The sequence below is a fragment of the Pinus tabuliformis genome, chromosome Q (genome assembly GCF_031772625.1).
Source record: "Pinus tabuliformis cultivar Carrire ecotype Pingquan chromosome Q, CPIR1, whole genome shotgun sequence".
In the NCBI taxonomy this organism is placed as follows: Eukaryota; Viridiplantae; Streptophyta; class Pinopsida; order Pinales; family Pinaceae; genus Pinus; species Pinus tabuliformis.
The window spans coordinates 155,563,079-155,635,167 of NC_142296.1; the positions used below are offsets into that span (position 1 = coordinate 155,563,079).

Sequence of the window (72,089 nt, forward strand, 5' to 3'; positions counted from 1 at the left end):
TTATAGCCACAGGCTGCTCCCAACATGAGATTTAGTTTTCCCTCAGAAGATTTTCCTTTACTGAAGTCCAATTAGAAGAAGGGCTAAGATATCTAGGATATAGGCTAAAACCCCTTGGATACAAGATAGCAGACTGGACATGGCTCATATCGAAGGTGGAGAAGAGGCTCAATATCTGGTACCACAAATATCTCTCTAGGGCAGGGAGGTTGGTACTCATCAAGGTTGTCTTAGAAGCCACCCCAGTTTACTGGATGACTCTGGCATGGATTCCCAGAGGCATCCTATCATGCCTACAAAACCTATGTTGCAGCTTCTTGTGGAAAGGAAACCAACCGGGGAGAATTTTTGCATGGACGAGCTGGGAATCATTGGCCTTACCAAAGGGCTGGGGAGGATGGGGCTTCAAGAGGCTAGACACCTTCTCACAAGCTTTGGCTGCCAAGTTAGGGTGGCAACTGCTAAATAACAATAGCCTTTCGACGAAGGTAGCGGTATCTAAATACATCCAACCAGCAAGTATCCTTGACTGGATAAGATAAGATACCAGGAAGAATAATATATCTATTATCTGGGAGGTAATCAGCAACCTGAAGGAGCTCATTCGCAGTGGTCTAACATGGAGAATTTGATCAGGGAAAAAGATACAGATAGGCAAAGACCCCTAGTTGGGTTATGGAAATACTCACACACTCACGGCTGGCCTGCGAGGACACCTACAGGCCATTGGTATAGTGCATATCAACCAGATTGCAGATGAGGCACACTCTACCATCTTTCAACAAGCTTGGAGATCTGCAAATGATCTGAATATTCCTGGATGTTGGCAGTAGGAATGGAGAAATTACACAATCGCACTAATGGAGGCCCACATCAGAATTACCGAAGGTGAGGATGAGCTTATCTGGGTGCATGCCAAACATGGAATATATTCTCCCAAGATAGGCTACCAAGTACTGATGGAAAGGCACAAACATTGGATCTGGCTCAGTGGTGGAAGCAGATATGGAAGTTGAAGGCACCCCCTCGATCAAAATTTCTCATGTGGTCCATCCTCTGCAACAAAGTCCCGACTGGGGCAAACTTGATGAGAAGATCTTTTGCAGGGCCGTTCTGGTGCCATCTTTGTAAAAGTGACAATGAGGATACTGAACACCTTTTTCTACATTGCCCGCTCACTCAAGAACTATGGAATGGCTTCCTGAGTTTGATCTCTTCAGCTTTGAAATGGCAGGGTCCTAATCTCACTGAAGCTTGGAACTCTTGGTGCACTACCAACTCAGCCAGACTAAAAAACATACCACTTCTCATTAGCTAGGCCATCTGGATTGCCAGGAACCAAGCCATCTTCCTACAAAGATCACCTCACTGGCCTTCCATTACCTCCAGGCTCCTAGCTGATTACAGTTCCATTCCCGAAGAGGAAGACCAAACAATCCATAGGATTATTACTCTTGAAGTCATGAACCCAACCCATCGTTGGGCATATTTTGATGGATTAGCTCAGGAGATGGGCTGTGGGGGTGGGGCCATACGTCACCTATCTATTTCTCATGTTTAAAAAATACAAATGGGCCTAGGAAGGGGAACAAACAATTTTGCTGAGCTCGTTTCGACAAAAAACATCATTCTTTTTGCATTATCCAAAAACTGTCATCAATTACAATTATTTGGAGACTCTCAAATTATTTGCAATTGGTTGAATAAAACAGCACACTGCAATACATACACTTTACAACATATTTTGGATGAAGCACACAGACTCATATCTCATTTTGATGTCTTCTCTTGCCATCACATCTATAAGGAACATAACTCAGCCACTGATAGATTATCCAAACTCTAACTGGTTGATCGTGGAGGAAAGAGATGGCAACAGCTATCAGTATTACCACAGGCCGTTCATAGAGCTTGGAATATGAAAAATCCAACTGATATTGAATTTTCTGCTTTTTGGATCTGTAGCCGAAAGCCATATGTAAATATTCACAGTCTTTATTTCCTTTAGTTTAGACAGTATCAAAGCTCTCTGCGAAGAGCTATAAGGTATATTTATAGACCTTTTATATGTTTTTAAAAGCCTTAGATGGCGAACACAGTTTTGAATGGGATGATGATGGACAGGCTACGCCTGAATATTGTATATGCAATGCATATGCAAAATGCAGTTTCTTTATTAATAAAGAAAGTGCGACTTTTTCCACGGGAAAAGAAAAGAAGAAAAACAGATATGATAGAAATTCCTCTAGTGGAGATTCTAACTTCAAAAATGTTGGCTAGAAGTCACGTAAATTAGGAATAAGGAACTTGCCTTTGACTTTCTATGAAGTTGCCAAATATTAAAATCTTCTTGATGTTTTACCGATAGTGAAACTGGAGTCTGGAAGCCTTGACAAAGCCCTCCTCATCTAACATACAATCCTTTACATAGCAGCAAGAAAACTAAACGAATGCGAAGCACTGGCTTTCATTAATTAATTGACTTAGCAATGTTGTATTTTAATAAGTGACACTTACAATGAAGGTATTTCACCTCATTCCCCATCAACCCTTCTCTTTGTCCACACGCATCGAACAACTTCCATTTGTTGTCACATGATTCAAATTCCACTAACATCCCATTCAAGTCATCAACAAAGTTTCAGGGGCTCCTTTTATTGTGCTTTGTTGAAGAGGATGAACTAGATAGAGGAAACCATTTTTTTTGCATGTTTCTCATAAGAAAAGCCTTCAATCTGGGTTCATGAATCTTAAGTATGTTTCAATGTGCCAATATAACATTGGAGACAAGTTCATTCGATAGTCTCCTCAGAAATTGGTTCATCGGTTTTATCAAAAGTTCAATTTATGTAACAAAAAGAAGGCCAGAATGATGTTGACAGGAGAAAAATAAGTAAAATCTTGTAAACCTAATGAAGTAAAGCTTAGACTTGGTCCTACAAGTTCCTAGATATCTAACAATGAGAAAGGCAACAATTAAAATAAAAATATTACAACAATGGTTAGGGTTAGTGCCTTTAGATACTAATTAGAACAGTGGGGTTGAGTAAACAATTTTACAAGATTCAAAACTTTCTATATCCACATTCATTGCATGCATTGGCATTGAGTAGTGGTCTTGTTCTTTTCTATTGTGAATTTCTACCATTTTGGTGTGTGATGACAAACAAACAAACCATAAGATCAATCGAATGTTTAAAGTAAGATGAGTACAGCTATTGGTCACCAAGCAAATATTCCAGAATGTCTACCATGACATAATGTCACTAGATCAGTGATTTCTGGTGTTCCAAATAATCATTCAATTCTCTCAGTAACATGAAGAACCATATCCTGATAAGGTACTTTGGCATACACCACTTTATACTTTAAAGTTTAAACGCCCATAGGTGTAGGAGAACTTGGGTGTTTATGTTTCAGTTTCTGTCTAGAAACTCCCCCCAAGGGATATTTCTTGTTCATGTGCATATTACATCACACAAAATACTACTGAGGTCGTGACCAGAGGCTCAAGGTCTTTCTCTAGTACAATGAGTTTTCTGTTAATTTTGATGGTTCACTTCACAAACTTGAGACAGCCAAGTTCCAATGTTGTTAATAGTTATATGCCCTTGCAGTCCGAAGGATGCACCAATGTGGGATTTCTTTTGACATCATATATCTCTTAATTTAAATTGCTCTTCATTCTCAGATATTTTTCTATATTCAAGAATTGTTGCAGTTAATTAACAGCTAAAACACGTGAGCAGACTCATTCTAAAAGCTAGAATGCCTAGAATTTTATCATAACAAACTACAATTCCATTTATGTAACAAGCCACTTTTTTTGCATATTGTAAAAAAACAAAAACAAATCCACTTCATTGTTTCCATTTCCCATATATAACAAACATGTTGAAAGAACACAACCCCACTTCTAAAGGAAAGGTTGTAACAGAGTTTACTACTTCTCCACTAACCACAATATCATAAGTAGTAGACATAATTATACCTCTTTTAAACTTATGGAATATTTGATCAAAGTTTATAGATCTACCTCAGCATTTGTAGCACAAGGAGGATCTGTCTCATACAAAAGTCGTACTTCATAGACGGACATTTTGCAACTCACTAATGCACTGAGATGAGATGAATTCATCTCGACATCATCATTGGAACACTGGTCATCCTCAAAACTGTTTGCAGCAACACAGTCTAAGACCATAGAATTTTGCTTGGAATTACCTACAGAGTCCCTTTTATCATCCTTAATAATATAAAAAAAGGGAAGTTATCCATGTCATTACTTGACTTAACATGACATCTAGATCCCAAAGGCACATCCACCTCCAAACCCTCAGCTACATTCTCTACTGTTTTTGAAAAGCATTTCTCTTTTGACTTTGCAATTAGATCAATGGCAGGAGATATACTAGATCGATCTCTCTCTTCATTCTTTTCTTTAGCACTTGAAACAACCATGAGAAACTCTCCATTAGTTTCATTCACATCGTCTTTGATCTCACCAAATGCTGATTTGTAAAGCTCTTTTTCAATGCCAACATCCCCTAAAATAACATCACCTGGCTTGGACATTTATGGTATATTGTTTGCCTCCATAAGACACATTTTCTTATCATGACATAATTTTATTAATGATGGGCATCCTGCAGTAGTTTCCATTTTACTTAATCCACCCACAAAATTTTCATGTTTTATATCTGTAGAAGAGCAAAATGGTACTATATTTTTAATTGTCTCTGGTACACAAGAGTTTTCAGGTCTTCACTTCAGTTGAAGTATCTGCACATAACAACTCAGCTTCCATAGCTAGACTACAATTTGGAACATTTATCTTTGGAATATTATCACCACACATCTCAGTCATTGATGATTGTTAAATGATAGCATTTGACCTTGATCTGGATCTGATCAGTTTCTTTGGCATCGAATGCTTGAAGGCAATGTGAGAATAGATTTGACTCGATCTCAAGGGATTTGTAATGGGCTAAAGTTGAATGGAACATGAGGGATTCATGTTTGTTTCAAGGATGTTTTTCCGAAGTCGATAGATTTTGAAGCTTGAATGAAAGGCAATTGATGACTTGCCTTGAACAGAAGTCCCGGAAGAAGTCAATACTTAAAGCATGTCACCAACAAAGATGCAGAAAACGTGGAAAATGGTTATTAACTAAACTGAGCAATAATTGAATCAGTTATTGCAAACCCAACACAAAAGAGAATTGGTTCCATTTGATCCATTTGGAATTTGATTCCTTGATTACAGAGTGAATTTACTTCTGTGGGATCCAATTCAGAAATAGTTCTCGATGGTACATTAGACAGACAAATATTAGAGAGAGATTATGGATAAGTGCCTTTAATTAATAAAGTCACATGTTATAAATAGTATTAAGTTAAACAAGGTTAGTCATGTCTTAATGAAACAGGGTGGTTGTATGGGGTAGTCTCGCTCCTCTTTATATATCTAGTTATGACAATTTCCATATTAAGTTATAACAAGCAATATCTCCATTTCTTCTGTCTCTTCTCTTTTTGAAAATATTCTGCTATTGTGTATTTCCATTACCCAACAACAATGGGTCCAAAGACCAAGGTAACACGAGATTTGAGTGTATTTAATCACTAGAAAAATATAGAGTTAGTGGCAAATTCAGTTTGCATAGAGTTAGAAGCAATCAAACTAAGAAGGGAATAAAATAGTAGGTGTTTCCTAGCATCCATGGATTTGAGATTGAGCTGATCGTATTCACTAAAGTATTAAAGAAATTATATGCATGAAACTTATACTAGCACTTTCTAGTGGAATTAATAGTGCACTAATCCGTTGCTTGCCAATATTTTGGTCTCCTTTTTTTTACTTTGGTACCACCTTGTAGCATATCTGGGTTCAAATGCTATTTTCCATTGCAGACAGTTGAATCTTGTTTCAACTCTAATTATTGTCGAGGGGTTTCACAAGGTTGTCACATGAGCATCTGTGATGCCCATTTTTACTTAGATAGCTACGTATTCTAAGGCCCTATTTTGCAGTTCCATGTTATTTATTTATGAACGCTATGTAATATTGATGCCTTTAGTTGGACAGGTGAAACTACTTATATAAATCATTAGGTGGATTAGGTATTGAGGATGGAAATGTTTGATTTATGACCAAATGTATGACTTGGTTACAATTTATCTAGTGCATGACTTATCAGAGTTATTGTTGTATCATATATGGCTTAAGTGGATATGATTTATCTAATTAATGACTCAGTGAAATTATGATTCATCTAATGTAAGATTTTTTTACAGTATGAACTACAGAATTGACATGTGGATACTATACTTAAATAACATGATGTTTAAGATCACTTATCTATATATTTTTGTTGTTATATATATGCATGAATGAGAACTAACTCGCAAATTGGAAAGAACTATATGATAACCAAGATCTACTCTTCCATTTGGGAAGGTCGAAACGTCTACTGAGGAAAGGTATGATGTACAATGTACTATTACATTTTGTATCTACTGGATATGCACTCTTATGACATGGGTAAAATGTAAATGGCAGGTGACAAGACTACCTGACTAGATTATTCGATGACAAGTATGCAACCAGTGTTGTAGTGTGGTCCATATTAGGGTGTTGACCCTAGTTGTAAGGAGGGGTGGAGGTATTTCACACGGTGTAACCTCCAAACCTAGAATCGTGGGAGGGCAGTGAAGGACACACTCCCCTAGACATGTGATGATGATTGCCAGTTGGTGTTGACCCTAGTTGTAAGGAGGGGTGGAGGTATTTCCCACCGTGTAACCTCCAAACCTGGAATCGTGGGAGGGTAGTGATGGACACGCTCCCCTAGACGTGTGATGACGATTTCTAGTTGCCTGCTGGGGAAGTTAGGTCAATATAGTCGACACTTCTGCCATATTGGTTTTATCAGTGGTTAGATTGGTATAGTTGATGCCATAGTATATAACAACAGAGGATGGATAGGGTGGGAACGAAAGTAGGTTAGGAAGGATAGGAGGATATAGATTAGTTGGAGACTCTTGATGGGAAGTGGTATCATTGCCTGACTTATTAAATTTTACTACTATAACTCTCTCTCTATTTTTTTATGCCTTCGAACTCCTTGTATCTTTTCACTCTAACTTCGAGACAAAGTTTTCTGAAGGAGGGTTGTATGTAATGCCCCACTTAATCTTATCATGCAAATTTTATTAGTGTTTAAATTACCTGAAAATATTGACTTATAATTATCAAGAAATATTGGTAAATACCTTCATTTGGAAAACTGTAATTTTTATTTACTGATATAAAATTTATTATTGTTATTATTCAATTCCCAACTTGTCTTCTCAAATTTAATCTTGGATAGGATATGGTCTTCTTCCATTATTCCAATTTAAATATCCATATCCCCAAAATGTCCTCTCAAAATCTCCTTCAGAGAAGATATGGTCCTCCCAATTAATTACCAAATTAAATATCCATATCTCATCCCCAAAATGTCCTCTCAAAATTACTTGGGAGAAGATATGGTCCTCCCCAATTAATTACCAAATTAAATATCCATATCTTATCCCCAAAATTTCCTCTCAAATTTACTTGGGAGAAGATATGGCAAGAAAAGTCAAATGAAAAGATGAGGGGGTAGTTATGACATTAATGATAGGTGGTTGAGGTGGATGGGAGGAAGAGGCATAAAAGGGGAAGGATGATGAGAGGAGAGGGGGATCCTTGGTCTTGGTTTTGGTTTGGTTCTGTTTGGGAGGATTTTGTTCTGGAGGAGGGATGTGGAGAAAGAGTAGGGAGATCAAATTTGGATTTGAAGAGTTTTTGTTAAACTTGGACAGACTACATCTGGCTGGACTTGGGCTCCGAGGGCTAGGGAACCTATGGAGGTTTCATGGGCTAGGAATTACTTCCTAGTTGGATGGGAGGCAAATCCAGTCATGTAGTCAAGAGGAGCATGGAGCTCAGGATAATCTCGACTAATCTATTGGAACAGGTATATTCCTCATTTATTTTAGTTACGTAAACTGTTACAAGTTATACATGTTGTAGATTAAATTAATTTATGTTCATGCTTATGATGTTTTATAAACCTGAAATTTTACTTGTTATGAAAATTAGCGAAATTTATTTGAATGAGTGTAGTAGTTGTTAGAGGACCTATAGTTGGGTCATCACATGTGGTATCAAAGCTTAGGTTCAAAATTTGGACCTTGAAGCCTGTTACTTTGTCGAAAGTCATAGCCAAAACCAAAGAGAGTAGTACCCTCTTGATATCCCCAACCTAGCATCTTTCCTATCATGTCGTGGAAGTAGTAAACAATATTCATCCAAATAATCATATCAGAATGTAAGAAATGTCACCTCTGATTCGCGTTTTCAAATCATCAGATATAGCTAAAGGTATGCAATGTGTTGCAAGAATATCAGGAGTTGCTTCCTTCAAATTTTTTGTTATTGCCAAAACAATAATCTGTTGATACTCCAGGTCAAATCTCAGACATTTATCCTCACAGTTTTCCACCATGTCTACAAGATGCCTGAGATTTTTTACATGCACTCGATTGGAAGGCAAGACCTGTGTATTTACAATATCCTCATAACCAATATTTATATCTACAACCAGAACCGGGGAAATTAACACTATGTACAAATTCCATGACACCTACAACTGTACAAATTTCCTTTCAAATAAAGATTTTATTTTGCACCTTTAATGGAACTATATCACAACTAATCTCCACTGGAAGAAATACGATTCCATTGGCACACATAGATTCTGGTTTGCAGATTCTTTGTGATAAAAATGGCATTGTCTATCGACGGAATACTTATCAATAGAATATCAGATCAGTTGGTTGTAGGTTTGAGACCTGCATATGCCATTTCTGCATTTTCGTTGTTATCCCCAGTGACCAGGTTTCTGTGTTGGCTCTCTGTTTTCCATTGTTCAATTTCCTCCTCACAATTTTTTTTAAATATGGGGTCAGAAGGGTTGGAACCCCCAACCTCCCAACCAACCAATGAATTTATTTAACCATGCCAACCAATGTTGAACTAGATGATTCATTCGATGAGAGACTTATCGCCTCTACTTGAAGCATACTCCTGCTCTCTAACTCTCTTGGCTCAAGATTAGCCCCTGATAAATCTTGAGAAACAAACCCTTCACCTATTAACTGACCTTTAGATCGTGTAGAATCTGGAACCATAGAATGGAGATTTGCAACAGAGCTCTCAGATTACTCACCAAAATCATGAGGAACTGTGAATGATCCTCCTCCCTCTAAAGGTGGAGATGATTGAAATTCATTATTAAATGTACTCAGTTTCCTCATTTCCTCAATAAAAATAAAAGATTCACCTTGGATATCACTCGACTAAGCAAGGTGAGAATTGGATGTTTCTAGATCCACATCAGTTGTTTTCCCAATCTGGCAAGCAATATCAGAAAGGTTACCACCATCCATGGCTCCACTTGACTCTCCCAGATAATGACTCCTGTCATATGGGCAAGAATCAGAGGCCTGACCACTTCCAGAATCCCCCCATCTTCCAGAACATCCAGTCACTATTTCTCTAGATTGACTACTAGAGCTTTCACTAGGTGTCCCAATCTCAGTCCCACCATGTCCATTTCAAATATCAAGCTACCCATCTTATATGCCATTCTCTACAAGATTAGAACTAAATTAGCCAAAATTGTCCTCAAGTCAATCCTTAATGAATATATCTTAATCACCCCTTAATAATATAAGCAAGGCCTGGATGGAAGACAATATGTTGAAGGCTAAACAAGAATTGGGTTATCCTCTGGAGACTTTAAGCATCTTTGACGAGGATAGTCCTGCGGCTCATTTTGATACATTTCTCTACCTTGAATTCCAGCACGAGGAAAGTGAGAGTGCCAAGAAGTCCAAGTATGTGGGAATTAGGCACTCTATGCTTTCATTTCTAGGTCAGTTTGTGCAAAGCCTTGCGTTGGCAGAGTTCTTTTTACAAAGGTACCTGAGGGAGGGACCTGCTTGTCTTAGAGAGAAGGCTTTTGGAATGACCAACAAGAGGGTGTTGCCCTATTGGATCAAAGTTGGCAGCTTGGACAATCTGATATTCCCCTGCGATGATATCACCAGGATGAAGCAGCATGAGCGTGAACCTGCTATCAAGCAAGTATTCCAAGCACTTATGGGAGAAATTTACCTATGTTTTGGCATGGAAGAAATCTATCGTGTCCTTTTTGAAGCATTGGGATGGGCCCAGATGTTGAAGATTTCCAGCCAAAAGAAAGGCGACAACTAGAAGACATTGATTATCTCTCCTCTGGATATGAAGGGAAGTAGCTAACATGGCAAGAAATGGTTGCATATGAGCATCCAGTCAATGCCTTATTTGCACATCCAAGGCTTTTCAGAGCATGTGTACCTCCTGGTATGCATAAATTTTGAGGAAATATTTGGGAATTAAATGATCTACCCCATGTTTTACATGGATTGGGATATCCTTTGCCCATGTCTGATACCATCATCACAATTTTCAGAAGCCAGTCAAAAAAAAAACCTTCAATCTCAGGTTGATGGAAGAAATACTTTGAACAACAGCTTCTTGTTCACTCTGCCCTGATGAGGTAGGTTGATCCTGTGCAGTGTGATCTCTTCCTATCAAACTCTCCTCCTCAAAACACTTACGAGTCCCAGGCATGATACTAAGGTATAGGTACAGGTTGCTTTGTATCATCAGCTTAATCTTTTGCAGCTTTTCCTCTGAATATTTGGCACCATTATATATAATTCTTGCCTACACTTGATATCCCAGCAATAAAAGCAATCTGTTTGATTGATTATTCACATCTGCTACATGTACTAATACCCCCCAATTAAGATTTGTACTCCATGATGATAACTCTTTCACCTTGGAACTTCTATGCTTCAATGTCTCTCAAGTTTGACTCAATTCAGAATTTCCTGAAGATGCACCTGAAGGGAAACAACGGTCACTTTAACTACCCCTCTACCTTTAGAACTCCGTTGTTTGTTTTTCTTGGCTTCTTTGAATTCCAAACTGTCAATGTCATCTTATGATAATTGCACAAGTGAATCAGAGTCTTGTAGAGATAGTTGCAGCTCATTGTTTTTGAGGAATAACATAGCTCCTCAATAATTATTCTTGAATGTATACTACTAGTCTACCTTTATCTCAGTTTCTGAATTATGCACCATATAATTCGATCCAACACCATTCACAGTAAAATCTTTATTTCTACTATTTTTGAATACCTGCCTTGAAATCAAATAACCCGAAATACACTACCTTTGATGAAGAGAGTTTCCATGTGACTGTCTCCTCTCCAAATCATACGTGTGTGGAAAATAAAGATCTCTAGCACAAGACATGCTCTTGGAAACCTTCATTGGACTTCCATTTTAAGCCTACTCAATGCAACTTTTGCTCTTGACCTTCAGTAATAAAATCAAAAGGTTGTCCTTGCTGTATGAAAAAGTCAGGGTCCTGTATATGGATATCAGAAAATTGTGTGTTGGATGGTTTCTCCTAAATCTCATGTGTAGCCTTAGATGGTATGTCATGGCAGGCCATTGGGCAAGGTCAAGAAGTGTATATAATCTCTAATAGGAACTATTCATGTCATCCTTTTACAACCATGTTATCAATGGAGGGAGAAATCTGTTGAACCTCTTTCAGTGTTTAAATGGATTTTCATTCCAACACCTCTGATGGGTGCCTCTGAGATGCTTTTCTTGGAGTGACAGATTGTGCTTGTTAGGCTATTTCAATTTCCACTGAATTCACTAGTTGTTCATTTTCTACTTGAGTTTCCTCTCCGGTCAAGGGAGGGAAGCTTCTGTGGGCTTACTCATCTTGAACAGTGTTGGAAGTTGTCAATTGATTCTAGCTTGGACCTAGTTTTTGCTCATTTTGGGGTTGAGATGTAGCTGAGCATTGCCATATTTTATTTGGGCTTTTGGTTACCATTTGAAATTCATCCTCTTTTGGTGATATCAGAGGAGCCAACATTTGTGTAGTGGTCGAATTTGCTTTATTCATGGAAATTATTACATCTAAATGGGTGTTGTTGTAGGAATTCTTTCTTCTTATATCTCTGAGATTCAAGTGTGTGTTTTCATTCTGCCATCCTTGACCCCATTGGGTCATTACTGATTTGGATGTTCTCAACAATGGGGAAGCAGAACTTTCATCACCTTAAGGGTTGCCATGGTAGGATCCCTCTTGCAACCTTAGGGCAACATCTTACGAGAAGAAATCACCCAAATTGTAATTTCATCTACCAACTTGTCTATGTCTTGAATGATTTGTTCACGAAGGCTCCGTGCTATTGTATCTGTGCCTATTGATATACCAACATCTCTTGCTATTGTTTCCCAAGGTGTGCCCGTAGCTAGATTTGCCAAAATCTATCCACCCCTTGTTACAACATCAACCATAGTTGAGGCAACTTTTAGAAAAACCTGTCATGACATTATAAATAAAAAATATCATCACCAATGTATTAAGTTGAACCTTCAGTTGCATGTTTCCCAGCAAAGCACGCTTAAAGAAGACATCATGACCTAGTTTATGAGATTGCAACAAGTGACTCACTTTACGATGATCAATGTTGTGGAAAAATATGCTACAGTTCCTATCAAAGAAAATTAATGCTCCAAAAGAACATGAAGAAATTGATCTTGTAATACCAAATTTGACCTTTTCTTAAAACAGACGAGAAACTTGAAATGTTGCAAAACAAACACTATCTATTGGAGCATAATTTCCGGTACATCAAACTCAAGACAAACCAATGGAAAAGAGAATTAACTACTCAGCACATAGGTTTTCTAACTATTTCCTTTCATATATTTTCTGCATCCAAAAATAGCAAAACAGATATGATAGAAATTCCTGTAGTGGAGATTCTAACTTCAAAACTATTGGCTAGAATTCATGTAAATTAGGCATAATGAACTTGCCTTTGACTTTCTATGAAGTTGTCAAACAGTAAAATCTTCTTGATGTTTTACCAATAGTGAAATTGGAGTATGGAAGCTTTGACAAAGCCCTCATCATCTACCATACAATCCTTTACATGGCAGCAAGAAAACTGAACGAATGCAAAGCATTGGCTTTCATGATCCGGATTTAATCAGGAACGCAATAAAATACAGAGATAATCATAAAGACAGATATGCAGCGGAAATAATACTTCATTTCATTAATGGAAAATATTGAAATATGCTTACAACCAGAAATGGAAATAAACCAGCTAGGGCGATGGTAGCTTATCTCTGAGAAGAGATGTGTGGCTACATGCCTCTGAACTATGTTACAATGAGGCTCAAAGGCCTATTTATTGTTGAGAAAACAATGGAAAACTCTTCACATTCCAAAACCTAACCCTAGAAGATGAAACGCCAAATTGTGGGCCCCGTTTTTGGGTAAGTTGGTACATCAACTTCCCGGGGTCGCGAATTGGCCGTATTATCTCCGTTTGACGCGCATGATAGCTCGTTGCAAAGATCTCTCCGATGACTACGACGGAAAAGATAATTTTTTGATAGAAAAATCGCTAGCGGTAGATTTCCCAAAAAACGTCGTTTAGGGCCTCAAAACGGCTCCGGAAGTTTAGGACCCAAAAAACTGCAAAAAATAGTAAATTGTGCTACAATTTAGGAAACTGAAAAGACTGAAAGAGACAGTTGTGGGGGTCCAAATGGGATAGGTGGGTGGCCACCAAAATCCACCTGGATCATTCCTCCCCCCTAGGAAGCAATGGTCCCCATTGCATTGAGTTCCTCCCTGAGATGAGGAAGCTTTTGCTGAGCTGGATCTCTAGTGAGCTGTTCTACAATCTCTGATGTGTCCAGAAATGGTGGGAAGCATGGTCGACGACGGTCCACATTGATCACTTGGTGCAAGCGAAGGGATGGAGGAATGTTTTGCTTCAAAGCATTGTTGCCCATAGCCTTGGTACTGGTGTAAGGACCATGTCGGAGTGGTCTGAGCTTCTGATGGCTTCTGGTAAGGCGTTCTTTCTGTCGATGCAACCAAACTTTGTTGCCCACCTAAGACTTGTGTGGTACCCTTGTGGGTGACGAGAAGTTGTTCCTATGTTTTGTCATGACCGTATCCCTTTGTTGTTGCTGCGTGGAGGAACCCTTCGCAGGGGTCATGGATGTAGCAACGATCTTCCCCTTACTTTGGGAGTGAATCAGACAGAAAATGAATTTCCTAGTCTGGGAGATGAGCTTGCTGCCTTTCTTGGCAGTGATCAAAGAGGTGGTGGTAGGTGGGGCTACCTCCGATATCCTGTATAATGAATTATCCAAAGAAATAATGACAGCGCGAGGCCTTGACTCATACACAGCATGTCGCCTCCACAAGTATGGCTGGCCTAATAGTACATCACAAACATCCAGAGGTGTAACATCACACAATACCTCATCTGTGAAGGGCTTGATGCTGTAGGGAAGGCGACACTGTTGGCGAACTTTGAGATCTCGTCCTTCGTGAAGCCACCCGATACTGTACGGCTGCGGGTGTGGTGTAGTCAGTAGGCCCAACTGCTTCACGACCTCTGCTGAAATGAGGTTCTTTTGGCTGCCACTGTCGACAATGAATTGCAGCGGCGAACCCTTCACCCACATCTGTGAGTGGAAAAGACGTTCCCCCTCCTCTGGATCTTCAGGCTCATTTTTCTGGATCTTGGCGGTGGCAAAAGTGGCGCTGGGCTCTGCATCAATGATCTGCTTCCCTTTGCCATTCCCCTTGTCAGATTCTGGCTCTGGGTCGGAACATGCATCTTATTCGGAAGCCTTCAAATCAGCCACCAGTGACTGCTTGGTCCGACACTCACTTGTGTTATGAGTGGGACTCTTATGGAACTCACACCACTTTCCTGTGTCCTTCGGCTTCGTGGTGTTGTTCTTTTCTTGCGGCTTCGAGGGGTTGTCTTGGGTCACCCCACCTTGGCTTTGTCCTTTGGGCTTCGGATTTGCAGATCCAAAGTCTCGCTTCTTCTGTTTGAAATTTTGCTCGATTTTGACAGCATATCGGTATGTTGTGCCAAGTGAGGAGATGTTCAAGAACTCCATCTCTTCCTCGATGTATCTGTGTAGGCAACCGCGGTATTTGAGTACTAGATGTAGCTCAGAATCTTTGATACCAATTGTGTGCGAGGGGTATGAAAAATGTTTGTGAACTCCGGCACATCTTGGTCTCGGCCCTACCGTAGTGTGGTCCATTTGATGTATTTGTCCTCATAGCTTTTGACAGGGTAGTACTGCTCCTTGATGGCATCCCGGAAGTCATTCCAAGTGGGTGCGGCTGAAAACAGTGAGCCTGTAGTTTCATCCTTCTGCTCACAGTAGGTTTCCCACCAGTCCTTGACGTGGGGGGCTACTTTGAGAAGAGCGAAAACGATCTTTTCCCGACTTGAAAATTCATGAACAGAAAAATACCCATCTAGCAGATTTAACCATTTATCTACGACATCTGCATCTATCTTACCCTTGAAGATGGGGATTTCAAAATTAACTTGTACCTTAAAGGGTGTGGCATTTCCAGAGTAGTTGTTGGAAGCCGATGCGTCGCCTCTGGGTAGCCGCTGAAGGATCTAGGAAAAGTTGTCCATCATCGCGTTCCTTTGTCGCTCAAGGGCTTCTTCGAGCAAGATTTTGATAGGATCTCCTGCCCCCTCGTTTTTCTTCTCATCCGCCATGGGAGGTCGTCGAGATTTGCGAGGCTGGTCTTGCAAAGGTTCACCAGTTCAAGCCCTAACTCCTTATATCCTGTTATAGACATTTTTGTGCCTTACAACATTGAGCATGAAATGTCCATAATCAAAGGATCCAAAGTCCCTAAACATGTTGTTCCTACCCCTAGAGGAACAAGGCCAACAAACCACAGCAATTCACAGAAGTTCTCCACCTGAAACCACTCAAAAACAAGCCAATTCTGGATCATGTCAACTGCTCCACTGAGCATCTGCTCTGAATGTCAACTGCTCCACTGTCTACCTGCGTTGAATGTCAACTGCAACAAAGGCTACCTGCGCTGAGCATAACTGGACAAGTGGCAGGCTCATTCCTCAAGGTGTCAATGCTCAGGAAGCTTCCAAAATGACACTTGTATCAGGGAATTCGACTGGTGATGAGTAAGAGGTTCCAAATCTCCAAGTGGAAGCAAGAACCTCCAAGTGGACTCAAGAACTAAGAGAGGGAGAGGACACTAGTCAGATTCATACCAGCCTCAAGCTGACTCATCCTCTCTCCAAAATATCTATATATAGATCTCTCCTCCATGAGATCTAGGGAGGCTGGAATTTTGTGATTGCAAAGAATTGTTGTTGGTTTGAGGTTGGGTCATTGGGTGCTTAATTCTTTGAAGGGAGCTGAAGAAGGAATTCCATTCTGCTGGGAAGGAGATGTTGGATTGGAGCCCTATGGGTTGTATCTCTTCCTGAACCCTGTTGCTTATCAATAAAGCTATCTTGGTTTGCTCCTATATACTGGTGTATTTGTATGATTGCATTAGTGTATTTGATTTATTTCTAATCCTGAATCATTTATGAATATGTATATTTGCCTTTGTTTGGTGTTCTTCTCTTGTCGCAAGTAGTTGTTCTCTTGTCACAGGTAGCTGTTCTCTTGTGATCTCGTGGGAATCAAGTAGCTGTTCTCTTGAGCAAGCGAGGAGGCAAGTAGCTGTGGACACCCAAAGAGAAGAGGATCTAGATTGAGGGACAACCGGAAGACAACGGTAAGTCTACCAATCTCCCCTCTTTCACATTTCATAAAGGAAGAAACCGAAGTAGTTGTATCTGTTTGTTGCTAAGGCGCTGTCACACCTTAGGTGGATAGGATCGTCCTGCATAGGCATTTTTCCCCACAACATATCCCGACCTCGTTGGGGACATGCAAAGAAAAACAGAGAAAAAGCAGACCGCTCTGATACCACTGATCCAGATTTAAAAAGGAACGCAATAAAATACAGAGATAATCATAAAGACAGATATGCAGCGGAAATAATACTTCATTTCATTAATGGAAAATACTGAAATATGCTTACAACCAGAAATGGAAATAAACCAACTAGGGCGATGGTAGCTTATCTTTGAGAAGAGATGTGTGGCTACATGCCTCTGAACTGTGTTACAATGAGGCTCAAAGGCCTATTTATTGTTGAGAAAACAATGGAAAACCCTTCACATTCCAAAACCTAACCCTAGAATATGAAACGCCAAATTGTGGGCCCCGTTTTTGGGTAAGTTGGTACATCAACTTCCCGGCGTCGCAAATTGGTCGTATTATCTCCGTTTGATGTGCATGATAGCCCGTTGGAAAGATCTCTCTGAGGACTATGACGGAAAAGACAATTTTTTGATAGGAAAATTGCTAGCGGTAGATTTCCCAAAAAACATCGTTTAGGGCCTCAATACGGCTCCGGAAGTTTAGGACCCGAAAAACGGCTAACAATAGTAAACTGTGCTACAATTTAGGAAACTGAAAACATTGAAAGAGATAGTTGTGGGGGTCCAAATGGGATAGGTGGGTGGCCACCAACATCCACTTGGATCATTTCATTAATTAATTGACTTAGCAATGTTGTATTGTAATAAGTGACACTTACAGTGAAGGTATTTCTCCTCATCCGCATCAACCCTTCTCTTTGTCCACATGCATCGAATGACTGAAATTTGTTGTCACATGATTCAGATTCCACTAACATCCCATTCAAGTCATCAACAAAGTTTTAGGGGCTCCCTTTATTGTGCTTTGTTGAAGAGGATTAACTAGACAGAGGAATCCATTTTTTTTGCATGTTGCTCATGAGAAAAGCCTTCAATCTGGGTTCATGAATCTTAAATACATTTCGATGTGCCAATATAACGTTGGAGACAATTTCATTCGATAGTCTCCTCGGGAATTAGTTCATCAGTTTTATCAAAAGTTCAATTTATGTAACAAAAAAAGAAGAAGGCCAAAATGATGTTGACATGAGAAAAATAAGTAAAAGCTCATAAACCCAATGAAGTAAAGCTTAGACTTGGTCCTACAAGTTCCTATATGTGTAACAATGAGAAAGGCAACGATTAAAATAAAAATATTACAACGATGGTTAGGGTTAGTGCCATTAGATACTGATTAGAACAGTGGGGCCGGGTAAACAATTTTACAAGATTCAAAACTTTCTATATCCACATTCATTGCATGCATTGGCATCGAGTAGTGGTCTTGTTCTTTTCTATTGTGCATTTTTTCCCTTTTGGTGTGTGATGACAAATGAACAAACCACAAGATCAATCGAATGTTTAAAGTAAGATGAGTACAACTATTGGTCACCAAGCAAATATTCCAGAATGTCTACCATGAGATAATGTCACTAGATCAGTGATTTCTAGTGATCCAAATAATCATTCAATGCTCTCAGTAACATGAAGAACCATATCCTGATAAGGTACTTTTGCATACACCACTTTAGACTTTAAAGTTTAAACTCCCATAGGTGCAGGAGAACTTGGGTGTTTATGTTTCAGTTTCTGTCTGGAAACTCCCCCCAAGGGATATTTCTTGTTCATGTACATATTACATCACACAGAATACTACTAAGGTCATGACCAGAGGCTCAAGGTCTTTCTCTAGTACAATGAGTTTTCTGTTAATTTTGATGGTGCACTTCACAAACTTGAGACAACCAAGTTCCAATGTTGTTAATAGTTATATGCCCTTGCGATCCAAAGGATGCTCCAATGTGGGATTTGTTTTGACATCATATATCTCTGATTCTAAACTGCTCTTTATTCTTAGATATATTTCTGTAATCAAGAACCGTTGCAATTAATTAAGTGTTGAAACATGTGAGAAGACTCATTTTGAAAGCTAGAATGCCTAGAATTTTATCATAACAAACTACAATTCCATTTATGTAATAGGCCACTTTTTTTGCATATTGTAAAATAAAAAACAAACAAACAAAAAACAAAAACAAAAAAAGATCCAGTTCATTGTTTCCATTTCCCATATATAAGAAACATGTTGAAAGAACATAGCCCCACTTCGAAAGGAAAGGCTGTAATAGAGTTTACTACGTCTCCACTAACCACAATATCATAAGTAGTAGACATAATTATACCTCCTTTAAACTTATGGAATATTTGACCAAAGTTTATAGATCTACCTCAGCATTTGCAACATAGGGAGGATCTGTCTCATACAAAGGTCGTACTTCATAGACAGGCATTTTACAGCTCACTAATGCACTAAGATGAGATGAATTCTTCTGGACAACCTCATTGGAAGATTGGTCATCCTCAAAACTGTCTGCAACAACATAGTCTAGGACCACAAAATCTTGCTTGGAATTACCTACATATTCCCTTTTATCATCCTTTATAAAAAAAAGGGAAGTTATCCATGTCAGCACTTGAGTTAACATGACATCTGGATCCCAAAGGCACATCCACCTCCAAACCCTCAACTACATTCTCTACTAGTTTTTAAAAGAATTTCTCTTTTGAATTTTCAATTAGATCAATGGCAAGAGATATACTAGATCGGTCTCTCTCTTCATTCTTTTCTTTAGCACTTGAAACAAACATGAGAAACTCTCCATTAGTTTCATTCACATCATCTTTGATCTCACCAAAGGCTGATTTGTAAAGCTCCTATTCAATGCCAACATCCCCCAGAATAACATCACCTGGCTTGGACATTTCTGGTATATTGTTTGCCTCCATAAGATACATTTTCTTATCATGACATAATTTTATTAATGATGGGCATCCTGCAGTAGTTTCCATTTTACTTAATCCACCCACAAAATTTTCATTTTTTATATCTGTAGAAGAGAAAAATGGCACTATATTTTTAATTGTCTCTAGTACACAAGAGTTTTCAAGTCTTCACTTCAGTTGAAGTCTCTGCACATAACAACTCAGCTTCCATAGCTAGACTGCAATTTGGAACAGGTATCTTTGGCATATTATTCCCACACATCTCAGAGATTGATGATTGTTAAATGATAGCATTTGACCTTGAGCTGGATCTAATCAATTTGTTTGGCGTCGAATGCTTGAAGGCAATGTGACAATAGATTTGACTCGATCTCGAGGACTTTGTAATGGGATAAAGCTGAATGGAACATGAGGGATTCATGTTTGTTTCAAGGACGTTTTTCCGAAGTCAATATATTTTGAAGCTTGAACGAAAGGCGGTTGATGACTTGCCTTGAAAAGAAGTCCTGGAAGAAGTCAATACTTAAAGCACGTCACCGATAAAGATGCGGAAAACATGGAAAATGGTTGTTAACTAAACAGATCAATAATTGAATCAGTTATTGAAAACCCAACACAAAAGAGAATTGGTTCCATTTGATCCATTTGGAATTCGATTCCTTGACTTGTAGAGTGAATTTACTTCTGTGGGATCCAATTCAGAAATAGTTTTGGACGGTACATTAGAAATACAAATGTTAGAGATATATTATGGATAAGTGCCTTTAATTAATAAAGTCACATGTTATAAATAATATTAAGTTAAACCGGGTTAGTCATGTCTTAATGAAACAAGGTGGTTGTATGGGGTAGTCTCACTCCTCTTTATATATGTAGTCTTGACAATTCCCATATTAAGTTATAACAATCAATATCTCCATTTCTTTTGTCTCTTCTCCTTTTGAAAATATTCTGCTATTGTGTATGTCCATTACCCAACAACAATGGGTCCAAAGACCAGGTTAACACGAGATTTGAGTGTATTTAATCACCAGAAAAATATAGAGTTAGTGGCAAATTCAGTTTGCGTAGAGTTAGAAGCAATCAAACTGAGAAGGGAATAAAATAGTAGGTGTTGCCTAGCATCCATGGACTTGAGATTGAGTTGATCATATTCACTGAAGTATTAAAGAAATTATATGCATGAAACTTATACTAGCACCTTCTAGTGGAATTGATAGTGCACTAATCCGTTTCTTGCCAATATTTTGGTCTCTTTTTCTTTCTTTCTTTTTTAATTTGGTACCGCCTTGTAGCATATCTGGGTTCAAATGCTATTTTCCATTGCGGACAGTTGAATCTTGTTTCAACTCTAATTGTTGTCGAGGGGTTTCACAAGGTTGTCACATGAGCATTTGTGATGCCCATTTTGACTTAGATAGCTACCTATGCTAAGGCTTTATTTTGCAGTTCCATGTTATTTATTTATGAACGATGTGTAATATTGATGCCTTTAGTTGGACAAGTGAAACTACTTATATAAATCATTAGGTGGATTAGGTATTGATGATGGAAATGTTTGATGTATGACCAAATGTATGACTTACTTGGTTACGATTTATCTAGTGCATGACTTATTAGAGTTATTGTTGTATCATATATGGCTTAAGTAGATATGATTTATCTAATGAATGACTTAGTGAAATTATGATTCGTCTAATGTAAGATTTATTTCCAGTATGAGCTACAGAATTGACACGTGGATACTAGACTTAATAACATGATGTTTAAGATCACTTATCTATATATATATTTTGTTGTTATATATATGCATGAATGAGAACTAACCCGCAGATTGGAAAGAACTATATGATAACCAAGATCTACTCTTCCATTGGGGAAGGTCAAAACATCTACTGAGGAAAGGTATGATGTACATTGTACTATTACATTTTGTATCTACTGGATATGCACTCTTATGACATGGGTAAAATGTAAATGGTAGGTGACAAGACTACCTGACTAGATTATTCGATGACAAGTATCCAACCAGTGCTGTAGTGTGGTCCATATTAGGGCGTTGAACCTAGTTGTAAGGAGGGGTGGAGGTATTTCCCACTATGTAACCTCCAAACCTGGAATCGTGGGAAGGCAATGATGGACACGCTCCCCTAGACGTGTGATGACGATTACCAGTTGGTGTTGACCCTCATTGTAAGGAGGGGTGGAGGTATTTCCCATTGTGTAACCTCCAAACTTGGAATCGTGGGAGGGCAGTGATGGACACGCTCCCCTAGACATGTGATGATGATTGCTAGTTGCCTGCTGGGGAAGTTAGGTCGATATAGTCGACACTTCTGCCATATTGGTTTTATCAGTGGTTAGATTGGTATAGCCGATGCCATAGTATATAACAACAGAGGATGGATAGGGTGGGAACGGAAGTAAGATAGGAAGGATAGGAGGATATAGATTTGTTGAAGACTCTTGACGGGAAGTGGTATCACTGCTTGACTTATTAAATTTTACTATTATAACTCTCTCTCTATTTTGTTATGCCTTCAAACTTCTTGTATTTTTTCACTCTAACTTCAGGACGAAGTTTTCTGAAGGAGGGGTGTATGTAATGCCCCACTTAATCTTATCATGCAAATTTTATTAGTGTTTAAATTACTTGAAAATATTGACTTATAATTATCAAGAAATATCGGTAAATACCTTCATTTGGGAAACTGTAAATTTTATTTACTAATATAAAATTTATTATTGTTATTATTCAATTCCCAACTTGTCTTGTCAAATTTAATCTTGGATAGGATATGGTCTTCTTCCATTATTCCAATTTAAATATCCATATCCCCAAAATGTCCTCTCAAAATCTCCTTGGGAGAAAATATGGTCCTTCCTAATTAATTACCAAACTAAATATCCATATCTTATCCCCAAAATTTCCTCTCAAATTTACTTGGGAGAATATATGGTCCTCCCCAATTAATTACCAAATTAAATATCCATATCTTATCCCCAAAATGTCCTCTCAAATTTACTTGGGAGAAGATATGGTAAGAAAAGTCAAATGAAAGGATGAGGGGGTAGTTATGACATTAATGATAGGTGGTTGAGGTGGATGAGAGGAAGAGGCATAAAAGGGGAAGGATGATGAGAGGAGAGGCGGATCCTTGGTCTTGGTTTTGGTTTCGTTCTGTTTGGGAGGATTTTGTTCAGGAGGAGGGATGTGGAGAAAGAGGAGGGAGATCAAACTTGGATCTAGAGAGTGTTTGTTAAACTTGGACACACTACATCTTGTTGGACTTGGGCTTAGAGGGCTAGGGAACTTGTGGAGGTTTCTTGGGCTAGGAATTACTTCCTAGTTGGCTGGGAGGGAAATCCTATCAGGTAGTCAAGAGGAGAATGGAGCTCAGGAGCATCTCAATTAAGCTATTGGAACAGGTATTATCCATCATTTATTTTAGTTACGTAAATTGTTACAAGTTATACATGTTGTAGATTAAATTAATTTATGTTCATGCTTATGATGTTTTATAAACCTGAAATTTTACTTGTTATGAAAATTAGCGAAATTTATTTGAATGAGTGTAGTAGTTATTAGAGGACCTATAATTGGGTCGTCACATTCAGATTCTTCAACCTGTATTGGTGCATTTTGCGTTTTCTGCGCGCCTTTCACTTCTTCCTGTTCATGTTCTTGTTCATGTTCCAGTTCCAGTTCCTGTTCTTGTTCCTGTTCATGCTCATGTTGCGCTTCCTTCTCTCTTCTACGCAACTCTTGTTCTTCCTTGAGTTTCTGCTAACCTTCCTGGAACATCCTCTTAGTATCCTCCAGCCTTTGCTTCTCTCTCTTTACTTGCGCTATCTTCTTGTCGTGTTGTTGCCTCTTCGCATTAAACTTGTAGCTTTGATCCCTCTCTATGCCTTAAGTAATATTCATCGTGCCTTTGTCTTGGATAGGTTTGTTGCTTCTTGTTGTTGTTGTTGCTGCTCCCTGTGGTGCTGCTACCTTGAGTGATGTTATCCACTCCACTGTGATGCTAACCGATTCATTGAGCCTAGAGGAGTTGTAAAAATATCTCCATGGGTTTTCCTCTGGCCAATGACACGCCCCATGGATCCAAGGGTAGTACACTCTCGCACAGTGGTCCCTGCATGAAACATGAGGATCGTACGGGTTGAAACTCCTAGTGCCGAACTTAAACTTCTTAAAGTCTTCTACTTCAGCATCTGCATCTTTCAAACTCTTGATCGCGTACAACCCAATTCGTACAGGAAGCATGAGCCATGGTTCCTTTTTCTTCCTATGCAATCCAGCTGACAACCCTATTGAGATGTGGTATGAAACCTCCTGCATGACCAACTTGTCCATGGCGAACCTCGGCAACACGTGTGGAGCTTTCTCCACATTGTACATCCTGATGAAGGTTCCCTTCGGTGAGGTGTACCAATCTACAATGTTTAGTAACGCCTCCATTGATGCCTACGACATGCAGGGTGGATCCTGTTCAAAGATCATCATGTATAGAGGGGCAATGAAATTGTCACATATAGTAGACATGACTCCTAGGTAGCTACAATACGAGAGCAACTTGCGATATATGTTCACAGAACTTTTGAAGGTATCCATGCCCAACCCATGCCAAGAAATTGTTGACGGGCACAAATTTCATCGAGAAGTTTTGTAGACCTGAAGAACTTTGCTTTTTGACCCTTGGGTGGACTCCAAGCATTGGACAAATGCACTTTCAACTAGAGAGCCAATGTGTCGGACCAGTTGAATAGTTTTCCTTCATTTGCGAGCTGATCCAACATAGCAACCCAACTCTATGGGATGGTTTATGTACTCCCTTGGCCATACAAGAGGCATGCGAAGATGACCAAGAACTGATATTCTTTCTTGAGTGTCTTCGTCCTATATATCTAGTTGGGTGGCATCCTGAACTTTGTTGTCTCCTTTACCCAATGCTTCAAGATATCTCTTGTGTTCATGCTACTATTGGGAGTGTAAAACGGTGCATTCATCCTGCTCACTGGGAATGGAAAATGATATATCTCTTGATAATCCTCCATCCTAAAGGAACCATGCCTGGTTCCACTAACACTGCTCAGTACCATTGTCTCGGGATCAGTGTGTGAGACAATCCAGTGGATCACATCTGTGCAAGGAAACACGGGAAACATGTATGCAAGCTTGTATAGTCATGACTTATGGATGTTCACATAAACTTGTCTATCCTCCAGATTCTCCTCAAAGCTGCCTAAAAAGATGGTGTTGATGTCTCTCCATGTTATCTTGATATCCTTCTCGATGAACAGGTGTGTGTTTGTGTACATGCACAAGCTCATTGACCCCTATTCAACCACATCCCTAGTACTTCTCTCAATTGTGTCTTTTGATCCTGCTCTCCTGGAAGCCATTGTAACTGTATTTTTGAGAGACTAATGAACACCTATGATACCTTGAGACAAAGCAACACTCATGGAAAGTAAATGTCAGTTTAAAACCAAAAGCAACTTGAGGACTAATATGCAACACACCTCGTTGACTGCTTGGGAAAATTGCGCAGTTTTGTCTCAAAGAGGCTGGGAGACTGAAAATTGAAACTACACAGAGCACAGTCCAAGCTACCAGTGAGTTGAATATCTACTAAAACTACATAGAGCACATTCCATCTTGGCCTGCTGAGGGCTGGAACTACGCAATGCACAGTTTCAGTCAGCATGACTGCTGCTAGGGGAAATGCACTGCGCAATTCCAAGGAAAATTGGGGCATTGTCTCCCAAAATTGCATAGAGCATAGCCTTGAAATCTAGTGGGAGGAAAGTTCTACGCATTTCCTGGGAGCAAGGCAGAGCCTTCCTTCCCAAAAATGTGCAGTGCAAGCCAAGCAAAGCAAGGTCTGGGCCAAGGCAACTTAGACCTGCCGACGGGCGACTGAAAATCACTAAGGACTGAATGCATGTGCAAATATGGTGTAGATATGAGTGAAATAAACATGCATGTGATTAATCAAGTGCAGAAATCAATCAATTGACATGACCAAGAAGCTTAAGAAGCAAGTTGTCGAAGCGACGACTATGAGTGCAGAAACAGTGTTACGCATGCAACACTAAGGAAAGGTAACGTTTAAGTTCAAACAACACTTTACAAGACAAAATACATTGAAACACCAATTATCATTCACTAAAACCAAGGAAACATACTCATACAAGCCGAAAACTAAAAAGCGACAGAAAGAGTAGTAAAAGGCATGAAAAGCAAAACTTACCTGGAAAGGTTGCGCCAACTGTACCGAAGGTTCCTAGATGCCTCAAGAATGCTAGAGATCCAAGATCGAATGTGAAGAATGAGATTTGAGGCATCGTTTAAATACATTTGGAAAAATTAGGGTTTATGATGCTCATGCCACAAATCTAGGAAAAAGAGACACTTGGCGGGAAGTTTCTAAAAACAGTTTTGCATGTAATTCCTGCTACTAAAAATAGATCCCTAAAATCTAGGGATGTTTTTTTCGCTTTTTTACTTTTTTCTTTTTTCGGGAAAATTTTCCCAGCATGTAACGAAGGATTGCATAGTTCTAGAGGGAACTGGACAACCTGCCAACACATGCGACAAATAGTTAGTGAGGGAGAGCTTCTACATTGTTTCTAGACTGAGGGGCCTTGGCTGACTAGCCAGCTCTGCGCAATTTTCCAGAGAAGTGATGTTAGGCTACTCTACGCATTTTCGAAGAGTAGTGCAGCTAGCTAGTTCTGCGTAATTCCGGAGAACAGTGTAGCTGGTCTAGCTGCTCTGTGCATTTCTGGATGGCAGTTCAACTGGGCCAGTTTCTGCACAATTTTTGATGGTAGTACAACTAGCTGAAACTGCACAATTTTCCATAGTAGTGCCGACTAGCCTACTCTGCGCAATTTCCAGAGCAAGGCTTCTTGGCCTGCTCTACGCAATTTCTAAGTGTACGGCAGTTGTTGGGCTGCTCTAAGCATTTATGGACACGAAGAGAAGTTGCTCTCCAGATCTGTGAATTTTTGCCCGACAGTTGTTTGACCAGAGGTGGACCAAGTGTAGGGTGTGCTTATGGTTGACCGATGGGACAAGTGAGTTGTGCACAAGCAGTGAAATGATAGATGAACTCAAATAAGCACAAGTACTTGATCAGTGTAGGATATTTGCATTGACTTCGAGGAGGGAGGCTCCAAAATGAAGCGAAGGTGAAATTATGGAGGGTGGTTATAGCTACTACAACAGGTTGATACCATATTTTCTAGATATCTCTCAACCAGGAGCCCTCTATCTCAATTCCACACCCTGGGAGCTCAAACAGGGGGGAAGTGTTGGCTTAGTTTCCTTGATCAGCGATGATCCTTATCAAGAGGGGTCACATTCATCAGTCTAAGTTGCTCTTGAAGACCAATAACTTCCCTTTCGACAAAGCCTTGTTGAGAACATCTATTATATTCTCATCTATCGATATGTGATGGAGTCTAATGGCTCCTCTCTACTCCATGTCTCAAATGAAGTGATATAGGATCTATATATGCTTGGACTTGTCATGAAATACGAGATTCTCTGCCATGTGGATCCCACTCTTGTTGTTGCAATATATCATTGTAGTATCTAGGACCTGCTCAAATACCTCTCCAAAGAGCTTCAACAACCATATTTCTTTGTAGCTAACCATGCTAATGGAAATAGACTTTGCCTTGGTGGTACTCAATGCTATAAAATTTTGCTTCCCGCTCATCTAATATATCATGGCAGATCCAAGGCTAAAACAACATCCATACGTACTCTTCTTGTCGATAATGTTTCCTGCCCAGTCAACATTGGTGTATCCATGAAGTCAAACATCTTCGAAAGAATATTTCAAACCAAGTGTGATCGTCCCATGCAAATATCTCAAAATGTGTTTGGCAGTGATCCAGTGTGCATGGAGAGGCTTAGTCATGAATTCACTGAACGTATTCACTACATAGCATATGTTCGGACTGGTGTTCACTAGGAACATCAGAACCCCAATCAATTGTCTATACTCAGATGGATTCGCCAAATCGGGTCTTGCAACTTATCCACATAGCTTCTTAAAATTCATTTCCATCGTGTGGGTAGTGACTTGCATTCTATCATTCCATATCTTTCAAGAAAATTCACAACATATTTTCCTTATGAAAGGAAAATATCACCAGGCCTTTGCCACACCTCAATTCCTAGAAAGAAATGCATGAGTCCAAGGTCCTTCATCTCAAATTCATAGCCTATCTCCCTCTTACACTCAATCATCAGGGGCTCACTACCTATTAAGAATATATTGTTAACATATAAAACCAAAATCAATGACATACCTTGGACTACCTTGAAGTAGAGTTTGGGATCGACATTGCTTCTTTTGAATCCCAACTTCACCAAATAATCATCTATATGGGTGTACCATGCTCTGGGGGCTTTCTTAAAACCATACAATTCCTTCTACAACCTATAAACATGTGTATTTTTATCCTCTACTTCAAATCCTTGTGTTTTCTCAACGTACACTTCTTCTTGTAACATGCCATGGAGGAATGCAATTTTCACGTCCATCTGATGAAGGGTCCATCCTTGACTTGTGGCAAGGGAAACTATTGAATTAATGGTTGTATATCAAGACATAGTTGAAAATATATCATGATAATCTTCTCCCTCTTTTTGGGAGAATCCTCGAGCCACGAACCTTGCCTTGTAATTTTTAACGCTACCATCAACTCCATGCTTGATCTTGTATAGCCACTTTGAAGTTACCACAAATTTCCCTTTCGGTCTCGGCACAACATACCATGCATCATTCTTCATAATCGATTCATACTCTTCGACCATAACATCTTTCCAAACTTTTTCTTTTACAACTTCTTCAAAGGTGGGAGGTTCGACTTGAATCATAGTACTCATGTCTGCAACATATCCCTGGTACATGCATGGCTTCTTCCTTTCTCTAAATGATATATGAACAAGAGATTGTCTCTCATCATCTTGTAATGTGTCTAAAAGCCAAAGTAGCCTCTTCCTGGTGGGAGAATCACATGGAGGAGGATCTAAGGGATCCATGTGCCCCATGGAATCATCAACAATATCTGTCTCAGATTCGGGCACAAAAGGACCATCTAAAATATTCATATCATCATTCTTCTCAGGAGGAGGAGGCAAAGGAAGGTCCCTTGCTTTTCCAGGGGAAACATTTTCATCGAATATAACATCCCTACTAATTTCAACCTTCCTTCAACTAGGAATATATATTCTAAATGCTTTAGAATTTTCACAATATCTAAAAAACATACCTTTTCTTCATGAGGCTTCCTACTTGTTCCTTTTGTCCTTCGACACATGAAAGTATACAGGGCAAGCAAAGATACAAAGAGGACCAACATCGGGCTCGACACCTATGCATACTTCTTTTGGGGTCTTGTTGTCCAATGCTTGATGAGGTACCCTATTTTGAACATATATGACGACATGTGTTACTTCTCCCCAAAGGAACTTCGACAACTTTTGATCATGGAGCATGGCATGGGGATATTCTATAATGGACCTACTCTTTCTTTCAGCCACTCCATTTTATTCGAGAGTATAGGGCACAATTTTTTCTTTCTTAATTCATTCATTCTTGCAAAAATCAATGAACTCCTTTGATGTGTACTCTCCACCATTTTCAGACCTGAATATTTTGATTTTCTTTCCTATTTGATTTTCAATCGAAGCTTTGAACTCCTTGAACATTTCGAAGGCTTCATACTTATGCTTCAAATAATATATCCATGTATTTCTTGAGAAGTCATCAATGAAGGTGATATAGTAGAGATGGCCACCAATATAATGCACGGGCATTGGACCACATATATCATAATGAATGAGATGGGGGATGTCATTTGTCTTGTTCTCGCTAGAGGGGAATGGTCCCCTTGTCTTCTTTCCAATGGCACAACCAGGATATACTCCATCACGATGGACTTGAACCTTGGGAATCCCTGAGACAAATTTCTCCAATTTCAGAAGAACATCATAGTGTATATGGTCTAATATACAGTGTCATAGCTCGCTTAGATGATTAGTATCATGGACCAATGCTATAAGTTTTCTTCCAGTAACCATGTAGAGTCCTTCATATCTTGATCCCAATGTGAATGCATCTCTCATGGGTGATCCAACAAGCCAAGTAAGAACCTTTCTCCTGATGAAGGCAACCCTCATCCATTTGTATTATAAAGTGGATATAGATACCAAATTCTTCTTCAATCCTGGCACATACATCACATCATGAAGCAAAATAGATTCTCCTGAATTCAAATGAAATTTGACGTACCCAAAACCTTTAACAGGATGAGTGGAGTTGTCTCCAAGAATGATTTTCAAATTTGACTCCCTCTCTACCAGATTAGAGAGAACTTCCTTATAACCGGAGAAGTGATGAGTGGCCCCACTATTAATCAACTAACTATCCCACCAATCTGGAGGAGATGAACTAGTAAGGGAAGAAATAAGAATGTATTAAGATTGATTCGCAAAAATACTTTCATACCTGGAGAATTTTGACTTCTTTTGATGATGATATTCTTCATGGTCACTTGAAGCATCTCTTCTTCTTCTTTCATCTCTTCCATTGCGATCATTCCTTCGGTCATCTCTCTTTATTTGATCATTAAACTTGTTGTTGTTGCTTCTAGTATTGTAGAATGGTCCATTGTTCTTCTCGTGGCAATCTCAAGCATAGTGGCATTTCTTATGAAAATTGTAGCATTTGATGTGCAAAAATTCCTTCCTTCTATTTGGATTTCGAGGAGGAGGCTTTCTTGAATTTTATGGACCTCCTTTTCCTTTCTTCTTCTTTTTTTCATGAGTGATGAATGCAACAGACTCTCCTTGTTCATGCTTTTGAATCCTTCCTCTTGATATCATCCTTGATTCTTCTTGAGTGAGCTTTCCAACAATTTCATCAAATGATGGGAGGACATTGTTCTTGCTTATAGTAGTAATAAAGGTTTCACAAACAGGAGGGAGACCTATTAGAGTCACGATCCCCAATTTCCTGTCAAGCATAAATTCCCCAACTCTTTTCAATTCATCTCTAAGACGAGATATCCTCATTACGTAGGATTGCACAGACTCTCCTTTGTTCATCTTTGTGTCTTTGAGTTGATCTTTCAAGGAGATGATTTCATTCAAATTGTTGACTTCATACATGTCAACTACCTTATCATACATGTCCTTAGACCTTCTCAAGTTTCTAACATATGCAAGTAAATTATCTCGTAAACCATCAACTATTATTTTCTTTTCTTTTAACTCACCTTTCTTGTGCTTGTTCTTGGCAGTAACAGAAGCATCCTCTGGAGGCTTAGGTACTTTTCCTTGAATGTAGTCCAAAACATCATTATTAACAACTATGATCTCCAACCTGACTTTCCATGCAACAAAATTGGATGAGTAACCTAACTTCTCATTTTCTTTGAAGAAGGAAGACATCTTAACTTGACTAGATTAGCTCCTTCAACTTTCCCAAAGATGATTTCTTCAATTCTTGACTCCTTTTGGGCTTTTCCTTCACCTTATCTCTTATACCATATTAAATTTTCAGGTTTTTCTATGTTGTATCAATTACTTTAGCCCAAATCAATACTTCAATTAACAATCTTTCCAATTACAATTAGTCTTTCCATTCATCAACAATAATTGAAGATAGAACAATAAATGCAATGACAAAGGAGACAATCAACACATCAACAAGAGACACTAGGTTTGGTCAAAGATCATGGGAAAACCCCACAAGGGGGAAACCCTTTGAAATTTTTCTTCTATTAGATTGTCATAAAATGTTCAACAGAGAGTAAAATGAGCCTAATATAATATTATCAGAAAAACAACCCAATAACATTCAGAAATAAGTTTCCAGCATCAAAATATATCAGAGACAATTTTTCTTGTCTACGGTCAACTGCGGTCAACTTTGGTCTTCGGTTAAATCTGAGTCAAACTTCTAGTCACATGCATGAGGAGTTGTGTGAGACTGGATACTTCCAGTCGTACCCTTGATGCCTACAAGCTAGTGATTTTGGTCGAATTTTCCCTGTTACGTTCCTGCGACTGTAATCCAAAAACCCTAAAACATATGCAAGCCTCAAACCCTGTAATTTTAGACTTTTGCAAACTTCGATTGTCATCCCTGCCTCAGACCTGTGTGAGCCAATTAAGAAGAGAAGAAGAATATGCTTTGTGATATCCAAATGAGCTTGAGGTCACTTGTATTTATAGGCTTCCAAGGTTGACCAATTTGCGTTAGGGTTGACCTTGTCCAAATGTGCATATGTGAGTTTTTCTTCATAAGTACACTTTCCCTTGTCCAAGTTTGATGATATTTAGGTCGATTTTGGTCCTCTCAAAAAGAGGAATTCAATGCAATCATCCTATCCATCTAATGATTTGTCCAAAGTATAATTTTACCATAGTTGCATATTTTAACAACATGGAAGGATGGAAAAATGCTCCAAGGCTGAGATTGTCCACTCTGTGAGGCATTCCCATAACGATCTACTTAAACATGACCCTATGTAGACCGCCTTGAATAAGATTGTTCTCGACACAAATTGTGAAAAATCACAATCCATGAACAATTGTGTCATTGACTCTTGATTATCACAACAGTGTGGGCATTTTCTAGGCCCTTCCCAACCATGTCTCTAAAGATTATCTTGAATGAGGATCACGTTATTTAGCACCAACTAAAGAAAAAGGTGGATCTTTTAAATGACAATGCCACTTCCAAACAACTTTATACCACGTAAATGGTTCTAACTCTACTTCTTGTGTCACCATCATTTCATAAGCATGTTTTTTTGTCACCATCCCACACTCTTTATTCATTTTCCACATGAGTTTGTCTGAGCCTATACGCAGTCTAATTCCATTCTATGAGAAAGATAAAATAAATTGTGACCATTCCCAAGCTAGATTCCCTAAGAGACACAGATTTTTAGATTATTTCCAAGGTCTTACAAACATCTCATTGGTTTTGGGATCAACCGCTTCATAAATAAAAGAAATGCCTCTATACTTTAATGCCAATGCTAGATTAAGGGAAATTGTTTTCATGCCATCACACCTTATCTACAAGTCATTGCTTAAGTCAATTTTGATTCCTTATCCTACCTACCAAACAAGACCTCTTTTGATTATGTTGAACGTTGGCATTAATACCTTCCAATTATTTGACCCTCCCTACCATGACTTCTTCTTCGATTGAACCCATTCTTCGAATTTTTTATTATTCTAATACTTGTCTTGCATTAGGGTTCCCCAAAGGCCATCATCAAGTATACCCCTCAAAAGACTTTTGGAATTTAGCACCTTTGTAAAATAAAAATGTTTTTAAGCCCCAATCCTCCCAATTTCTTTGGGCTAGAAATCTATTCCATCTTGCTAAATGCATCCCATTCTCTCTTTTTCTTTCGAAAGAAATGAAGGCATAAGCTTCTAATTCTATTAAGAATTGTCCTTTATACACTAGATAGGGCCAAACAATATACTAGGATTGCTTCAAAAAATGATTTTACCAAGATCAGTCACCCCCCCCCAAAGAGAGCCATTGGTTGCACCGGTGATTGATCCAACATTCCACTTTCTTTACCATCCATAGCCAATCAACCACCATGGCCTTTAAATGATAACCAATATATTTTATTCCCCCATCTAAAGGATAGAAGTAGAAAGGAAGAATAGTTTTTAAATTTAAAGTAGACTTTTCGGAACTGCATTAGTAAACATAATTGATTTAGAAGGACTAAATTTGATCCTTGTAGCTTCACAATATAGCTTAATTATGTTCTAGATACTCCTCCATTCTTTAATAGAACCATGTCCAAGTAAGAGGACATCATCAACTAATAATAATTGTATTAGTTTGACTATAGAGGATATTTGAATACCTTTTATTCTCCTTTCTCTCGTTGTCTTGTTGAGAAGAAGACTTGATCCTTCTGCCACTATCATGAATAGAAAAGGTGAGAGTGGAAATCCTTTTCAAATTCCTTGGTAGGCTTTAAAAAACCGAGTAGGAATGTCATTAACCAACACTGCAAAGTTTGGCTAAGTGAAACATCCCATTATCCAATCAGTGATTTCAAGAGGTATACCAATTTGTAGTAAAACTAGTCTGAGGAAGACCCAATTAACCCTGTCATGGGCTTTAACCAGATCTAGTTTCAACACCAATCTTGGGAGTTGCTTGACTTTCATACTATGTATTCCTTCTTATGTTATTCTAATAACATCAAGGATCTATATATTTGTCAAAAAGCCAAATTGTTCTTTATAAATACCTTTTGACAATTGTTCCTTCAAATTATCAACTAGGATTTTCGAATTCAACTTGTAAAATAAGTTACATAATGATATAGGATGAACCTACCTGAAAGATTGTGGATTGGTCATCTTCGGAATTAATGATATGGAAGTAGCATTAAGTGCCCCCAAAATTCTTCCTCCCACTATAATCTCTTCAATGACACTGACAATATCATGAGCTAGGAGGTCGAAAAACTATAAATAAAATTATGATGTCCATCCATCTAGTCCCAAGATTTTTTCTTTCTTGACTTTTTTAAGAACTAGCATAACTTCCTTCTATGTAACAAGTTTCTTCAGAACCTCAATGGAGTTATTATCAAACATTTTGGGAAAAGACCCTTACCCAATCATAAGCTACCTAATAATAATAATAATAATGATGATTTAAGTTACCTAATAGTAATAATAATATTTACTTACATAAGTTGTTGATAGTAACCTAAAATTTATAATCACTTTTGATTACCACGATACATTCTACACACAATTTAGTTTAAATTTTTACACAATCTCATTATTTTTTTTCCATCTAAGTAGTGTAATGAGGAAATGGTAAAGAGCTTAAGTAAATCTCACATGATGGTATTGGGAGTTAAGGCCATGCCTTATTTTATGAAATTTCACCCATGTTAGTGTTTTTGTTCATCAAATTCGCTCAGACTTTCAAGGGGTTTGGCTATAATGTGGGATCCCCAGGTCGTTAATTGATTGGACTTTAAAACTTTTGTAGGTATTTTTCTCTCAAGTTTTTATAAGGGATCAAAGTCTTGCTTCCACATTCTAAATGTTTATACACCATATAAATCCAAACATAAGTTTTGGAATTGAATGGATTGTTTTGGATTATTAAAGATTGGTTCTCTTATACTGAATAGAAATTTAAATCTGACTGTGGCCACATAGGATATTTTGGGTTCAAAATGCAAATTAGACCTCGTGGGGGATGTTAAACTCAGTCTTGTCAGTCCTTTGTCAGAGTATAATTCACCAAGGTTCATTTCTCGTCATTTGCAGTCATCAAATTCCATTTTGGTCAAAAAGAGTCATTTTAATTCTTGAGTCCAGGTTTTTGTCTCTAGAAGTGTGAAATAACGCTTGCAGGCCAAAGGGAGCTTCAATAAGGTTTCACTTCAAGATTCACATTATTAATAATGCTGAAGGACATTTCTTCTTTAAAACTCTGTTTTAAAGAAGAAATTATTAAGTTCGTTTAATACATGATTGATAAGGTTTTACAGTTCTTCAGGCAGCCCTGCCCATCTTGCTAGGTTCAGCAGCTCCAACACTTGCAGGAAATCAATCAAGAAAAATTCATCATTTCAAAGCCAAAAGTTAGAGGAAACGAGAAATCAGAGTTTGTGTCCAAGTTGTCAAAGTGCCAAGACTCTACAACTTTACAAAATGAATTTGCCAAAATCAAAGTCATCAAGATATTTTCATTGATTGAAGGTCCATTTGCACCCAAAAAGATCTCATTGAAGGGTTAAAGGACGAATTTTTTGTTTTGAGGCCGGAATTGTGCTGACAGTCAACGCGCGGTGCATACAAAGAGCGCGCGGCGCACTGGGCATCATTTGTCAGTGCATTTTTATGTGCGCGCGGTGCACCAAACCAGCGCGGCGCATTGAGCCTTTCACCCTGCATTCATCACTGTTTTGTGATTTTTCAGTTCAAAACATCTTTTTAACAAAGCTATCATACATTCTCCAGTTTAGAAGCGGTCCACATATGAATTGGACCCAGATGATCTATCCAGTGTTCAAATCTGAAGTCGAAAGACATCCAAAGAATGTTTTTTTCTATCAGGATTCTTCTGATACAAGTTCCTTCATTTTGGGTATTCAAACAGAATGGCAATTGCAGCAAATGATTCGCTTTGGTAACAATAGTCTCATAGCAACTGACACAACATTTGAATTTAACAAGTTCAAGTATCCTTTGTACACTCTTCTCGTATTTGATTTAAACTACCATGCTCTCCCTGTGGCGTGGGTTATTACGCGAAGTTTTGCAAGTGATGATGTTCGTGGACCAAGGCACTTCGTATGAATGTAAGGGAAGTTGCAGAAACAGAAATTGCCCCTATAATTGTAAAGTACTAGGAACGAGCAGAATTTCTATTTGAGATTGTGCCAAAGCTCGCGAACATTAAAGTGGCTGGAGGCACCATTAAGGGGTATGGCTGCCCTGGTCTATCTATTCTTGGGAGTGCTCTTGCAATGACTGAACTTGCAAGGGTAGATGCTAGCTGTTCTACATTTATGATGGTTACAATTTCAATGTGTGGAAGTGAGGATCAAAAGAAAAAAAAATACCTACCAGCTTGAGCTCGACTTGATATTATATCATGTTGGGCTTTGATTGAATCCAACTATGGCAGTGATGCAAGCTCTTTGAACACAACAGCAACCAAGGTGGAAGGTGGTTGGAAATTAGATGGCCAAAAACGATGGATCGGAAACAGTGCCAGGAATACAACCACAAATCAAATCAACGGGTTTATTGTGAGAAAGGGTGCTCCTGGGCTGAGGGTAGCGAAAATGAAGAATAAAATTGCGCTGAGGTGTGTACAGAATGGGGACATTACTTTGATAGGTGTTTTTGTTGCTGACGAAGATAGATTGCGAGATATCAATTCTTTTCAAGATACAAACAGGGTGCTTGTTGTATCACGTGTGATGGTTGCTTGGCAGCCCATTGGTATCGCAATGGGTGTCTATGATATGTGTCACAGGTATTTACAGGAAAGAAAGTAGTTTGGAGTGTCATTAAATTCTTTCTAAACCAACCAAGATAGAATTAAGGAGGTATCTGACAGCAACGTTAATAATTCACATTCTTGGTGGTGGGATGGCCACGTAAGTCCAAAACATTCGAGATGGCTTAAGGACAACTTGGCAGATATGGATCTCAAAGTTAAAGACATGATGAAACTTATAGAAGAAGATGAAGACTCCTTTGCCAAACGTGCAGAGATGTATTATAAGAAACGACCAGAACTTATTAGTTTAGAAGAAGAAGTCAAAGAGGTTAACATGCCCAGTGCATCTGCGAGCAAGCTTTCCAAGTTAAAAGAACAAGCAGAAGAGTATGCAACACTCATCATGGAAGAACTAGACCCTAATCATTTGGGATACATTGAGATTCAAAATCTGGAGATGTTGCTGCTGGAGGTTCCAAATGAAAATGCAAAACGTGGGAACACCAGCGTTAATTTGAGCCAAATGATAAGCCAGAAGTTGGCGCCCACCAAGATAAACAATCCAGTTGAAAGGTGGTTGCGGAAACCAAAATTCTTTGTTGAAGACAACTGGCAACGCATCTGGGTTCTTCTGCTATGGCTTTGTATACTTGCAGGGCTATTTACATGGAAATTCATATAATACAGGCATAGAGCAATATACATGTGATGGGTTACTGCGTATGCACAACTAAGGGAGCTGCAGAGACACTCAAATTTAACATGGCATTGATTTTGCTTCATGTTTGTAGAAATACCATTACATGGCTCCGCAATAAGACCAAGCTTGGTGTTAGCAGTTCCATTTGACAACAATCTCAATTTCCACAAGGTAATTGCAGTAGCAATAGCAATAGGAGAGGGGCTTCATGCAGGAGCACATTTAACATGTGATTTCCCCATCTTCTCCATGCATCAAATGAGCAATATGTACCCTTCCAACAGTTCTTTGGACATAATAGGCCTCCCAACTATTGGTGGTTTGTCAAAGGAGTTGAGGGCGTTACAGGTGTTATTATGTGGTCTTCATGGAAATTGCATTCGTTCTGGCCACTCCGTGGTTCAGAAGGAATAAAATTAATCTTCCAAAACCATTGAAAAGGCTTACAGGATTCAATGCTTTCTGGTATTCACACCACTTATTCGTAATCGTCTATGTGCTATTGATAGTCCATGGTATATATCTGTACCTCAGCCACAAATGGTACAAGAAAACGACATGGATGTACCTTGCAGTTCCAGTGTGGTTATATGGTGGAGAAAGAACTTTGAGAGCTTTCAGATCAGGTTGCAAATCCGTTAAAATCCTCAAGCTCCAGGAGATGATTACTTGAGTGTCCACATCCGAACCTTGGGTGATTGGACAAAAAACCTTAAGAGGATATTTTCTAGGGTTTGTGAACCCCCTACTGCCAATAAAAGTGGTCTACTGAGGGCTGACACTACACTGGTAGCTGACAATGGAGTCCCAGTATGCAGATTTCCCAAGCTTTACATCGATGGACCTTATGGAGCTCCGGCCCAAAATTACAACAAATATGACATTCTGTTACTCGTGGGTTTGAGAATTGGGACGAGAATTTTAGGGTGCTCCATATAGCTCCGAATGGCAGTTTTTATGTACAAATCCAGGCATTCAAAAAACAAGACGAAATTTCCAAAAAATTGTTATTGAAACTGCTTCTATTTTTGCAATTTTCAACAACACAAAGAGACAGGGGGAGGTTCTGATGGCATTCGTGGTGAAATCATCAAAAATCAGACCGCCAATGAAGATTACATGCGATACATATGGCGTTTGAAACAAGTCTGCCAGATTCATAAAATATTTTCACACCTGATCATCCACAACAGTTATCTGATGTGCCCGATTTGTTAATCGCCAGGTGGATAAATGGAGAGAATATATGGAAATAGGGATTCGAATCCCTCATGACGGTTTTTACTCAACCAGGTGTATTTTTGGCAAACATAAAGAAAAGGGAGCTGAAATGGTCAAAGCACCGAACGCCTGAATGTAAATGTTGATATCCACTGTGGCAAAAAAAAAAATATGATTTGATTGCTTATGTTTATCTTCAGTTATGGGATCTACGCTACAGGTGTTGTTTCTTGAAGTTTCAGGCCTTCTATTGTTTCTTATTTAGCAATCATCTAGAAAGGAGAATCCCCTCGAGCCTTGGGAAATGTAATAATCTCATATATATAGACCTGTCAATGAATAATTTAATGGGCAGTATACCAAAGGATTTGGGCAATTATCAAATGCTGGAGGGGGTGATGGAGTAACTACAGCTGGCTCACGATATGGTGACAGTCAAACTCAAAATTGAATAAAGAACAACTACCATGCAGAAAGATAGGTTCGATTGCCTATTTTGGTTTTCAGTTACGATTTCAGAGGCTCTACATTACAGTTTCCGCATTCTAATAGGTCAACAACAAACAAAATGTAACGCTGCTCCTTTTTAGAGCAATCTTGTCCTATTTTAATGATTTTAGGTGAAACTACCCCTTATTTTCATCGATTCGCTTTCCCAGGCTCTAAGTCTATTTATTGTATTAAAAAATCATTTGTAAGGAGAGTTCTGAGTTCTGGGAAACGGTGGAGGAATAACTCAGCGTTTGGCTGTACAGATTGACAGAGAAATAATTAAATGGTGCAGCTCTGATTTATAAGATTCTTGTGGTATGAGTTTTGGCATGTGTTTTTCTCTCTGTTTCATATGTATCCTGTGATGTTTTGCATTTCATTCATGATCGTTTCCAGCTGAATACTTTTAAGTGAGAAAGGTAGAATTCAGTCATTGCTCTGCCTTGAGGAAGTGTTCAATCTTTATGTGTTTTCTTCTACCTGGAAAGGATTCATACATTAATGCCCTTTTCAGCTTTCTTAAACAGTCTTTTCACCCCATTTAAATTCAATTCGATTGCTAAAACCTCATGCTTATCTCGCCTTATGAAATATCCTGTGCCTTTGGTTAAATCTCTGCTCATGTTGTCCTTGTCCCATGCAGCCCAGCAACTTAGTCATTAAATCAAATATCCCTCATTCAAATTCATTTTACTAGCCTAAATCAGTTCCCATTTTAAGTCATCTCGGACTCTATTGATCATTTTATCGAGATAGACCCGGAGAGAGCCCTCTCCTGTCCTCGTAGGGCTAGCTACGAGGCTGAGCTTGGTTTGATGTTGCCTTGAACCTCGCCTTCATTCATCCTGAGGCAGATTTGAGCACTAACATAGTGGCGACTCCACTGGGGACGAAGTTTACTTGTAGATTGTCTTGCCCCAGTTCATATCTCAAGTTCCGATCTGATTGTTGATGGTTAACAACGATCAGACATAGGAAGACGGCTGAAATCATTCACCTGGCGACTCCTTTCACTGAAGAATCTAGCAACTGGTGCTTCATGGTGACTCCACTGCAGAGAGATCGGTAGCTTTAACATTTTCAAGATGGATCGGATTGCAAGAAGATACACTCCCATGAGCCAAGATCACATCCCAGGTTTTCCAAATAAAATGCCCAAGGTAGATTGGTCAAAGAATTTGCCTGTGTTGAGAAATGTGGAAGGTAATGACGCTGCTCTTCATCCAATGAAATTTCACATTCACGTGCATAAATTAAAGATCGATTTTCCTGAAGACTGTTTGATGAAAATGTTTATGGCTACTCTAGAAGACGAAGCCCGATCTTGGTATGAAAGTTTGCCACCTGCTTCCATTTATTGTCTAAAGGATTTTCATTCAATATTCTTTGAGAAGTATAAAGAATCTTATCCATCATTAAATTTAGTTCAGGATTGTTGCAAGCATGCTTATGGTTTTATTGAGAGCCTTGAAAAATACTATGAGGATGATAATTTTATGGACGAAGAAATCATGGAAGCATTGTATGAAAATCCGTTTCAGCAGCCTACAGAACTCTTAGAGGAAACTTTGCAGCAGGATCAAAATCAGCAGGTTAAAGATTTCCATATGACTGAAAATGATGAAAAAAGAAGTACTATTTTAGATCTAGTTGAAATAAATGAGGACACGTAGGAAAATGATGTTCCAATCTCCGAAAATGATGATGATAAACCAGACTGAGAGACGGATTGTGACGAGGAAAAACATGTTGTTCCAGATCTCATAGAAGAGAATTTCATGGTTGAGGCTGCCTCAAATAAAGAAGACAGAGTTACAGGCCTAATTTCCCTCATCTCATCAGAACACAACCTTCCTACCAAGGTAATCTAGTCAATTCATGAACAGCAAGAAGATATTTTCGTTCAAGTAGGTGAAAAGGTTTCTCTGGATGAATCTATGATAGATGATAGAGACGTCATGCTTGAGTTTCAAGGATCATCTGAAGTTGCTTTTTTCATGATTAATGAATGTGATGAATGTAATGAGAATCTGGCTGTCATATCATGCCAAGATGATCAGAAATATATTCAGACTATAGCCGACCAGACCATTATGGATTCCATGTCAGATTCTTCTTCATATGTTTCATGTTTTGAAAAAAAAATTGAAGAGGAAATCTGCTCGTCTACTTGTTCAGAATTTTTTGAAGACTAGGAACGTGCTCTTATTTATGAAGAAAAATCAGAAGCAAGAGAAAAAGACATCTCGTTTTCTCAGCAGGAGGTGGCAATGGCAAATCTTCATGTTTTTCAAGATCCTCTGGCAAGTTTGTTGCAGCCAACAATGAAGGTGATTATTGTAGTGTTCAGTGATGAAGGAGATCATGGTAAATTAGCTTTTTGGAGACCCAGTTACAAGCATCTACTGTTGACCAGAAGATCTGATAGGAAGAATCAGTCAAGAAGCCATCTTCTTGATTGGTTGCATTGGCATTTTGATATAGTTTGAGGATATATTGTCTTGTAAGAAACACAGGTGGCCATGTACTGCCACCCAGCTTTAAGTTTTAAGTCCAGGTCTTTGCCATTTTGAGTTAGTTTGTTAGAGTCAAGTTTTTCAGTCATTTCAATTTGCATTGAGTCAGTTTCAGTCAAGTTTCAGTCAATAAATTGAGTCATATTGGTTTGTCGAAATAATGGACTCCATATCCCAATGGACAAAGGCACTGTCTAGCTCTCCCAGAGATCTGATGTTCTTGGCACCTCCAAGGAGTGGGAGTTGCCATCCCAATTGGAGCCAATGTTAGACTCAGTCTTGTCAGCCCTCTGTCAGAGTATAATTCACCAAGGTTCATTTCTCGTCATTTGCAGTCATCAAATGCCATTTTGGTCAAAAAGAGTCATTTTAATTCTTGAGTCCAGGGTTTTGTCTCCAGAAGTGTGAAATAACGCTTGCTGGCCAAAGGGAGCTTCAATAAGGTTTCACTTCAAGATTCACATTATTAATAATGTTGAAGGACATTTCTTCTTTAAAACCCTGTTTTAAAGAAGAAATTATTAAGTTCGTTTAATACATGATTGATAAGGTTTTACAGTTCTTCAGGCAGCTCTGCCCATCTTGCTAGGTTCAGCAGCTCCAACAACTGTAGGAAATCAATCAAGAAAAAGTCATCATTTCAAAGCCAAAATTCAGAGGAAACGAGAAATCAGAGTTTGTGTCCAAGTTGTCAAAGTGCCAAGACTCTACAACTTTACAAAGTGAATTTGCCAAAATCAAAGTCATCAAGATATTTTCATTGATTGAAGGGCCATTTGCACCCAAAAAGATCTCATTGAAGGGTTAAAGGATGAATTTTTTGTTTTGAGGTGGGAATTGTGCTGACAGTCAATGCGCGGCGCATACAAAGAGCGTGCGGTGCATAGAGTGTGCGCGGCACACTGGGCATCATTTGTCAGTGCATTTTTGTGTGCGCGCGGCGCACTGGGAGTGTGTGCGGCGCGTTGAGCCTTTCACCCTGAATTCATCATTGTTTTGTGATTTTTCAGTTCAAATCATCTTTTCGACAGCACTATCATACATTCTTCAGTTCAGAAGCGGTCCACATATGAATTGTACCCGGATGATCTATCCAGTGTTCGAATATGAAGTCGAAAGACATCCAAAGAATGTGTTTTTCTATTAGGATTCTTCTAATACAGATTCCTTCATTCTGGGTATTCAAACAGAATGGCAATTGCAGCAAATGATTCGCTTTGGTAACAATAGTCTCATAGCAGCTAACACAACAATTGAAATTAACAAGCTCAAGTATCCTTTGTACACTCTTCTCGTCTTTGATTCAAACTACCATGCTCTCCATGTGGCGTGGTTTATTACGCGAAGTTTTGCAAGTGATTATGTTCGTGGACCAAGGCACTTCGTATGAAAGTAAGGGAAGTTGCAGAAACAGAAATTGCCCCTGTAATTTTAAAGCACTGGGAACGAGCAGAATTTCTATTTGAGATTGTGCCAAAGCTCGCGAACATTAAAGTGGCTGGAGGCACCATTAAGGGCTATGGCTACCCTGGATTATCTATTCTTGGGAGTGCTCTTGCAATGAGTGAACTTGCAAGGGTAGATGCTAGCTGTTCTACATTTATGATGGTTACAATTTCAATGTGTGGAAGTGAGGATCAAAAGAAAAAAAAATACCTACCAGCTTCAGCTCGACTTGATATTATAGCATGTTGGGCTTTGATTGAATCCAACTATGGCAGTGATGCACGCTCTTTGAACACAACAGCAACCAAGGTGGAAGGTGGTTGGAAGTTAGATGGCCAAAAACGATGGATCGGAAACAATACCTTTGCAGACATACTTATAGTTTTTGCCAGGAATACAACCACAAATCAAATCAACGGGTTTATTGTGAGAAAGGGTGCTCCTGGGCTGAGGGTAGCGAAAATGAAGAATAAAATTGGGCTGAGGTGTGTTCAGAATGGGGACATTACTTTGACAGGTGTTTTTGTTGCTGACGAAGATAGATTGCGAGATATCAATTCTTTTCAAGATACAAACAGGGTGCTTGTTGTATCACGTGTGATGGTTGCTTGGCAGCCCATTGGTATCGCAATGGGTGTCTATGATATGTGTCACAGGTATTTACAAGAAAGAAAGCAGTTTGGAGTGTCATTAAATTCTTTCTAAATCAACCAAGATAGAATTAAGGAGGTATCTGACAGCAACATTAATCATTCACATTCTTGGTGGTGGGATGGCCACGTAAGTCCAAAACATTCGAGATGGCTTAAGGACAACTTGGCAAATATGGATCTCAAAGTTAAAGACATGATGAAACTTATAGAAGAAGATGCAGACTCCTTTGCCAAACGTGCAGAGATGTACTATAAGAAACGACCATAACTTATTAGTTTAGAAGAAGAAGTCAAAGAGGTTATCATGCTCAGTGCATCTGCGAGCAAGATTTCCAAGTTAAAAGAACAAGAAAAAGAGTATGCAGCACTCATCATGGAAGAACTAGACCCTGATCATTTGGGATACATTGAGATTCAAAATCTGGAGTTTTTGCTGCTGGAGGTTCCAAATGAAAATGCAAAACGTGGGAACACCAGCGTTAATTTGAGCCAAATGATAAGCCAGAAGTTGGCGCCCACCAAGATAAACAATCCAGTTGAAAGGTGGTTGCAGAAAACAAAATTCTTTGTTGAAGACAATTGGCAACGCATCTGGGTTCTTCTGTTATGGCTTTGTATACTTGCAGGTCTATTTACATGGAAATTCATACAATACAGGCACATAACATTATACCATGTGATGGATTACTGCGTATGTACGGCTAAGGGAGCTACAGAGACACTCAAATTTAACATGGCATTGATTTTGCTTCCTGTTTGTAGAAATACCATTACATGGCTCCGCAATAAGACCAAGCTTGGTGTTAGCAGTTCCATTTGACGACAATCTCAATTTCCACAAGGTAATTGCAGTAGCAATAGCAATAGGAGTGGGGCTTCATGCAGGAGCACATTTAACATGTGATTTTCCCCGTCTTCTCCATGCATCAAATGAGCAATATGTGCCCTTGCAACCGTTCATTGGACATAACAGGCCTCCCAACTACTGGTGGTTTGTCAAAGGAGTTGAGGGCGTTATAGGTGTTATTATGGTGGTCTTCATGGAAATTGCATTCGTTCTGGCCACTCCGTGGTTCAGAAGGAATAAACTTAATCTTCCAAAACCATTGAAAAGGCTTACAGGATTCAATGCTTTTTGGTATTCACACCACTTATTCGTAATCGTCTATGTGCTGTTGATAGTCCATGGTATATATTTGTACCTCAACCACAAATGGTACAAGAAAATGACATGGATGTACCTTGCAGTTCCAGTGTGGTTATATGGTGGAGAAAGAACTCTGAGAGATTTCAGATCAGGTTGCAAATCCGTTAAAATCCTCATGCTTCAAGAGACGATTACTTGAGTGTCCACATCCGAACCTTGGGTGATTGGACAACAGAACTTAAGAGGATATTTTCTAGGGTTTGTGAACCCCCTACTGCCAATAAAAGTGGTCTACTGAGGGCTGACACTACACTGGTAGCTGACAATGGAGTCCCAGTATGCAGATTTCCCAAGCTTTACATCGATGGACCTTATGGAGCTCCGGCCCAAAATTACAACAAATATGACATTCTGTTACTCGTGGGTTTGAGAATTGGGACGAGAATTTTAGGGTGCTCCATATAGCTCCGAATGGCAGTTTTTATGTACAAATCCAGGCATTCAAAAAACAGGACGACATTTCCAAAAAATTGTTATCGAAACTACTTCTATTTTTGCAATTTTCAACAACACAAAGAGACATGGCGAGGTTCTGATGGTATTCGTGGTGAAATCATCAGAAATCAGACCGCCAATGAAGATTACATGCGATACATGTGGCATTTGAAACAAGTCCGCCAGATTCATAAACTATTTTCACACCTGATCATGCACAACAGTTATCAGATGCGCCCGATTTGTTAATCGCCAGGTGGATAAATGGAGAGAATATATGGAAATAGGGATTCGAATCCCTCATGACGGTTTTTACTCAACCAGGTGTATTTTTGGCAAACAGAAAGAAAAGGGAGCTGAAACGGTCAAAGCACCGAACGCCTAAATGTAAACGTTGATATCCACCATGGCAAAAAAAAAATATGATTCGATTGCTTATGTTTATCTTCAGTTATGGGATCTACGCTACAGGTGTTGCTTCTTGAAGTTTCAGGCCTTTTATTGTTTCTTATTTAGCAATCATCTGGAAAGGAGAATCCCCTCGAGCCTTGGGAAATGTAATAATCTCAGATATATAGACCTGTCGATGAATAATTTAATGGGCAGTATACCAAAGAATTTGGGCAGTTATCAAATGCTGGAGGCGGTGATGGGGTAACTACAGCTGGCTCACGATATGGTGACAGTCAAACTCAAAATTGAATAAAGAACAACTACCATGCAGAAAGATAGGTTCGATTGCCTATTTTGGTTTTCAGTTACGATTTCAGAGGCTCTACATTACAGTTTCTGCATTCTAATTGGTCATCAACAAACAAAATGTAACGCTGCTCCTTTTTAGAGCAGTCTTGTCCTATTTTCATGATTTTAGGTGAAACTGCCCCTTATTTTCATCGATTCGCTTTCCCAGGCTCTAAGTCTATTTATTGTATTAAAAAATCATTTGTAAGGAGAGTTCTGAGTTCTGGGAAATGGTGGAGGAATAACTCAGCGTTTGGTTGTACAGATTGATAGAGAAATAATTAAATGGTGCATCTCTGATTAATAAGATTCTTGCGGTATGAGTTTTGGCATGTGTTTTTCTCTCTGTTTCATATGTATTCTGTGATGTTTTGCATTTCATTCATGATCGTTTCCAACTGAATACTTTTAAGTGAGAAAGGTAGAATTCAGTCATTGCTCTGCCTTGAGGAAGTGTTCAGTCTTTATGTGTTTTCTTCTGCCTGGAAAGGATTCATACATTAATGCCCTTTTCAGCTTTCTTAAACAATCTTTTCACCCCATTTAAATTCAATTCGATTGCTAAAACCTCATGCTTATCTCACCTTATGAAATATCCTGTGCCTTTGGTTAAATCTCTGCTCATGTTGTCCTTGTCCCATGCAGCCCAGCAACTTAGTCATTAAATCAAATGTCCCTCATTCAAATTCATTTTACTAGCCTAAATCAGTTCCCATTTTAATTCATCTCGGACTCTATTGATCATTTTATTGAGATAGACCCGGAGAGAGCCCTCTCCTATCCTCGTAGGGCTAGCTACGAGGCTGAGCTTGTTTTTATGTTTCCTTGAACCTCGCCTTCATTCAGCCTCAGGCAGATTCGAGCGCTAACAGGGGGTTTCTTTAAGGAAATTTTTGGGATGCACCATTTTGTGGATATTATGATAGACCATATTATGCCTATTTGGAGAAATGGAAATACTGGACTAGATGGGATTGCAAAAAGATTGGACTGTTTGATGGTCCATGAAAATCTGGGGGAGCATATTGGTCTAATGCATTATGGAGTTATTATAGTTATGTTGTCAGATCATGATAGTATTATTCTCCAATGGCGGGGCGGGGGGGGGAGGGGGAAGTGACAGGAAATGACTTCCTTTTTAATTTAATCACATATTGTTAAAGGGCATGGATTTTGAAGATCTGGTTTAGACTACTTGGTTAAAAGGGTATCAACATGTGGAGACTTCTTAGATGGATGCGGTCAGTTGAAAATTAATTTCTCTAAAGAAGGTGGTTTGGAGTTGGAAAAAAGTAAAAAGGAGAAATAATCTCCAAGAATTAGTTGACTTAGATATTAAGCTTTTGGTGATTTTGGATCCATTGGATCCAAGCTTCTTCTCTGATGCGCAGAAGAAATTGGTTGTTGATCTTGAAGGGTGTAAACGACTAACCTTGACGCAACAAGAGGATGAATGGTGGCTTAAAGTCCATGCCATTTGGATCGATGGAGGTGATAAAAACACTAAGTTTTTTCACAATTTTGCTACATAAAGGAAAAGAGAAAATGCCATTTGGGAGCTGAAGGATGTTGAGGGCAGGAGTATTACCTCTCTTAAGGACCTACATAAATAGTTTGTTCGACATTTTGGAAACCTATATTGTGCCAGGGAGAAGGTGGATATTGATAATCAGTTAAGGGTCATCCATTCATATCCTATTATGTTTAATGAGGAAGATAATACAAATATTGGGTGATCGGTCAGATTAGATGAAATGGTAATTGTTCTTAAGTCATTCGCCAAGGCCAAGAGCTCTTGTCCATATGAGTGGCGAGTGGAATTATTTCTTCTTTTCTTGGATATCAAGGGGGCAAATATACTACTTTTAGCGAAGGAATCGGGGACCTCCTTTTTGATCTCTAGTGTGTTGAATTCCACCTTTATCACTTTGATTTCTAAATCATCCATTCCTACAACATTTATGGATTACAAGCCTATTTCTCTATGCAATATTGTGTATAAAATGATTTCCAAGATTATTACATCTCGGTTAAAAGATACACTATCAAAATTTATTACTCCAGAACAATTTGGGTTCTTCGAAAATATGCAGATATAGGATGTAGTGGCTATTGCATAGGAATGTTTGCATTCTATTAAGGTTAAAAAGAGGGATGCACTTATGCTAAAATTGGATTTGATCAAAGCATATGATTGTGTGGATTGGGATTATTTGAGGATGGGTTTGCATAATATTGACCTTTCAGTGTGGGTTGTCGATTGGATTATGGTTTACCTCATCTCTGTAAAATTTTGTTATATTAATTGATGGGGTGTCTTCTTGGTTTTTCAAGGCATCGAGGGGGTTAAGGTATGGATGTTCACTATCCCCTCTCTTGTTTTTAGTGCTAATTGACGGGATGAGAAAAATTATTACAAAGGCGCAATGTAGGGGGTCTCTTTCAGGGTTTTAGATCTCCCAAAATATTTCCATTGCTCAACTTATTTTGTGGATGATATCCTTTTTATTGGGAAGATTTCAATTGAATAATGGATATATTTGCACCAAATTATCTACTCTTTTGGAGATGCTTCAGGTCTCTATATGAGAAAAAAATAAACCTCATCTAATTGCTCCATCACCGGATGAGGTCATTATTTTAGAGATTGATAATATATTTGGTGTGGAGATGGTCTTAATGGACAAGGGTTTCAAATACCTCAAGTTCATCCTCAAACCAAATAACTATGGGTTGAGAGATTGGTGTTGGTTGATTGATAAATTTGAATGCAAACTGCCATCATGGGCACATAAATGGTTGACTATTGGAGGAAGGTTGGTCCTGGTGTAGTCTGTATTGCAAAGTATTGTTGTATATTGGATGCATTTTTATATGATGCCCAAAAAAATCATTAGGCGGATAAACTCTATTATTTCCAAATTTATCTGGGTGGATTCCAAAGATGTAAAAAGGAATCATCTTATTCTCTTGGAGGAAATTTTTATGACGATTAAGGACACAGGATGGGGTATAAAAAATATTGAGAAATTCAAACGTGTTGTGTGTGGAGCATGATTGTTCAGAGGTCTTTTGTTTCAGCCGGATGTATACCCTAGGAAGTTTGTACACCCCTCCACGCGGGGGGGTGCGGGGGGGACTTGTCCCCCCTGCGGGGGTCCAGGGGGGCCGATCCCCCCCGGCTGGGGGGTCCGGGGGCCAATGGTCCCCCGGCGGGGGCTCGGGGGCAGCGCCCCTGAAGCTAAAAACAAATGTAAAATTTCCTTGTAAAAGTATAGTAATTTCTAGTCAATCTGGGCCGTTCATTAGGCAGATGATCTGACGTTAGAACTTATGTTTAGTTTAGGGTTTTTTGTCCTAGAAGGCAACCCCTCTCTTTGTATGAGGGCATTGTATTGGAGGTTGAGATATAGATGTGTATTCTGTGAGCGAGAAACAAACAGGTGAGACTGTGAGAGAAAACAGAGGATATTACAGCGGGTTTGTTGTAGGCTGTGTCTCTTCATTTTGCTGGATAATAGAAAGGAAGGACTGGCTGTTCGGGGTGGACGTAGCCCAAACTGGGTGAACCACGTATATCTGTGTCTCTCTTGTTTTATGCATTTTCTGTGTTTATATTTCTGCAATATTTTATGTGTTCCATTGCTCCGTAATATATAATTTTCTAACAAAATGGGCATTGTTGCTAAAGAGCTCATGGCATGTTATAAATGGAACTAGCAGATGGAAGGGGATTATAAAGGATAAATACCTTAAAAATCAGTATGTATTAGAGTGGATAAAGGATGGGGCCTAAGCTCCATACTCTATTTCATATATTTGGAACAACTTGATGAAAATTAAACAATGGTTGATTAGGAATCTAAGATGGGATATTGGATCAGGTTCTTTGTTGGATATTGGGCCGGATACCATTTCTATGCCTATTGCGCTTATCAAGTACATTCATAATTTGGGTATTTATTTCTTAAATCAAATAAAAGTATCACATGATTCCACCTTCCTATATCCATCTTGGATATGCTCTCGGGACTTAGGTTTATATGGTGATTTGGCTAAGACATGGAACAAGCATGTGGACAATTTATACTTGGATGGTATCACTTTGTAGGAGATGAAAGATATGTTTAAGTGGGATGGTAAATTTGTGATGGGTCAGATCACTATCATAGAAGCTTACAGGTATATTGTTATGCAACCAAATCACAAAATAGAAGAAGAGATAGATCAACAACTTCAAAATTATTCTTTTCGGGGTGGAAACCTCCTTTACATTACACAAATGAATAATTCTTTGATGATTCAAATGACAAAACATCCTTTCTATATATAGGAGTTTAAGGGATCACAATATAATCAAAGCCGACATAACAATAGTAATGTAAGGGCACAAAAATAACAATATTGGGCTTCTATGGGACACAACAATAACAATATGGGGACTACATGTGCACAACAATAACAATAAGGGGGCTACACTGACAACAAAAATGAGGTAATACACTAGTATTATAGGGACCTAACATTCCCCTCTCCTTCAAAAAAGTGTTCTCCTCAACGCTTGAGTAATTTTGGATGCTTCTATATAAAATTCACATCCTCCCATGTGGAATCTTTAGTGGGTAAGTTCTTCCCTTTGATGAGATACTCTAAAATTGTTCAATTTCATAGTTTTCATGTTCTTGTTTTCGTGACTGCTTCAGGTTCCAATACAATTTTTCCTTCCTCATCAAGTTCTAGCAATATGGTTTGAAATGAGATCTTGTCACCTATAGCCTTCTTTAAACATGAAACATGGAAAACTGGGTGCACTCGAGAAGATGCAGGAAGCTCCAATTTGTATACCATAGTAACAATATTTTGCAACACCTTGTAAGGACCATAATACTTTGGTGATAATTTATTATCCTTCTTAGCTTGCTTGAGGGACATTTGTTTATATGGTTGTAGCAGTAAAAATACCCAGTCGCTTACATAAAAACTTCTTTCGCTGTGATGTTGATATGCCTATTGTTTCATTCTATCCTGCGCCAAAGTGAGGCTATCCTTTAAGAGTTGAAGAACTTGTTGTTGATGCTCGATGTGATCTTCCACTGCTTGAACCCTAGAATTTTCTCCTAAATATGATGTGATGGACGGTGGATGATATCCATAAAGTTCCATAAATGGGGTCATTTTTGCTACAGTATGGAAGGAAGTTTTATACCACCATTCAGCCAGGGGTTACCACTCGACCCATTGTGTTTTTTTATCAGATACAAAGAAACGAAGATATCCTTCCAAACATTTGTTCACTATCCTAGTTTTCCCATCAAATTGAGGATGATAAGATGAGCTATGAGCTAATTGAGTAAACAGACAAGAAAATAATTTCATCCAAAAATTTCCAGTGAAAATGGGATCTTTGTCGCTTACAATAATCTTTGGGTTTCCATGTAGCTTTCGAATTATTTCCATGAATGCAGTATCAACTGTACTAGCTATAAATGGATGAGATAATGCACAAAAGTGTTCATACTTGGTAACTCTATCAACTACCACCATGATGAGACACTTTCCTTCGGACTTGGGTAAACCTATGATAAAATCCATTGAAACCTCCTCCAACGTTGACTTGGAATGGATAAAGGTTGTAACATACCTCGTCTTAATTGTTTCAAATTTATTTTATTGGAAAACCAAACATTCCGCCACAAAATTTTGAATATCATATTTAAGGCCATCCCAAAAAAAAAAATCCTTCTTAACCTTGTGGTAAGTTTTTAAAAATCCTGAGTGCCCTCCTAAGGGAGAGGTGTGCAATTCTAGAAGAATCATTTATTTGGGTTGGGAATTCTTACAAAGGTATAAGCAATATTTGTACCATAATAAATCATTTTTCCAGCTAAATGTATCAAATGTATTGGGATATTGCTACAACTTTTGAATGAGTGCCCACACTTCTTTGTCATTCTTCCATTCATCCCTTGCTTCAGTTATTCAATCTAGTTGGATAATAGAAATGGCACAAAGAAATGCTTCCACATCCTCATCCTTTCTTGAGAGCATCTACAACAACATTTTGCTTCCCTTTTTTGTAGATGACTTCAAAGTCATAACCCAACATCTTTGTGACCCATTTTTTCTGCTCTTCTGAAGATAATCTTTGTTCTAAAAAGTATTTAAGACTATCTGATCTGTTTTTACCTTGAAGTGTCTTCCCATTAGGTAAGGTCACCATTTCTTAAGTGCATGTAGTATTTCCAACATTTCCTTCGCGTAAATAGATTTGTGTAAATACTTTCCTTTGATTGAATGACTTTCAAAAGCAATGGGTCTTCCCTCTTGCATTAAAAGAACACCAATTCAATTTCCCGAGGCATCACATTCCACAATAAATGTTTTTTGAAATCTAGCATAGCTAAGACTGGTGCTTGGCACATTGCCTCTTTAATATGTTCAAAGGCCTTAGTTGCTTCTGGAGTCCAATAAAATGCATCTTTCTTTAGTAATGTTGTTAGAGGTGCAGCTATTCTCCCATAATTCTTAACAAACTTGTGATAATACCTTGTCAACCCAAGAAATCCTTGTAGATGCTTTATGGATGTGGGGATTTTCCATTCTTTAATGGATTTAATTTTCTTAGGGTATCCCTTAACACCCTCATGAGATACAATATGACCCAGATATTCCACCTCCTGTGCTCCAAAGAAACATTTGGAGGTCTTTGCATATAATTGTTTCTCCTCCAAGAGTTTGAGCACCCTGTTAACATGTTGAACATGATCCTTGTAAGACTTGTTGTAGATTAGTATATCATCAAAAAATACTAACACAAATTTTCTAAGGAAGGGTTTGAAAATGGAATTCATCAAACCTTGAAATGTAGAAGGTGCATTGGTAAGGCCAACAGGCATGACAAAAAATTCATAATGACCCTTACGAGTTCTAAATTTTGTTTTCAGATTGTCTTCATTCTTCATTCTTATTTGATGATATCCTGAACGAAGGTCCAACTTGGTGAAGTAAATTGCTCCATGTAATTCATCCAATAATTCATTAATGGAAGGAATGGGAAATTTATATTTAATAGTGAGCTTGTTGAGCTCCCTATAATCCAGACACATGTGCCATGATCCATCGTTCCTGTGCACCAATACTATTAGAGTAGAGAAAGAGCTTTGACTAGGGTGAATTATACCAACCTCTAGCATTTCTGCAACAATAATTCAATTTCACTCTTTTGGGCATAGGGATATCTGTAAGGCTTGATGTTTGGAGGAACACTTCCTAGAATCAAATGAATAACATGATCATGATTATGAATATGTGGGAGGCCTTTGGGAGTCTCAAATACCTTGGAATGATTGTCCAATACTTTTTGGAGAATTGGAGAAATAGATGATTTCGATGTTTGAACCTCTAGTGATCTGAATTTAAACAGGAACAAAACAAATTACATATATAACCATAAATACAAATATGCAACAGAAATAACACTTCATTTCATTAATATAAAATACTAAAATATGCTTAAAAACATAATGGAAATAAGATTAGCTCAAGCGATGGTAGCCTATCTCTAAGAAGAGATGTGGCGGCTACATGCCTCTGAACTGTGTTATAATGAGGCTCAAAGGCATACTTATTATTGAGAAACAATGGAAAACCCTAAACATCCAAAAACCTAACCCTAGGAGATGAAGCGCCAAACTATCGGTCCCGTTTGGGTAAATTGGTACATCAACTTCCCCGGGTAGTAACTTTGGCATACGATCTTCGTTTGACATGCATAACACCTCGTTAGAAATATTTGTATGAGGAATACAACTTTCAAGTGGCCAACATTATTACAAGACCCATGTTGGCCCCGATTTTCCCAAAAAACATCGTTTAGGGCCTCAAAACAGTTGCAGAAGTTCAAGACCCGAAAACTGCCAAAAATAGTAAATTGTGCTACAATTAAGGAAACTGGAACATTGAAAGAGACAATGGTGGGGGTACCAATGGAATAGGCAGGTGGCCACCAACATCCACCTAGATAAGTCCTCCCCCCTTTGATGCAGGAGCATCTGACCACCCTTAATCAAAAGTCAAAGTCAAAGCTATGGAGGAGGAGACGTGGACAATCATGTAAACCGGGAGCAAATTTCTGTTAAAAACGAGCTAATTTGATGGAATTGATAAGTCTCGAGAAGACTTAATTTAATGTAATTATCTGCCATGTATGTATGTTGAGAGATTTAGGCGATTTGTGAGAGGAAATCGTGGATCTGAGATGATCCACGACTTTGGAATTTCTCTATAAAGAGTTTGTGTGTGAGAGAAGAGATAGAGAGGGGCGGGAAATATTTGTGTAAAGAGAGTGTGGATTCAATGTAGTTGAGAGGAGAATTTGTGACTAAGGCTGAAATGCCTTAGACTGTAATTATACTGTGTATAATATAAACTGTGTGTTATGTGTAATTTGTATGTCTGTGTGTTTATGTGCTATTGAGTTAATTCCCATGTTATTGGTTCATTGATCGACCATCGATCACTATAAGTATCGATGGTGATCCAATGTTAGCAAGTTAAATGTCATATGAGTGTGAACAGAGCATGGCGGAGTTAATGAATGTTTGACGTAATTTCCATCATAAGCGAACAAGTGCAGAGGGAGCCGTCAGATCATTAGATTGATGGATATAAACGGCGAATGAATAGACCGTGGGGGTTAGGAGTCTACAGGTGTCCCAATCGAGGTTGAATGCCTGCACTCAATCACAACCGTTGATCTAACTTTCAACTGCTTACTTCATAGTCAACTACAGGGGTTGGGCATTTGGTAATCCGAGTGCTGGTTGAAGGGCCGCAGTCCATTGGATCAATATTGCATCGCATCATTCATGAGTGAATGAACCTTGGGTGGAAGAAATTGTGATTTGTGATGTCACTGCCAACCGTTAGATCTAGAGAGAGGAGATCAACGACGTAGAGTGAAACACTTGTGGAAAAAGGGAAAGTCAACATGGGACCAATTATTGTTCAGTGGTCGTTCGGTTGCTGTTCAATTGTTGTTCAGTTGTTGTTCAATTGTTGTTCAGTTGTTGTTCAACTGCTATTAAGTTGTTGTTTAGTTGATGTTTAATTGACCGCTAGCCATAGGATCGCTTCTGATTTGTATGGTGGGCCATAACCCACAGGTTCATGGTAAGGTGATTATAAAAACCAGGGAAATTTCCTTTAGGTGTTTTTTCTTGTGTCAAAGTGGTATCAGAGCAGGGAAAGGTTCCTGCGAGAAGAAAGAATATTTTGCGTGCGAAAGGAGGAGGTACAGTTATGTGAAGATTGGTGAGTTTGTGATCTTTATGTTGTTATGCAAGTAACAACATAAGAAGGTGAGAAAACTTGCAGCAGTCTACAGCATGAAATTCTCATATGGTTCCACATAAGAGAGAACCAGAGAGATGCCTACAGACTAAGCCGGGAGGGAAGCTTGGTGAGGTATCGTGTAGCAGAGAAGACTGTTACTGCAGAGGTTTTGTTGCAGCTCACAGAAAGATCATGAAGGCAGTTCCACTGAGGAAGTGGGTAGAATTGCTATGGGATGAAGGAGAAGCATATGACCTGGAGGTCATAAATTTTTGTGCCTCGGGAGTCTGATGCAGGAGCATCCGACCACCCTTAATCAAAAGTCAAATTCAAAGCTATGGAGGAGGAGATGTGGACAATCATGTAAACTGGGAGCAAATTTCTGTTAAAAACGAGATAATTTGATGGAATTGATAAGTCTCGAGAAGACTTAATTTAATGTAATTATCTGCCATGTATGTGTGTTGAGAGATTTAGGCGATTTGTGAGAGGAAATCATGGATCTGAGATGATCCACGACTTTGTAATTTCTCTATAAAGAGTCTGTGTGTGTGAGAAGAGATAGAGAGGGGCAGGAAACATTTGTGTAAACAGAGTGTGGATTCAATGTAGTCGAGAGGAGAATTTGTGACTAAGGCTGAAATGCCTTAGACTGTAATTATACTGTGTATAATATAAATTGTGTGTTATGTGGAATTCGTATGTCTGTGTGTTTATGTGCTATTGAGTTAATTCCCGTGTTATTGGTTCATTGATCGACCATCGATCACTGTAAGGATCGATGGCGATCCAATGTTAACAAGTTAACTGTTGTATGAGTGTGAATAGAGTATGGCAGAGTTAATGGATGTTTGACGTAATTTCCATCATAAGCGAACAAGTGTAGAGGGAACTGTCGGATCATTATATCGATGGATATAAACAGCAGAGGAATAGACCGTGGGGGTTAGGATTCTATGGGTGTCTTGATCGGGGTTGAAGGCTGTAGAGTCGATAATATGCCATTATTATTGTCACTTGTGAACACTTATTCCACCCATTTCTACCATTCTTCATCATGCCATTTATTATAATTTATCATTTAAATCCATTTTATTAATTATTTATGCTCTCATGAATAAATATTATTTATTCTCCTTTATTTCTAATAAATTGATTATTATGCATTATTTTACCAATGATAGTTCTAATAAGTTGGTTGTAACCTTATTTACCATTTTTAGCCTCCAAAGTAACTTCCAGATTGAAGATTTGATTTTTAAATCAGCCAACTCAGAAATTCGCTGGTTTAAGGAGTGACAGTTTTGCGGTTAAGATTTTGAGCAAATGAAGACGAATTTGGAAAATCCGGAACATGGGTTTTGTCCAGAACGGGCCCAATTATCTTCATGAAGAATAGTTTGCCCAAATTCAGCTTGTACAGGGAGAAACGCAGGGTTCTTTGAGCACGATTTTCTGAGATTTGCTGTTGCGGCCGCCCTCCAAATCTTAGCTGCAAATCCAAATCCGCCTTGTTCTTGTTGATCAATGGGTTAGAATCAACCTAAATTTGTAAGAGAAATCATGATTGTAATTATCTATGCTCTGATCTTTCTCTATTTAATGAAACCAAAGATCAGAGGGCGAGGGATGGAGAACGATTGTTTTTATAATTCTAAGTTTCAGAACCAACTTTGATCATGGAGTCTTGTTGAGATCTGATTTTGTATACTTTTGTTAATGCAATCAATATAAAGGATTTGGTGTTCAATTCGTCCCTGCATCTGAAGTAAGTTACGGCGGTGCCATTGGAAGCTACGGGCCCGACTCCAACGGACACTTGCCGTTGTATTGTTATACGGTAAATTGTGTTTGGTTTGCTTATTTCTATTGTTTCAGCAATCTGATATATCTTTCATATGATAGACTATGCTTTATACTTAATATCTGAATCTGAATAAGTTCTTTAACTCATGTCTCTGTATTACGCGAAGTGAATCTATTTGAATTGCATCTATTTCCATAGCAAGATATTTGTATAAATGTTATCATCATTGGATTCATATAAAATAAGTATTTGCGAGGCTTGAAGACAATATTACTTTGTTCAGAAACGTAATCATATCATTCGATACTCTCAGATTGCTATATTAATGTAAATCATGTACATACGGGTGATAGTTGTTGTTTCGTAATTCATTAAGGATTGCTGTTCCATTTGATTGCTGTTGTTCCATTTGATTATTGCTGTTCCATTTTACTGCTGTATCATTTATTGCTGTCCCATTTCCATTTCGCCGTTCCGTTTTACTTTCTGCTGATTTATTTACTTACCTTTATTGCTTTGGTGTGAGAGAAGGTCTAAAGTTGTAGTGAGTCAGCAAGCCGCTGCTTAACTCCCAGATCTTTAGTCCATGCTCTAATTTCCATTCCATTTACTTGCATTTACTGTTTTAGTGTGGGAGGAGGATCAAGGCTGTCGTGAGACACAGCAGACGCTATTATGCTCCCAGATCCATGATCCATACTCTAATTCCTTTTCCTTCATCAATTTCTAGAGGAATGAGTTATTGCTACTATATCCTCGATTGATGGTTATTTGAATGAATGATTTAGTTTAGAACATTTCAGTTTCTTGCTTTAGATTTTGTTTCCAGCTTTCATTTACTTTTGGGTTTTAAGCACTATACTGCGAAACATTACTCTTAAGTAAATAGCCGCCTCAGACAAAGTACACTCTTGAAATAAAAAGTCGTCCCTGGGTTGACAATTAATGTGAGGTAATTAGGAGTTTAAAAGACACCTTTTTATCGCTCCACATTTTGGCGCCGTTGCCGGGGAGAGTGTAGCCATTTCTAAAGAGTAGTGTGAATCTGATGAGTGCCTGCTAGGGAAGAGTTGGATCTTAAAAACGGAAGGTAAGAACCTGCGTACGGAGCATGTAAAAGCCCTGCTCCCCCGTCCGCTTTCCAGCTGGACTGTTAAAGAACCTAGAGTAGAAATAGATGTTTGAATTTTTGTGTGAATGATTAGGAAAAAGATAGAAATTTTTAAAAAATGAATTACATGATCTCACGCAAGTGGTGATGTAAGCACCACCCATTTCACTAACTGATTGACAGGAACATTTGAAGAAGGAGCCTTGAAGAAACACATGAAGAACATCTTATATTATGGTAAGAAATGGCTCACGTTTCTACTTTTGAATTTCCTATCAAAGATCTAGGAGGAGTGACACAAATGCACATAATTCCCCCATCTTTACCAAATTTTCATGGTTTAGCAAATGAAGATCCAGATACATTTTTATTTGAGTTTGAAATACTTTGTAGAGGATATGATTATTGTACTAATGATCAAAGATTGAAAGTGTTTCCTCTTACTCTAAAAGGAGCAGCTCTCCAATGGTTCATGAGCCTAGGTGGGAATTGCATCCAATCATGGGAGGACATGAAGAACATATTCTTGAAAAAGTACCAAGACTATTGCAAAACCAATGAAAATATTTTCAGTATGATACAAGGGGAAGATGAAAGCTTGGAGGATTATGTAGATCGATTTCAATACAACCTTCCAAAATCAAAATATAAGCATTTGGAAAAAGAGATCTTAAAAACACTCCTTCTTAAAGGAATCAAAGATGAATTTTTAGAACTTTTAAATCTGATAGGAAAAGGTGATGTTTTTCAGTTATCATATGATGATGTTTGTGAGTTGTGCATAAGGTATTCAAGAGGAATCTCCAAGGCTGGTAAGAATCCTAGAGATGTTTTTTCTTTGTTTTCCAAATCTGCGACAAGAATAGGAGACATAAGAGCTGAAATCAATGTTTTATTTGAAAATTTTAAAGTTGATTTTATTAGCTCTCTAAATGAAAAATTGGATGTTTTGCAGGTTCATAAAAATCAAGAATTTGATGAAGTGTTTTTCACTCATGATCGAAAGGAGCATACCGTAGATGGCTACTCTTCCTTATCTAGGACAGAAGTATCATATCAAAGAGGTGAGGAAGCTACAACAAGGTCAAAACCATGGAAATCATGGCCTACAGGTATGGATCAAAACACTTCTTCTCCATTCTCTTACTTGCATAATCCATCATGGAATACTAATGTGTTAGGGCAGCCATGTCAATCTCAATATAACCACCAGCAATTTTCTCTACAAGTTTGGCACGGTTCACCTTATGGTTGCATGACTACTCTCCCTCATCTTGTAGCACAAGCACATTCTCCATATTCTCCACCGGCTCTTTTGCAACATCCTGCTTGCCCATCATTCACACAACCCAATCAGCCACATCATCAAAATGCTCCATACCATACACGTTTTCCTGCTCAACTAATTCCACACCCTCACCATAATAAACCAGTACAACATGCTTACAATGTTGAGCTGGCAAATTTACCCACCCTTCCCACCCATTCTATCTCACATGTGTTATTAGAGAAAACCTACAATGAGATTCAGAATGTTTCAAATGCAAAAATTGTAGAAGCTATGGAAGGAAATGAGGTTTCTTGTAGGATGCATCAACAAATTATTTTAAAAGACCAAGGACTTCATGATTTGATGGATATGAGAAATCAACAAAGTAACGCATACATTGAAGGTTGGTTTCACTCCATCACTTGTTTGCAACATTGCTCCATACTTCAACAATTTTTGACTCCATCTTTTCAAGGGAAGTTGGCTTCTCATACCCTAATTTTTATCAACATGTATTTTTCAAATTTGGGTATGTGCATACTAGAGGCCTTATTTCTAACATGGTTCCACTGGAAATACTCTTATACATAAACATAATCAATTCTCAAAGAAGAGTAGGATAGTGGAGAAAATAAAATAAATAACGAAATAAAACAAGCACATTTTTTTATTTTTTGTAAAAAACTAGGGTTTTTGTTGCAACATGCTATGCAAATCAACATCGGTGATAATTTTTTTATAATTTGTGTATGTGGATGAATCATAATGGAAATAATAAGTTCTACAAACACTCATTTTCATTTTTATCACCAATTCGAAAAAATGCTTGAATTTCATTTTTTTGGCATTGCGGGCTTGATGAACTTTCTGGAAAAACAGTCGGGACAATCATGTTTTGAGGGACCAAAAGTGAATATTTTTAAAACCTGTTTCTACCCTAAGTAGCCCTTGATGTCTACTTTCTAACCCAATTTGAATCACTCAATTTGGATTTGAAACGAAAAAGTTAGAACCAAAACATTGACCGGTTATCTAGCGGGCAGCTCAGGAACAGAGTTGGGACAGTCAGTTTTTGGAGGCCTAAATGACCATATTTTTAAAACCTGTTTCAATCCTAAGTAGCCCTTGATGTCTACTTTCCAATCCAATTTGAATCACTCAATTTGGATTTGAAACGAAAAAGTTAGAGCCAAAACATTGACCGGATGTCTAGCGGGCAACTCAGGAACAGAGTTGGGACAGTCAGTTTTTGGAGGCCTAAATAAATGAATTTTTAAAACCTGTTTCTATGGTAGATTCCCCTATGAATCTAGTTTACAATTCAATTGGAATCACTCATTTTTGATATCGTATGGGGAAGTTATGATCAAAATACTGACTGTCTATCGTAAATCAGCACCCTTAAAACTATGTCTTTCCAGCTGTTCCTTAAAGTATTTGACCTATCAATTCTTCTTGTCTTCAAAACCTGTTTCTATTGGAGATCAATAAATGAATCTATTTTCATTTCCAATTTGAATCATTTGAATCCGACATCAAACGAAAAAGTTATGCTTGAAATATCAACTGTTGGTCTAAGCCGGGTAATCGAAAATGACTCTATTATGCAGGTTGTTCTAAACAAATTTGACATATCATATGATTGAATTTTTAAAACTTGTTTCTACTGGAGATAAACCTTTGATTTAGCTCTCATTTGGATTTGGAATAACTCAATTTGGACAAAAAACAAAGAAGTTGTGATTAAAACACTGCTGGTTAGTATGGTCGACCACTGCTCTCCCGCAGGTAACAAATAAATTTTACTTTGTTATTTTCTCTATGGATTTGTTATAACAGAGTAACTACTTGTTGTTTTTTGCATAATTCTTGGATTAGGGGAGCCCGATCACCTCTCTTTCTCCATGATTGAATGTTTTATTGCAGGTAGACACTCGTTTTTTGCAGGTCCTGGGAAAATAAAGAAGGTCAATTTATGGACGAGTGATTTTTCAAAGAAATTTTTATAAAACAAAGGAATTGTATCCAAATCATTACCCAACGGATTCATAATAGAACAAATGAAGAATTGATTTCCATTTGAAGACTCATGTCATGTCTTTGCTGCCAAAACATTTTTCGAATAGATCATTTTTTTGACATAACATCATAGCTGTTGCAACTCAATTTAATTTACATATTGTTTTTAAATAAAATGTTGTTTTCTTTTCTAATTTCTTTTATATTTTGTGTTTCAGGTGTTGCTTCATCCAAAGTGCAACTCATCCTCAGCATCAATGCAGTGAACAGCTAATTCATTCTTTGCGTGTTTTTGTTATTTTTGTTGTTCCTTTTCGAAATGGAACAGCATTTGTGTGTTTTTGCTGTTCCTTTTCGAAATGGAACAGCATTTGTGTGATTTTGCTGTTCATTTTCAAAATGGAACAGCACTTGAGTGACTTTGCTATTCCTTTTCAAAAAGGAACAGCACTTGCGTGATTTTGCTGTTCCTTTTCGAAATGGAACAGCACTTGCGTGTTTTTGTTGTTCCTTTTCGAAATGGAACAGCATTTGTGTGTTTTTGCTGTTCCTTTTCGAAATGGAACAGCATTTGTGTGTTTTTGTTGTTCCTTTTCGAAATGGAACAGCATTTGTGTGTTTTTGCTGTTCCTTTTCGAAATGGAACAGCACTTGCGTGATTTTGCCGTTCCTTTTCGAAATGGAACAGCACTTGCGTGTTTTTGCCGTTCCTTTTCGAAATGGAACAGCATTTGTGTGTTTTTGCCGTTCCTTTTCGAAATGGAACAGCATTTGTGTGTTTTTGCCGTTCCTTTTCGAAATGGAACAGCATTTGTGTGTTTTTGCCGTTCCTTTTCGAAATGGAACAGCATTTGTGTGTTTTTGCCGTTCCTTTTCGAAATGGAACAGCATTTGTGTGTTTTTGCCGTTCCTTTTCGAAATGGAACAGCACTTGTGTGTTTTTGCTGTTCCTTTTCGAAATGGAACAGCACTTGCGTGTTTTTGCTGTTCCTTTTCGAAATGGAACAGCACTTGCGTGTTTTTGCTATTCCTTTTCGAAATGGAACAGCGTTTTTGCTATTCCTTTTCGAAATGGAACAGCATTTGTGTGTTTTTGCTGTTCCTTTTCGAAATGGAACAGCGTTTGTGTGTTTTTGTTGTTCCTTTTCGAAATGGAACAACATTTGTGTGTTTTTGCTGTACCTTTTCGAAATGGAACAGCATTTGTGTGTTTTTGCTGTTCCTTTTCGAAATGGAACAACATTTGTGTGATTTTGCTGTTCCTTTTCAAAAAGGAACAGCACTTGCGTGTTTTTTGTTGTTCCTTTGCGAAAAGGAACAGCACGTGCATGTTTTTGCTGTTCCTTTGCGAAAAGGAACAGCACTTGTGTGTTTTTGCTCATCCTTTGCGAAAAGGAACAACATTTGAGTGTCTCTGTTGTTCCTTTCTCAGAAGAAACAGCATTTGTGATTTTTCGAACGACATTTGCATTTTCACGTTTTTTGTATGTATTTTTGTTTTTTTTGTGTGCATTTTCTTTGATGTTCCTTACACGAAACACCGCTTTGTGAGTGTTTTTGTTGTTCGTTCAAAAGAGCAACACTTTGGGAATATTTTTGAGGGCAACCCTTTCCTTTCTCTTGTGGGATTATTCATAGTCAGCTCAACCACATTCTCCTGATTCTCTTTCATGGCATGAAGTACACTATTTTTATGAGGACAAGAATTATGGATTCTTTTGAAGCAAGTATTATCATTTACGTTATGATCTTTAACAGGACAACTCCTTAATGTTAGATTCTTTTCAAAAAGGGACACAATTATTTATATACTACTTTACTGCATTGTTTTCTGTTGAACATGATATTGATTGATCATCTTAATACCATGCTGGTTCCATCATCCCTAGTTATAATCTTCTTTGTCTGTAATAAATGAGATTATGGGTATATTTTTTTCTATTGACATCTTCAACTTCTTCCGCCATCCCTGCTCTTAAGGAGTACTGAGCCTCCCTCGTTTTATCATAAAAATGTGTAATAATAACAAAATTTTGTTCGCAGATGGAGAATAGGGGGTCTCATTACGAGCCAGCCTACCATGTTCATAAGGCTGTAACAAAGTGACATTCCCATTATGGCCACCACACCAGGGTTATGATCCATTGGATAGCCAAATTATCCTTGGAACAGGAGGTCTCATCACGAGCCGGCCTGATCACTTTTGCTACCTCCTAGTGAATGGCAGTGTGGTTATCTGGTTACCACGCCAGCACACTGATCTCTTTTGTAGAACAACACTGTAACTCTCCATTTATAAATTGAGGATCCTGGCTCATATGGGTTAAAAAGCAACCCTGCCGAGGCTATGGACGCCTGCTGGCAGCAGAGGCTCTGCTTATGGTATTGAAGTTATATCTTTTTGTCAATTATTATTATAATACCCTTTTCTTATTTTCTTTTTATCAGAGAAGTTATTTCCTTAACTTTTTCCCTGTTTGAACCTTTATGCATGAGAAATTGTTTTATGATCAATCACATCATTTTCAGCTAGAATACCGTCAGCAAAGCATCTTTTTAGCATATTGTTGTCATTTTTCGTTTTGCATAAACTATCATCACTCCAAAGCGTCCTATCTCTTATTCATAAATATCTTTACACACTTTGCTCTCAAAATAACCATAACTTTCACCGTCCTATCATTGATAAGTGTACTCTGCCTCCCTTACTGATATATTGTTCATTCCATTGCCTTGCCGTCAGCACCACCCCTTTCATATGCTTTATGGTTATGGAACCCATTTTCCAATTGGAGGGGGGAATGTATGCATTATGGGATTGCATGCGATATGATTACTGCACTTTGCCATACCTCGTTGATTTGAGTTTTTCTAATTGCAATTTTGCATGCATCTTATCTGTTGCTATTCAAAGCTAACACTATGGATTCAAGAACATTGTATGCAAAATAGTGCTTTGTTTACAGGAGAACAACAAGTATGGGCAAAATTCTATTCGTAGCATGACCACACTATTGCACTTCACAATAGAGGCTCGTGAACGTGAACAATTCTTCAGATATGATGTGCTTCTCTGGATTCCATCTTTTGCATCACTTTCAGCACCAACTCTATCTACATCAGCGTCAACAACTGTCAGTCCATATATGTCATTCCACATTTTTTTTGGAGGTAAAACTTGAGGTAAAATCGCATAGTTTTCTAATTTATTATGAATTTAGGAGAATTTCATCAAAATCTATTTTGAGCATTATTTGTCATCTTTCATTCCACATCTTTACCACTTCCCCTTTTTCAGCAGCATATCATTTCCGAGTATGGAGGAGTGTTCCTTCATTTTTTCTGATCACCACGCCATTTATATTCTTTATCATCCATTGCTATTCTTATTCACTCTCAGCACCTCCCTTATTCCATGTTGTTTTACACCAAGCATAGAATTCAACAGCTGGTAGCAACCACCTCTATTTGTTTTCTAGCATCGCATGAGGACATGCTAATTTTTCAGAGAGGGGGAGGAATTGCTATGCATGATGAATATTTTCTACTTTCTTCCTTATTTAAGGCATACAATTTCATTTATTGATTTCCCTAATATTTTTAAAAAACTATGAACTCAATTCTTGTGATCTCTAGGAAACACAGACATACTATTGAAATACACATACCTAGACAATTTCAAGAAATATTGTTTCATAAAATTTCGGAAATCATGCACTCTCACCTACAGCGATTTTGTTTATATCTCATGATCCATGCATCAAAACGATCTGATTTTTGGATCATAGAAGCCTTCATATATTACAAATCTACTTGCAACATTTCAACAAAATCTGGTTTGTAGTTTTTGGGGAAAATGGTTAATGAAGTTTGTTGTTATCTATGTCATATTTTGCTGCAACTTCATACATATAGTTGAATGTCAATATAAAAATTGTTATGCCTTCATCAAGATTACTAAAATTGAATATTCATTAATTAAGGAAGCATTCATTTATTCTCAAATTTTTTTTGCTTGGTTAACACATGGCTTTTGTCTTTGGGTTGCCTGAGGACATGCAATATATTCAGTTTTCGTTGCATGAGGACATGCAACATATTGAGTGTGGGGGTGTGTAGAGTCGATAATATGCCATTATTATTGTCACTTGTGAACACTTATTCCACCCATTTCTACCATTCTTCATCATGCCATTTATTATAATTTATCATTTAAATCCATTTTATTAATTATTTATGCTCTCATGAATAAATATTATTTATTCTCCTTTATTTCTAATAAATTGATTATTATGCATTATTTTACCAATGATAGTTCTAATAAGTTGGTTGTAACCTTATTTACCATTTTTAGCCTCCAAAGTAACTTCCAGATTGAAGATTTGATTTTTAAATCAGCCAACTCAGAAATTCGCTGGTTTAAGGAGTGACAGTTTTGCGGTTAAGATTCTGAGCAAATGAAGACGAATTTGGAAAATCCGGAACATGGGTTTTGTCCAGAACGGGCCCAATTATCTTCATAAAGAATAGTTTGCCCAAATTCGGCTTGTACAGGGAGAAACGCAGGGTTCTTTGAGCACGATTTTCTGAGATTTGCTGTTGCGGCCGCCCTCCAAATCTTAGCTGCAAACCCAAATCCGCCTTGTTCTTGTTGATCAATGGGTTAGAATCAACCTAAATTTGTAAGAGAAATCATGATTGTAATTATCTATGCTCTGATCTTTCTCTATTTAATGAAACCAAAGATCAGAGGGCGAGGGATGGAGAACGACTGTTTTTATAATTCTAAGTTTCAGAACCAACTTTGATCATGGAGTCTTGTTGAGATCTGATTTTGTATACTTTTGTTAATGCAATCAATATAAAGGATTTGGTGTTCAATTCGTCCCTGCATCTGAAGTAAGTTACGGCGGTGCCATTGGAAGCTACGGGCCCGGCTCCAACGGACACTTGCCGTTGTATTGTTATACGGTAAATTGTGTTTGGTTTGCTTATTTCTATTGTTTCAGCAATCTGATATATCTTTCATATGATAGACTATGCTTTATACTTAATATCTGAATCTGAATAAGTTCTTTAACTCATGTCTCTGTATTACGCGAAGTGAATCTATTTGAATTGCATCTATTTCCATAGCAAGATATTTGTATAAATGTTATCATCATTGGATTCATATAAAATAAGTATTTGCGAGGCTTGAAGACAATATTACTTTGTTCAGAAATGTAATCATATCATTCGATACTCTCAGATTGCTATATTAATGTAAATCATGTACATACGGGTGATAGTTGTTGTTTCGTAATTCATTAAGGATTGTTGTTCCATTTGATTGTTGTTGTTCCATTTGATTATTGATGTTCCATTTTACTGCTGTATCATTTATTGTTGTCCCATTTCCATTTCGCCGTTCCGTTTTACTTTCTGCTAATTTATTTACTTGCCTTTATTGCTTTGGTGTGAGAGAAGGTCTAAAGCTGTAGTGAGTCAGCAAGCCGCTGCTTAGCTCCCAGATCTTTGGTCCATGCTCTAATTTCCATTCCATTTACTTGCATTTACTGTTTTAGTGTGGGAGGAGGATCAAGGCTGTTGTGAGACACAGCAGACGCTATTATGCTCCCAGATCCATGATCCATACTCTAATTCCTTTTCCTTCATCAATTTCTAGAGGAATGAGTTATTGCTACTATATCCTCGATTGATGGTTATTTGAATGAATGATTTAGTTTAGAACATTTCAGTTTCTTGCTTTAGATTTTGTTTCCAGCTTTCATTTACTTTTGGGTTTTAAGCACTATACTGCGAAACATTACTCTTAAGTAAATAGCCGCCTCAGACAGAGTACACTCTTGAAATAAAAAGTCGTCCCTGGGTTGACAATTAATGTGAGGTAATTAGGAGTTTAAAAGACACCTTTTTATCGCTCCACAAAGGCCTGCACTCAATCACAACCATTGATCTAAATTTCAACTCCTTATGTCATAGTCAACTATGGGGGTTGAGCATTTCATAATCTGAGTGCTAGTTGAAGGGCCGCAGTCCGTTGGATCAATATCGCATTGCATCATTCATGATTGAATGAACCTTAGGCGGAAGAAATTGTGATTTGCGATGTCACTGCCGACCATTAGATCTGGAGAGAGGAGATCAACGACGTAGAGTGAAACGCCTGTGGAAAAAGGGAAAGTCAACGTGGGACCAGTTGTTGTTCAGTTGCGGCTCAGTTGCTGTTCAATTGTTATTCAGTTGTTGTTCAATTGTTGTTCAGTTGTTGTTCAACTGTTGTTCAGTTGGTGTTCAATTGTATTTCAGTTGTTGTTCAATTGACCACTAGCCGTAGGATTGCTTCCGATTTGTATGGGTGGTCCATAACCCACAAGTTCACGGTAAGGTGATTATAAAAACCAGGGAAATTGCCTTTAGGCGGTTTTTCCTGCATCACCCTTAGGAAGCAATGGTCCCCATTGCATTGAGTGCCTCCATGAGATGGGGAAACTTTTGCTGGTGTGAGTTGTTCTTCAATGTCTGATGTATCTAGTAATGGTGGGAAGCATGGTCGAAGGCAGTCCACATTGAACACTGGGTACAAGCCAAGGAATGGGGGAATGCTATGCTCCAAAGCAATGTCTCCCACAACATTGGTAATGGTGTAAGGACCATATCAAAGTGGTCTAGGCTTCTGATGGGCTCTGGTAAGGCATTCTTTCTGTAAATGCAACCAAACTTTGTCGCCCACCTGAAACTTGTGTGGCACCCGATGTTGATCATGTCACTACTTGTACTTTGAATTTTCCACAATGGGGCGATGATATGTCAGCCCATTGGGTAGAGGTGCTCCGGGGGTCAGATCAAACGAATGCTTGACTTGACAATGCAATGGTACCCCTACGGGTCAGGAGAAGATGTCCTTGTATTCTTTCATGACCATATCCACCTGCTTCTGTTGCGTGGAGGAACCCTTCCCGGGGGTCGTGGATGTGGCTACGATATTCCCCTTACTTTGAGAGTGAACCAGAAAGAAAATAAATTTTCTAGTATGGGAGATGATCTTACAACATTTCTTAGCAGAGATCAAAGAGGCGGCGGTAGGTGGGGCTACCTCCAGTATCCTATATAACGTATTACCCAAAGAATAATCACATAGCAAGGTCTAGACACATATATAGCATGTCGCTTCCACAAGTATGGTTGTCCTAATAATATATAACAAATGTCAAGAGGAGAAACATCACACAATACCTCATCTGTGAAGGGCTTGATGTTGTAGGGAAGGCGACACTGCTAGTTGACTCGGAGATCTCGTCCTTGGTGAAGCCACCTGATGTTGTATGGTTGTGGGTGTGGTGTGGTCAATAGGCCCAACCGCTTCATGACCTTTGCTAAAATGAGGATCTTTTGGCTCCCATTTTTTACAATGAATGGATCTGTGAGTGGAAGAGACGCTCCCCCTCCTCTGGATCTTCAAGTTCATTCTTCTGGATCTTGGTGGTGGAAATAGAGGAGCTGGGCTCCACATCAATAATTTGCTTCCCTTTGTCATTCCTCTTGTTGTGTTCTGAATCAAATTCGGAACATGCATCTGATTTTGAAGCCTTCAACTCAGGCACCAACAACTGCTTGGCCCAACACTCACTTGTGTTGTGAGTGGGGATATTATGGAACTCACACCACTTTCTTGTGTCCTTCTTTGTCTTCATGGTGTTGTTATTTTCTTGCGGCTTTGATGGGTTGTCTTGGGTCACCCCGCCTTAGCTTTGTCCTTTGTTCTCCGATTTTGGGTAACCTTTCCCTTGCTTTGGATTCACATTTCCAAAGTCTCACTTCTTTTGTTTAAACTTTTGCTCAATCTTAACAGCATATCGGTAAGTCCTGTCGAGCGAGGAGATGTCTAAGAAATCCATCTCATCCTGGATGTACCTGTGTAGGCAGTCGCGGTTCTTGAGTACCAAATGTTTCTCAAAATCCTTGATACCCAACTTCATGTGAAGGGTATGAAAAACATTGGTAAACTGTGGCACGTCTTGGTCTCTTCCCTGTCACAGTGTGGTCCGCTTTATGTATTTATCCTCATAGCTCCCAACAGGGTAGTGCTACTCCTTGATGATGTCTCGTAATGAATCCCAAGTGGGTGCGACTGAAAATAGTGAGGGTGTACTTTCATCCTTCTGCTCACAGTAGGTTTCCCACCAGTCCTTGACGTGGGGGGCAACTTTGAGAATTAAAAAACTGATCTTTTCCCGGCTAGAAAAATCATGAACAGAAAAATATCCTTCTAGCAGATTTAACCATTTATCTATCTATGGTGACCGCATCTATCTAACCCTCAAAAATGGAAATGTCAAAGTTAACTTGTACATTAAAGGGTGTGGCGCTCCCAGAGTAGCTGTTGGAAGTAGATGCATCGCCCCTAGGTAGCCGTTGAAGGATTTGGGCAAAGTTGTCCATCATCGTATTCCTTTGTCACTTGAGGGATTCTTCGAGCAATATTTTGATAGGATCTCCTGCCCCCTTGTCTTTCTTTTCTTCTTCCATGGGAGGTCGTTAGGATTTGCAAGGCTAGTCTTGCAAAGGTTTGACCAGTTCAAGCCCTAACTCCTTATATCCCGGCCTCGTTGGGGACATGCAAAGAAAAAAAAAGAAAGAGGAGACCACTCTGATACCACTGATCCAAATTTAAATAGGAATGCAACAAATTATAGATATAACCATAAATACAAAGATGCAACAGAAATCACACTTCATTTCATTAATATCAAATACTGAAATATGCTTACAAACAGAATGGAAATAAGACTAGCTCGGGCGATGGTATCTTATCTCTAAGAAGAGATGTGGTGGATACATGCCTCTGAACTGTGTTACAATGAGACTCAAAGGTATATTTATTATTGAGAAACAATGGAAAACCTTAAACATCCAAAAACTTAACCCTAGGAGATGGAGCGCCAAACTATGGGCCCCGTTTGGGTAAATCAGTACATCAACTTCCCGGGGTGGTAACTTTGGCATACGATCTCTATTTGACACGCACAATACCTCGTTAGAAATATCTATCTGAGGAATACAAGTTTCAAGTGGAAAACATCAATATAATACCCATGTTAGTCCTAGTTTTCCCAAAAAATGTCGTTTAGGGCCTCAAAATGGCTCCGGAAATTCAGGACCTGAAAAAACTACCAAAAATAGTAAATTGTGCTAGAATTAAGGAAAGTGAAAAACTGAAAGAGATAGTGGTGGGGGTCCCAGTGGAATAGGCGGGTGGCCACCAACATCCACCTGGATCAGTCCTCCCCCCTTAGGAACCAATGGTCCATATTGCGTTAAGTGTCGTCGTGAGATGGGGAAACTTTTGCTGGTGTGAGTGGTTCTGTAATGTCTACTGTGTCCAGTAATGGTGGGAAGCATGGTCGAAGGTGATCCACAATGAACACTGGGTACAAGCCAAGGAATGGGGGAATGTTTTGCTCCAAAGCACTGTCTCCTATAACCTTGGTAATGGTGTAAGGACCATATCAGAGTGGTCTGGGCTTCCGATGGGCTCTGGTATGGCATTCTTTCTGCAAATGCAACCAAACTTTGTCGCTCACCTAAAACCTGTGTGGCACCCAATGTTGATCATGTCGCTGCTTGTACTTTTCATTTTCCACAATGGAGTGACGATATATCAGGCTGTTGGGTAGAGATGCTCTGAGAGTCAGATCGACTGAATGCTTGACCTGATAGTGTAACGGTACCCCTGTGGGTGAGGAGAAGATGTTCATGTATTCTTTCATGACAATATCCACCTATTTCTGCTGCATGGAGGAACCCTTCCCGGGGGCCATGGATGTGGCTATGATATTCCCTTTACTTTGAGATCGAACCAGAAAGAAAATAAATCTTCTAGTATGGGAGCTTATCTTACTACATTTCTTAGCAGAGAGAAAAGAGGTGGCAGTAGGTGGGGCTACCCCTGGTATCTTGTATAACGTATTACCCAGATAAATAATCATAGAGTGAGGTCTAGACTCATATACATCATGTCGCTTCCACAAGTATGGTTGTCCTAATATCATTTACCCGTATATTCAATTTTTGGAAGTCCTCAATGTGCTACACCATTGAACCCTTTTGTTTGAGATTTATCAATTAGCTAAATAAGGTTCTTCTCTTTTTATCCTCATATTGTGCTATCATTTCCTCCATAAAAATCGACCAAGTGACAATTCGTTTACAAGAGCAAAGCCATCGATACTGTTATCACTGACAAAATTCCAATGCCAAATGTCTTACATTTGTTTGATGCTAAAAGTCGGTGCTAGTCTAAGTTTGAGTTTTTGTTTGC

At 38.5% G+C, this 72,089-nt stretch overlaps 2 pseudogenes; both read left to right on the forward strand.

The window, feature by feature from the left end:
* Nucleotides 1-9,778: 9,778 nt before the first annotated feature.
* Nucleotides 9,779-38,453, forward strand: LOC149218725 (uncharacterized; annotated as a pseudogene).
* Nucleotides 38,454-42,595: 4,142 nt separating this feature from the next.
* LOC149218726 (respiratory burst oxidase homolog protein B-like) lies at nucleotides 42,596-45,454 on the forward strand (annotated as a pseudogene).
* Nucleotides 45,455-72,089: the final 26,635 nt, after the last annotated feature.